The sequence below is a fragment of the Macaca fascicularis genome, chromosome 1 (genome assembly GCF_037993035.2).
Source record: "Macaca fascicularis isolate 582-1 chromosome 1, T2T-MFA8v1.1".
Classification (NCBI taxonomy): Eukaryota; Metazoa; Chordata; class Mammalia; order Primates; family Cercopithecidae; genus Macaca; species Macaca fascicularis.
This window is the reverse complement of record NC_088375.1, coordinates 203,094,078-203,165,791: the sequence shown is the minus strand read 5'-3', so window position 1 is coordinate 203,165,791 and position 71,714 is coordinate 203,094,078. Positions and strand designations below refer to the sequence as shown.

At 43.0% G+C, this 71,714-nt stretch overlaps 2 protein-coding genes across 8 annotated transcripts; both read right to left on the bottom strand.

Annotated features, from left to right (window-relative positions):
- Positions 1-40,076: 40,076 nt before the first annotated feature.
- Positions 40,077-69,482, bottom strand: PTP4A2 (protein tyrosine phosphatase 4A2). 4 transcript variants are annotated; one of them, XM_065525824.1, is made up of 8 exons: positions 66,783-68,930; positions 65,170-65,275; positions 64,245-64,324; positions 53,012-53,698; positions 49,954-50,046; positions 45,783-45,913; positions 43,811-43,885; positions 40,077-42,544 (listed from the first exon to the last, which is right to left on the bottom strand). In XM_065525824.1, exons 4-8 carry the CDS (start codon positions 53,105-53,107, stop codon positions 42,436-42,438), a joined length of 504 nt encoding a protein of 167 aa, XP_065381896.1. In that variant the 5' UTR covers positions 53,108-53,698; positions 64,245-64,324; positions 65,170-65,275; positions 66,783-68,930; the 3' UTR covers positions 40,077-42,435. The 4 variants fall into 4 exon arrangements, with proteins under 4 accessions (XP_065381896.1, XP_065381884.1, XP_065381874.1 ...); XM_065525812.1 differs by lacking the exon at positions 64,245-64,324; XM_065525802.1 differs by lacking the exons at positions 64,245-64,324; positions 65,170-65,275; positions 66,783-68,930 and adding an exon at positions 69,113-69,482.
- Positions 53,158-69,482, bottom strand: LOC135966590 (uncharacterized). Of its 4 annotated transcripts, none has more exons than XM_065525830.1 (4): positions 69,113-69,482; positions 65,170-65,275; positions 55,776-55,858; positions 53,158-53,698 (listed from the first exon to the last, which is right to left on the bottom strand). In XM_065525830.1, exons 1-4 carry the CDS (start codon positions 69,134-69,136, stop codon positions 53,603-53,605), a joined length of 309 nt encoding a protein of 102 aa, XP_065381902.1. In that variant the 5' UTR covers positions 69,137-69,482; the 3' UTR covers positions 53,158-53,602. The 4 variants fall into 4 exon arrangements, with proteins under 4 accessions (XP_065381902.1, XP_065381914.1, XP_065381907.1 ...); XM_065525842.1 differs by lacking the exons at positions 55,776-55,858; positions 69,113-69,482 and adding exons at positions 64,245-64,324; positions 66,783-68,930; XM_065525835.1 differs by lacking the exon at positions 65,170-65,275.
- Positions 69,483-71,714: the final 2,232 nt, after the last annotated feature.

The window sequence follows — 71,714 nt, the reverse complement described above, 5'->3', positions numbered from 1 at the left end:
CCAAATGACCAAAAAACATGAAAGAATGATCAACTCTGTTAGGAATTAAAGAGACACCCGACTTTAAAGTGAACGAGAAAAAAATGAAATCCTGCCTTTGCCTAAACAATTAGCAAAGATAAAGAAAATGACCATCCAAGGTAGTAATGAAGTTCTGGAGCAATGGGATATTCTCACACTGGAATTAACCCATTTGAAGGGATTTTTTAATTCAAAATTTAATTTCAAAATTCTGAATGAGCAGAAACTGCAACCCAGAAATTCCTCTTCAAGGAATTTATCCTAAAATGACTGGGCACAGCACTGAGCACTTACTCTGGGTATTTTCTCGTTTAATCCTCACAGCAATCAGCCCTGTGAGACTGGGAATATTGAGTCCACCATACAGAAGAGCAAACTGAGAATTAAACAACTCCCAGGATGCTTCTAAGTATCACGGCTCAAACCACAAGCTTAAAAGTCCTCACTCTGCTGTCTCCTTGGCATAAATGTCTTGTCCTGTGGAGGAAGCAGACTCAGGAGAAATATCTTCCGGGTGCTTCCTGCCTGGCTGGGTCCTAGGGAGGCAGTAACCCAGCAAGTAAGACAAGGGACAATTACGGAACCACAAGGGCAGCCCTAGAGTCTATGGACTCCAAGCCCTAGAGGCTTGGAGGCAGTCATCTGGCCATGGGGTGGGTTCCTAGGGAACTTGTTTTGTATTGCACTTACATAGAAAATAAGTGTTTTTACTTAACTGACTTAGGGGAGTGGATGGACATTATAGAGAAATTGGCCCCAGTGGGAATATTTACACCATGGAAATGAGTGAACGCTACAGATCAGAGTGTATCAGTTAGGAATGGAGTCAAGCACACATAAGCCAGCCAACAGTGTCTCAAGTGAGTAGAAAGATTTTATTTTATCTCCAGCACCCATATGGCTGGTAGCTGCTTCTGTCTTCTTGCTCTGCTGTTCTGTGGCTCTGGCATCACAGCCAAGTAAAAAAGAGGAAACCACGGATATGGAAAATATGATGAGCAGAGTCTGCCACAAGGGGATAGAGTCCCCAGGCCACCCTTGCCACTGCCACTGTGGTGCCTTGGTTCAAAAATAAAATAATGCCCAAGTGTGGTGGTTCACACCTGTAATCCCAATGCTTTGGGAGGCCAAGGCAGAAGGACCGCTTGAGGCCAGGAATTCAAGACTAGCATGGACAACGTAGCCAGACTCCTTGTCTACAAAACTTTTTTTAAAAAAAATAGGTGGGGCTAGGAGTGGTGACTCATGCCTGTAGTCCCGACACTTTGGGAGGCTGAGATGGGCAAATCACTTGGTCCCAGGAGTTCAAGGCTGGCCTGGGCAACATGGTGAAACCCCATCTCTACCAAAATTACAAAAATTAGCCTGGCATGGTGGCGCACACCTGTAATTCCAGCTACTCAGGAAGCTGAGGTAGGAGGATCGCTTGAACCTAGGAGGTGGAGGTTGCAGTTAGCTGAGATGGCGCCACTGCACTCCAGCCTGGATAAGACTGCATCTCAAAGAAAAAAAAAAAAAAGAAAAAAATAGGCAGACATGGTGGTTTATGCCTGTAATCCTAGCTGCTCAGGAAGCCGAGTCGAGAGGATCACTTGAGCCCAGGAGTTCCAGGTCACAGTGAGCTATGATTGTGCCACTGAACTCCAGCCTGAACAACAGAGTGAGACCCTGTCTCTAAAACAATAAAATAGAAAATAAAATGACATAACATAGATTCTAAGAGCTCTGAAAGCCAGATGATGAGACAAGCAGCTGAGGGAAGTTTTGGAGGACCCTGTAGCTTCGAAGCTCCGTTCTGTTTCTGTATGTACCAGACGGGCAGCCCCTGCCTTCACCTCTGTCTCCCTGAGCGTATATGATAGAGTGCGCTTGGCAGGGACATCGGCTTTCTCAGGCTGGGCAGTGGTGACTGGGGCTTCAAGAGCCTTCCCCATGGGGCCTCAGCTAGAGAGTTGATGCCGCCTGGTGACTGTAGTTTACTAACTAGTTTGGGGACCTTCGTATTGGTAAACTGGCTCAAAATTTTTCTTTAATTTAAGAAAACCACCCTGATTTGTAGCATTCATTAATTTCCATGGTATAAATATTCCCACTGGGGCCAATTTCAAGCTACCACCGAATAAGAAGCAGCTCACAGGATTCCTGAAGATTTAACAACTGGCTCTGGGGTGCCTGTGCATGCTGACTCTAGTACACCACTCCTGTGAGCCCTACTTTGGGGACTCCCAGAAATAACTGGGGATCCCCCTGAGGAGCCACTGAGGATTTGTCATCACATGAATGGGGTGTTGAGGCACTCAGGGAATGAAACCCAACTTTACAATAAGAAGCTGGTAAAGTTAGGTACCCAAGCTATATGTGCACTAAAATATTTTAATATGCATTCTTACTGTAAATAGACACAATGCAGATTTATCCATTCGATAGGCATTTACTGAGAACCTCTTCTGTGCCAGGAACTGTTCTAGACACTAAGGATGATTAAAGTGAATAAGGTAAAATTTTTGTCCTTTTGGAGTTTACAGTCTAGAACATATGAAATAACGTCAGATAGTTACAACTATTATGAAGAAAATTAAAGCAGAGAAGGGGATAGAGAGTGCTAGGACTGCCGAGTGTGGTGGCTCACACCTATAATCCCAGCACTTTGGGAGGCCGAGGCGGATGGAGCACTTGAGGTCCAGAGTTTGAGACCAGCCTGGCCTACATGGTGAAACTCCGTCTCTACTAAAAATACAAAAATTAGCCAGGCATGGTGGCGTGCGTCTGTAATACCAGCTACTCAGGAGGTTAAGGCAGGAGAATCACTTGAACCTGGGAGGCAGAGGAGGTTGCAGTGAGCCAAGATCGTGCCACTACACTCCAGCCTGGGCAACAGAGCAAGACTCTATCTCAAAAAAAAAAAAAAAAATTAACCAGATGTGGTGGTGCACGCCTGTAATCCTAGCTACTCGGGAGGCTAAGGCAGAAGAATCGCTTGAACGCAGGAGGTGGAGGAGGTTGCAGTGAGCCAAGATCGTGCCACTGCATTCCAACCTGGGCAATAGAGCGAGACTCCATCCCAAGAAAAAAAGAGAATGCTAGGACTACCAGTTTAGAAAGGATGGTCTGGGAAGCTCTTCCTGATGAACCGACATCTAAGCAGAGACGAAAATGAAGTGAGGGAGGGAGCCAGACCACAATGCAGGGGCACATTCCAGGCAGAAGGGAGAGCAGGAGGAAAGGCCCTGAGATGGATGTAAAGTGGGCATGAGTGAGAACAACAAGGTTCCAGTGTGACTGAAGCTCGGTGAACCAGGGAGAGCAACAGCATGAAATCAAGTCAGAGGGGTAGCTAGGAGTCAACTGTGTACACTAAGGATGGAGTTTGTATCTTATTCTATTTTTGTTTTGTTTTGTTTTGTTTCGTTTTGTTTTGAGACCGAGTGTTGCTCTGTCCTCCATTCTGGAGTACAGTGATGGGATCTCGGCTCACTGCAACCTCTGTCTCCCAGGTTCAAGCTATTCTTGTGCCTCAGTCTCCCAAGTAGCTGGGATTATAGGCACCTGCCACCGCGCCCCGTTAGTTTGTGTATTTTTAGTAGAGATGGAGTTTCACCATGTTGGCCAGGCTGGTCTCGAGCTCCTGACCTCAAGTGATCCACCTGCCTCGGCCTCCCAAAGCGCCGGGATTACAGGTGTGAGCCACCACGCCCAGCCAAGTTTGTATCTTATTCTAAATATGATGCGAAGACACCAGAGAGTTTGAGCAGAGAAATAACAATATCTCCTGTGCGAGGTGGGTGAATCACGAAGTCAGGAGTTTGAGCCCAGCCTGGCCAACATTGTGAAACCCCATCTCTATAAAAAAAAAAAAATTCAAAAAATTAGCTGGGCATCGTGGCAGGCACCTGTAATCCCAGCTACTCGGGAGGCTGAGGCAGAAGAATCGCTTGAACCCAGGAGGTGGAGGTTGCAGTGACCCGAGATCGTGCCATAGCACTCCAGCCCAGGCGACAGAGTGAGACTCCATCTCAAAATAAATAAATAATAAATAAATAAATAAATAAATAAATAGATGTTATCAAAAATAGAATGTGGGCGGGGAGCAGTGGCTCACACCTATAATCCCAGCACTTTGGAAGGGTGAGGCAGGCAGATCACTTGAGTGCAGGAGTTCGAGACCAGCCTGGGCAACATAGTGAGATATCTTCTCTACAAAAAATAATCAAAAATTAGCCAGGTGTGGTGGTGCGTGCCTATAGTCCCAGCTACTCAGGAGGCTGAGGGATGGGAGGATAGCTTAAGCCCGGGGGGTCGAAGCTGCAGTGGCCCATGATCACAGCCATTGTACTCCTGTCTGGGTGACTAAGTGAGATCTTATCTCAAAAAAAAAAAAAAAAGAATGTGGGAGAGGAAGCAGAGAAAACAATAACCAATAGGACATATTGCTACAGTTTGGGTGAGAAATGGTGGTGATGGTGGTTTGAGCTAAGGTTGTAGAAGTGGGGGAAGTAAGAAGTGGCTGAACTGAACTAGAGTAGACAAGATTTAACAAAGAACCGGATATGAGATGAAAGGAAAAGAAAATGAATCTTGGATAACTCTAATACTTTTGCACTCCCCACTCAAAATTTTAGGATTGCTAGGGAAGAGCAAGTTTGGGTGGGAAGAACTAAGAGGTCAGTGGAATGATCATATGTCTTTATTTTGCCTTCATTCCTGAAGGATATTTTTGCTGGATGTAGAATTCTGGGTTGACATTTGTTTTCTTTCTGTGTATTAGACATTTGAAAGAAAAACAACCATAAAGGAGACATTTTCAGACAAATAAAAACTGAAACAGTTTGCCACCAGCAGATCTAAATATACCAAAGACATTCTAAATATTTTATTTCTAGCAGATAGAAAATGATCTTGGCTGGGGGTGGTGGCTCACACCTGTAATCCCAGTACTTTGGGAGGCCGAGGCAGGCAGATCTCTTGAGCCCAGGAGTTCGAGACCAGCCTGGGCAACATGGGGAAACCCCATCCCTACAAAAAATACAAAAATTGACCGGGCACGGTGGCTCACACCTGTAATCCCAGCACTTTGGGAGGCTAAGATGGGTGGATCATGAGGTCAGGAGCTTGAGATCATCCTGGCCAATGTGGTGAAACCCCTTCTCTACTAAAAATACAAAAAAATTAGCCAGGCGTGGAAGCATGTGCCTGTAGTCCCAGCTACTCAGGAGGCTGAGGCAGGAGAATCACTTGAACCCAGGAGGCGGAGATTGCAGTAAGCGAGATCATGCCACTGCCCTCCAGCCTGAGCAACAGAGCTAGACTCTGTCTCAAAAAAAAAAAAAAAAAAAAAAGCCAGCAGTGATGGCATGTGCCTATAGTCCCAGCTACTTGGGAGGTCAAGGTGAGAGGATCACTTGAGCCTGAGAGGTCGAGGCTGCAGTGAGCCATGACTGTGCCACTACATTCCAGCCTGGGTGACAGAGCAAGATCCTGTCTAAAAAAAAAAAAAAGAAAAAAGAAAAAAAAGATGTCAAGTAGGAGGTTTATTTTATTTTTGAAATGGAGTTTTGTTCTTGTTGCCCAGGCTGGAGTGCAATTGTGTGATCTCAGCTCACTGCAACTTCCACTCTCAGGTTCAAGCGATTCTCTTGCCTCAACCTCCCAAGTAGCTGGGATTAATGGAAGGCACCACCATGCCTGGCTAATTTTGTATTTTTAGTAGAGACAGGAATTCACTATGTTGGTCAGGCTGGTCTCGAACTCCTGACCTCAGGTGATCCAACCACCTCGGCCACCCAAGTGCTAGGATTACAGGTGTAAACCACTGCTCCCAGCCCTCAAGTAGGAGTTTTAAATGAACACTGCATGTATATAAAATAATAATAGACTAAAAGGTTTAAAACAAATATTTCAATCAAAAGGCAAAGATTACCAGACTGAATAATAAAAATCTAATTATATATTGTCTGTAAGAAACACACCTACAGCACAGATATACAAAAAAGTTGAAAATTGGGCTGCATGTGGTGGCACACACGCCTGTATTCCCAGTACTTTGGGAGGCTGAGGCAGGCCAATCACTTGAGCCTAGGAGTCAAAGACCAACCTAGGCAAGCTCATCTCTAGTGAGACCTCATCTCTACAAAAAATAGAAAAAATTAGCCAGGCATGGTGGCACACGCATGTAGTCCCAGCTACTCCGGAGGCTGAGGGGAGGATTCCTTGACCCCAGGAGGTTGAGGCCATAGTGAGCCAAGATTGTGCAACTGCACTCCAGCCAGAGTGACAGAGCTAGACTTTTCTCAATTTTTGAAAAGAAAAGAAAAAAAAAAAAGTAAAGTTGAAAATGGAAAGATAGAAAAAGTATATTATGCAAAACTGTCTTGGGCTGCTATAACAGAATATCTAAGACTGGATAATTTATAATGTATAGAAATTTGTTTTCACAGCTCTGAAGACTGGGAAGTCCAAAATCAAAGTGCTGGCATCTGGCAAGGGCCTTCTTGCTGCATAATAACATGGTGGAAGGCAGAGAGCAAAGGAGTGAAAGAGAGCAAGAGAGAGAGAGCAAGAAACAGAGAGAGAGAGAGCAAGAAACAGAGAGAGAGAGAGCAAGAGAGAAAAAGAGAGAGAGAGAGAGCAAAAGACAGAGAGAGAGAGAGAGCAAGCACATCAGACAGGGCTAACCCACTCCCAGCATTAATCCGTTCATGAGGGTTAAGTGCCTATGACCTAAACACTTCTTAAAGGTTCCACCTCTCAACACTGTCAAAATGGCAATTAAATTTCAACATGAATTTTGAAGGGGACAAACATCCCAGTCATAGCAAATACTAAACAACAGAAATCTGTTGAAATTAAATAAATTTGAAATAAGGTTACAGAAGAAAATAGACTTTAAAGCCAAAATCATTTCATAATGGGAGAGGTCATTTCATAATGATAGAAATGTAATTAGCCAGGAAAATATAACAATTCTAAATTGGCATGTACCTAATAACATGCTTTTTCTTTTATTATTACTACTATTATTTGAGACAGAGTTTCACTCTTGTTGCCCAGGCTGGAGTGCAATGGCATGACGTCGGCTCACTGCAACCTCTGCCTCCTGGGTTCAAGCAATTCTCCCGCCTCAGCCTCCAGAGTAGCTGAGATTACAGCTGCCTGCCACCACACTCGGCTAATTGTTTTTGTATTTTTGGTAGAGACGGGGGTTTCACCATGTTACCCAGGCTAGTCTCGAACTCCTGACCTCAGGTGATCCACCCCCCTCAGCCTCCCAAAGTGTTGGGATTACAGGCATGAGCTACTGCACCCAGCTACGACATGCTTTTTAAAAGATATAAAGTAAAAAATAAAAAATGGCAGAATGACAAAGAGAAACAGATAAATCCATAATCATAGCAGGAAATGTTAACATATCTCTCTCCATTAGTTGCTAGAACAAGCAGACAAAAACAATCAGTAAGAACACAGAGGATTTGGCCCGGCGCGGTGGCTCAAGCCTGTAATCCCAGCACTTTGGGAGGCCGAGACAGGCGGATCATGAGGTCAGGAGATCGAGACCATCCTGGCTAACACAATGAAACCCCGTCTCCACTAAAAATACAAAAAAAAAAAATTAGCCGGGCGTGGTGGCGGCGCCTGTAGTCCCAGCTACTCGGGAGGCTGAGGCAGGAGAATGGCGGGAACCCGGGAGGCGGAGCTTGCAGTGAGCCAAGATCGCGCCACTGCACTCCAGCCTGGGCGACAGAGCGAGACTCCGCCTCAAAAAAAAAAAAAAAAGAACACAGAGGATTTAATGATTAACTAACCTGGCCTAGTAGACTTCTATAGAACACAGTATGCAACCACTGCAGAATCCATGTTGTTTCAGCACTCATGAAGTATTTCTAGAAATCAACTATATCCTGTTTCCTTGGCCATTAAACAAATCTGAACAAATGTCAAAGTATTAAAATGATACAGAATATGTTTTCAGATCACAATGTATATATGCTATAAATTAATAAAGAAAAGGTAATCATAAAATCCCCATGTATTTGGAAGTTAAGATGTTTCTAAATAATCCATGTTATTCCTTGACTACATAAAATCAAAATAATATCCTTTGGGGGTTAATAAAATAAGAAAAAACACACAGCAACAAAAGCATATAAGCTGGAGCTGGTTAAAGAAGTTAAAGTGCTTTGAGGTTGTTTCATAGTTCAGGGAAAAAAAGGCATTGATTAATTTTAGACTTTGATAAGTCAGGAAGCAAGCTGAAATTACTAGGGTAACTACTACAAGAATAGAAACAGAAAAGAGATCTTTCAAACTAGAGGAAAAAGAGAACAAGACAAAATAACAGACCTCTCTCATAATTGATGGAAGCAGCAGACAAAAATCTAAGTAGGGATTTATAAGATTTGAATATATGTGAACTTCCACATAGATGTTAAAAAGGCCACTTCCAGCTATAGCTGGGACTGGCTGAGACTGGTTTAGTGTGTTAAGGTTTAGTTCACTAGTGGAATCTGGGCCCTGGGAGCATTGGTCCCAGGGTGGAGCCCCCACCATATCCCTCAGACTTCATCACTTCAGTCTGTTTCACTCAACTTTCATCTTCCAGTTTCTGCATCTCATTACTTGTAGGCAATTTTTTTTGGCTTTTTTTTTTTTTTTTTTTTTTTTTTTTTGAGACAGAGTCTCATTCTGTTGCCCAGGCTGGAGTGCAGTGGCACAATCTCAGCTTACTGCAACCTCTGCCTCCCGGGTTCAAGCGATTCTGGTGCCTCAGCCTTCCCAGTAGCTGGGATTACAGGTGCCCGCCACCATGCCTAGCTAATTTTTTGTATTTTTAGCAGAGGCGGGCTTTCTCCATGTTGCCCAGGCTGGTCTCAAACTCCTGAGCTCAAGCAATCCGCCTACGTCAGCCTCCCAAAGTGCTAGGATTACAGGCATGAGCCACTGCACCCGGCCAAAGCTTTTTTCATTTTACTTTATATTTTATTATTATTATTTTTGAGACAGAGACTCTTCGCTCTGTTGCACAGGCTAAAGTGCAGTGGCATGATCTCTGCTCACTACAGCCTTGACCTCTTGGGCCCCAGTGATCCTCCCACCTCAGTCCCCCACATAGCTGGGACTATAGGCATAATGAGCCACCATGCCCAGCTAATTTGTGTGTGTGTGTGTATGTGTGTGTGAGTATGTGTGTGTGCACACACGTGTGTGTGTTTTTTTTAGTAGAGATGCACTTTTGCCATGTTGCCCAGGCTAGCCTTGAACTCTTGGACTCAAGCAATCCATCCAACTTAGCCTCCCAAAGTGTTGAGATTACAGGTGTGAGCCACGACTCCCAGCAGGCTTTTCTCAGAGCTACAAAAGACCTCTCTACCTGGAGAGTGACTGGCAGGATAGGTGTGTAAATACCCCAGCTCCCTCGCCCATCTGGGAAGAGGACCCTGAGGCTTTCTTCTGCTTCCCCATGGACTTTAGCTCTCCTTGCCCAAAGTGATCTCTGGCGTGATAATACACCCTTTACTGGGAGCCTTCCCTTTCTTGTACACTTCTCAGTCCTCTACTGGTGTTTCCTGTACTTCCTGAATTACTGTGCACTGAAGTCTATGTCTCAGGGTCTGCTTCTGGGGGAAGCAGACTTTTGTTGACATGTCTCCTGTGCCACTTCCCAGGACCCGTGTTAAACAGAGGCAGTTCCCCAAGTGTCTATTAGACACAAGAGCCACCCCTGAGTGGCTGCTGCTCCAAGGGCTGTGTGCTCATGAAGGCCACAGATCTGGGCCATGGGAGAATCTTCTCAGTTTGGCAGAGAAGCACAAGACTCAGCGTTGGGCTGGCCAGCATCTAGGCCTCAGCTGGCAAGAAAGTCTGCAGGACCTGGTGTGTGTCTCTTGGGGCTGAGAAGACAGCAGGCAAACGAGCAGCTCAAGACCATGTGGCCTCAGGCCGGGGTAACCCAGATCAAAGCTCTTCTGATCAGTCCCCAGGGAAGACTTTGTATCTTTGTTGCCAAGAAAACAAACTTTCTTAAGAGGAAATGAGTCCAGGACTTTTTGGCTCCATCCAGGTTTCAAAAGAGCTAGATAGGGGACCTTCCAGGCCCCTTGGCCACCCACCAATCCTTCCCATTCTGTGGCTGCAGCAGCACAAAGGGAATTTAGCAAACCTTATTTCAATAGTTGGAACCCAGCACAATTTGGAGGAAAGAGGATAGGTTTTAGAATCAGGAAGAGCTCCATTCAAATTCCAGCGTTGCCACTGGCTAGCTGGATAATGTTGACAAGTGACTCAGCCTCTCCAAATTGCACTTTCCTCACCTGTAAACCAGGTATAATAAGTGTATTACCTTATAGCATCACTGTGGGGATTAAATTAAATAATGCTTGTAAAAAACTTAGTACAGTATCTGGTACATAGGAAATAATAAATGGTACATTTTTTATTACCAAAAATGGTAACATTGTTACCATGTTTGCCACAGCTTGATTATAATAACAAAAAATTGAAACAACCTAAATTCTATCAATGGGCAATTGGTTAAACAAAAGTGTTGGCCAAGCATTGTGGCTCACACCTACATCTCAGCACTTTGAGAGGCCAAGGCAGGTGGATCATTTGAGGTCAGGAGTTTGAGACCAGCCTGGCCAACGTGGTGAAGCCCCGTATTTCTCTACTAAAAATACAAAAATTAACCAGGCACAGTGTCACGTGCCTGTAGTCCCAGCTTCAGGAGGCTGAGGCAGGAGAATCACTTAAGTCAGGGAGGCAGAGGTTGTAATGAGCAATGATTACACCTCTTCACTCCAGCGTGGACGACAGAGCCAGATTCTGTCTCAAAAAAAAAAAAAGTTACATCCCTATATGCAGTAGGATGCTGTGCATCCATTAAAAATTATAATGCAGGTTTATACCTGTTGATGTGGACAACTGTTCATGTATTTATTATTTAATAGGAAAAAGCAGATTACATATCAGTATATACAGTGTGAACTGATTTTATGTTTAAATGCAAGTTTGGGCCAGGCACGGTGGCTCACAGCCGTAATCCCAGCACTTTGGGTGGCCAAGGCGGGTGGACCACCTGAGGTCAGGCATTCGAGACCAGCCTGGCCAACATGGAGAAACCCTGTCTCCACTAAAAATACAAAAATTAGTCAGGTGTGGTGGCACACACCTGTAGTCCCAGCTACTCATGAGGCTGAGATGGGAGGATCGCTTGAATCCGGGAGGTGGAAGTTGCAGTGAACCGAGATCTCGCCACTGCAGCCCAGCCTGGGCAACAGAGTGAGACTCCCTCTCAAAAAAAGCAACAATAATAAATGCAAGTTTGTATATGTGTATATTGATGTATGTATAATTATAGGTATAAATGCATAGAAAAATATTTGGAATAAGATATACCAAACCATTAATGGTGCTTATCACTGCAGGGTGGTACATGGGTAGATTTTTTTATTTCTGCTTATCTATATTTTAACTTTTTAAAATAATGACCATGTGTGACATGTGTAATAAAAAATAATAATAAAACATGCACTGAGTGCAGTGGATCTCTCCTGTAGTCCCAGCACTTTGCGAGGCCGAGGCGGACGGATCATGAGGTCAGGAGTTTGAGACCAGCCTGACCAACATGGTGAAATCTTGTCTCTACTAAAAATACAAAAATTAGCTGGGCACCTGTAATCTCAGCTACTCAAGAGGCTGAGGCAGAAGAATCGCTTGAACCCAGGAGGCAGAGGTTGTGGTGAGCTGACATGGCATCACCATACTCCAGCCTGGGTGACAGAGTGAGACTCCATCTCAAAAAAAAAAAAAAAGAAAAGAAAGAAAGAAAAGAAAAGAAAAGAAAATGTGTGGTCAAGAGCAAGAAAGAGCTCCAGATGAGATATGCCCAACACACCAGCTGTGTGGCACACCCCTAACCCCAGGCAAATTACTAAAAACCTCTCAGCCTCAGTTTTCCTCTCTGTAAATTGGGTTATTGTCGATTAACTGAGATAATGCACATCAAATCCTCAGCTTGGTGCCCAGCACACAGTGAGCCACTGATCTTCAACAAGGCATTTAACCCAGGACTCCCAAGTCCAAGTTCATTACTATTCCCAGCCCATGGAACTGCCTCCAGCTAGGGGCAAGGTCTGTTTCCTCAGTCACGGTGCTCCCTGCCATGTAGTGGGGACCTTATGTCTCTTCAAAGATAATGACTGGCAAGACTGTTGTCGAGAGAGAGGGGAGAAAGAGAGAGACAGTGGCGGGGAGAGAAAAGAGAGAGGGAGAGAGAACTGTTAGGCAGAGGTGGAGAGAGTCCATATTCTTCTGAACTATTTGAAAAAAAAAAAAAAAGACTTGTTCATGAATTTCTTTTCAGGTTTAAAGATGTGGGAATAAAATTCTTTTTAACAATTTGAATTAACAAACTAGTGAGTTACTCCTTCAGCAGGAAGCTCTTTTCCTTCTGCAGTGCAAGGTTATTTCGCAAAGTTTAGTCTGAGGACCATCTATATTAGGATCCTGGGCCCCACTCCGCCACCGCCTGCTCCAATGAACTAGACTTTCTGGGGCAGCAGAAGAGAGGGGGAGCCTGCTTAGCCTCACTTTAATTAGCTCCCCAGGTAATTCTTAAGGACATCAAAGTTTAAGAACTACGACTTTATGAATCCATGGGCATATCAAGCACTTAGAAATGCTACCTTCCCTGCAGTCTATGAGATTATATCACAGTTCAGTAAGTCAAGTGAATCCACCTGTGACTTTGTCATTATTTACTGTGCAAACTAAAATTATTCACCCTGTAATCTCATGGTCCTACTAATATCACTGGTCAAATGCTGCCTCAACTGGTTAAGAAATTATAATGCAATACTGTGTAAATATAGAACAAGAATGAGGAGGCTTTTTCCATTGTACTGTGGACTAAGCTCTGAGCTATGTAAAGTGAAAAATCAGTGTTCAACAACGTGTTTGGTCTGCAAGCACTTGTGTAAAAAGAACGCCCCCCCACACACACATATAAGATATACACATATATATTTGTATATGCAAATCTTTGTATATGCAAATATCTGGAAGACTATTTAAAGAACTGGGGGTGGGGAGGAGTTGTGGTTACCTCTGAGGACAAGGGGTGGCTGAGGACATGAGGAAGATTTTTCACAGTACTGTACACCCACCCTTGCTTTTGAATTTTGAACCATCTGAATGCATTCCTTTTTCAAAAATAAATTAAACTCAAATGTAAAAATATGCTGCCTGGGTGTGCTATCTTTGAGCTGCTCTGAATGCAGGAGCCTCCTTCTTAGCTCATCCCTGTGGCTCTCTGATACTCAGACTGTCTTTTCATCTAAGTCTCCCCTTCTACGAGTCAATCACTGACCTTGTCCATCCACAGACATATTTTGATCGGACTATTAAGCCAGACAACTCCTCTTGCACTTAACATTCCAGTCCAGAGGCAGCGAGAGCACACTTGCAAAAGATTCCATGATTTTAGACTTTGGCAAGAAGCAAGAGGTCAGTGTGCTTATGTAAGTCAACATTGCTTCCCAAAGGCGACGTGCTCAGGAAGGTAACGTTCATTCTCAGCCTAACTCAGTCCACAGCAGCAACAGCAAGACTTGCACAGGACGAGAGGCAGCTTGGAGGGAGTCAAGAGGGAGAGAGCTGAATCCCCATCCTGCTGAGGGACCTCGACCAGTCCCAAACTGATTGGCTCAAGTAAAAAAGAAATCTGTGATTAAGAGTAGCATAAGGGTAGCCCGGGTGCGGTGGCTCACACCTGTAATCCCAGCACTTTTGGAGGCCAAGGCAGGCAGATCATGAAATCAGGAGTTCGAGACCAGCCTGACCAACACGGTGAAACCCCATCTCTACTAAAAATACAAAAATTAGCCGGGCGTGGTGGCGCATGCCTGTAATCCCAGCTACTCAGAAGGCTGAGGCAGGAGAATCCCTTGAACCCGGGAGGCAGAGGTTGCAGTGAGCCAAGATCGCACCACTGCACTCCAGCCTGGGCGACAGAGCAAGACTCTGTCTCAAAAAAAAACAAAAAACAAAAAAGAATAACCTAAGGGTAACATATGGTCCAGTCATTCCACTCCTAGACTTTTTACCCGAGAGAAAAAGAAATACCTATGTCCATACAAAGACTTGCACACACGTGTTCATAGCAGCTTTATTTGTAAAAACCCCAATCTGGGAACAGCCCAAATGCCCACCGATAACCATTATGGCATACCATACAGTGGAGGAATCCTCAACAATAAAGACGAATGAACAATTGTCACATGTAACAACATGGATGATTCTAAAAATAATGATGCTGAGTGAAAAAAGCCAGACAAAGAAGAGTGCATACTGTACGACTCCGTTTATAGAAAACGCTAGAAAATGTATGGCCGGGCATGGTGGCTCACACCTGTAATCCCAACACTTTGGGAGGCCGAGGTGGGAGGATCACGAGGTCAGGAGATCGAGACCATCCTGGCTAACACGGTGAAACCCCGTCTCTACTAAAAATAAAAATAAAAAAATTAGCCAGACGTGGTGGCAGGCGCCTGTAGTCCCAGTTACTTGGGAGGCTGAGGCAGGAGAATGGCATGAACCTGGGAGGTGGAGCTTGCAGTGAGCTGAGATCGCGCCACTGCACTCCAGCCTGGGCGACAGAGGGAGATGGGAGACTCCATCTCGAAAGAAAGAAAGAGAGAGAGAGAGAAAAGAAAGCCTTAGAAAATGTAAGCTAACCTACAGTAACGGAAAACACATTCGCGGGTGCTCGAGATGGGGAGCAAATAGGGCTGGGAGGGAAAGATTACAGAGGGGCAGGAGGAACCTCTTGGAGATGATGGGTATGTTCATAATCTTGGTTGTGGTGGTGGTTTCACAGTGTAGTCACGTGCCAAAACTCATCAAGTTACACACTTTGAATACATGCAGTCTGTTGCATGTCAGTTATACTACAATAAAGCTGTTTTTTGTTTGTTTGTTTGTTTTTAATCTTGGGTTATCCCATAGAACTCAAGAAATAGGTTATGCTCCCTGGATTGAAGGAAATGTCCTGTCTCTTGGCTGTGGTGGTAGTTATACAACTACACGTTTGTTAAAGCTCTTCCAACTGTGTCCTTACAATCAGTTTTTTGGGGTTTTGTTTTGTTTTGTTTTTTTGAGACAAGGTCTTCCTCTGTCACCCATTCTGGAGTGCATGCAGGTGGTGCAGTCACGGCTCATTGCAGTCTCAACCTCTCGGGCTCAAGTGATCCTCCCACCTCAGCCTCCCCAGTAGGTGGGACTACAGGCACACGCCACCACGCCCAAATAATGTTTGTATTTTTTGCAGAGATGGGATCTCTCATGTTGCCCAGGCTGGTCTCAAACTCCTGGGCTCAAGTGATCCTCCCGCCTCAGCTTCCCAAAGTGCTGCGATTACAGGCCTGATCCAGCACAACCAGCCCATAGGGAAGGATTCTGTTAGGTGTCAGGCCTCCATTCATGTGTTCCAAAGATACTGAGTGGCACTGGCCAGCATCCTGTTAGGCCCTGGGACACTGTGGAGAGCGTCGAATGAAGTCTCTGCCCCAGAGCGGCTTTGTCTGCTCCCACTTCAAATCGAGATAAGCACTTTCAACAACAAAACAACAGAGTTAGGGGAAAGAAAGCAACTTTGGGAAGGGAGTGATCCAGATGAGGTGGTCAGGAATGGAACAGACCATAGGGGCCCACTCTGCGAAGACCAGGCTGCAGGGAAGTGGGCTCCAGGCAGAAGGAGGAACAGGTGTAAAGCCCCTGAGGCAGGAACGGTGGCGTGAGAGGCCGGGGTGGCTGAGCTCAGCGGGAAGGAGATTGGGAGGAGATGAGGCCGGATCCTACAGGGCTTTGCAGGGCAGAGAGAGAAATTTGCATTTTATTCCCAGTCTCTTGGGAAAACTCTGGAGAGCTGAGGCAGAAGAATGGCTTGATGTAATTTTTTTTTTTTTAAGACAGAGTTTAGCTCTTGTTGTCTAGGCTGGAGTGCAATGGCGTGATCTTGGCTCACCGCAGCCTCCACCTCCCAGGTTCAAGCAATTCTCCTGCCTCAGCCTCCTGAGTAGCTGGGATTACAGGCACCTGCCACCACGCCCAGCTAATTTTGTATTTTTAGTAGAGACGAGTTTCTCCATGTTGGTCAGGCTGGTCTCGAGCTTCCAACCTCTGCCTGCCTCGGCCTCCCAAAGTGCTGGGATTGCAGGCATGAGCCCCCACGCCCGACCATAAAATGTTTTTTAAAGCTCCTCTGGCTGCCATAAGAATAGACTGTAGTGGGACAAGAGTGGAGCAGAGAACCAGGAGAAGCCTACTGTGGTCGGTCACATATTTGGAGGGACAGCCAACAGGACTTGCTAATGGATCAGGTGTTGGGACGAAGAAGGCGAGAGACGGGAAGAAGAAGGCCCCCAAAAGAGAAATAAAATGGATACATGCAGCAGGGCAGGCAGAGTCTGGGTTACCAACAAAGCATCTTCCAGCTGATCGCGAGGCTGAAGGTGGGCCCGGGGTGAACAAGCGTCACTGTCATAGCTGCCGATTTTAAATTACCTCTCTAGGCCAGGCGTGGTGGCTCAGGCCTGTAATTCCAGAGCTTTGGGAGGCTGAGACAGGAGGACAGCTTGAGGTCAGGAGTTCAAGACCATTCTGGGCAACATAACAAGATCCCCCCACCACCAGTCTCTACAAAAAATGTTTAAAATTAGCCGGGCATGTTGGCGCACACCTGTAGTCCCAGCTGCTCTGGAGGCTGTGACAGGAGAATCGCTTAAGCCCAGGAATTCAAGGTTGCAGTGAGCTCTTGTCACGCCACTGCACTCCAGCCTGGGTGACAGAGTCAGCAGAGGTGGAAAGAGTACATATTCTCCAGAACCTAGCTCTGAACACACACAAAAAAATCCTCTCGGAATCTCTCAGGAACCTGGTCGGGAAAAGAAGAGGGTTGGAATAGTCTCAGTGGTTCTCAGTGAGGGTGGAACCACTCACTACAGCATACTGACATTTAGAGGAGGGGACCAAGGATGCTAGACATCTGGAAACACGTGGGAAATCCCACGCAGTAAAGAATGGCCCCATGTCCCACTTCCAAATATCCCACTAAGCATTTATGAAGATGAAAAGCCTGTCTATGCGAGTATAGTTGTTTAAAAACACTTCCCACGGCTGGGTGCAGTGGCTCACGCCTGTAATCCCAGCACTTTGGGAGGCCTAGGTGGGTGGATCACCTGAAGTCAGGAGTTCAAGACCAGCCTGGCCAACATGGTGAAAACCCGTCTCTACTAAAAATACAAAAATTAGCCAGGTGTGGTGGTGCCCATCTGTAATCCCAGCTACTCGGGTGGCTGAGGCAGGAGAATTGCTTGAACCCGGGAGGCAGAGGCTGCAGTGGGCCATGATCACAACACTGTACTCCACCCTAGGCAACAGAGCATGTCACCAATAACAACACTCATGGCTTTTGAGGTGCAATACACTCAAATCAATCTGAATTTATAGCTGTGACATCTGGAGTGATTCTATGCATAGGTGCAAACATCTATTTCAGTCTCTTCCTAGGGTAATCGTGCCTAGATATTTACAAATTTAAAGTGCATTTATAATATTATATGCATCTATTTCTCTTTTGTACAGTTCAATTATAAGCCTAAGCATATTTTATATTTATATACATACACATACATTTAATCCTCAAACAATTCTATGAGGAATCACTGTCATTAGTTCTATTTTATAGATGAAGAAACTGAGGCGCAGAGTGGTGCCAGAGCCCACGAGGCTGGTGAGCAGCTGAACAGGCATTTGAACCCAGGAAGTTTACTCCAAAACTCATATTGGCTAAAGCACCATATCATATAGGCTTCAGGTAGATTATTTTATCTATGAATTTTTTTTCAGAATAGTAAGGTACTTACTAAATACTGGTCCGATAACAATGAGATGCAGGCCGGGCACGGTGGCTCAAGCCTGTAATCCCAGCACTTTGGGAAGCCAAGACGGGCGGATCATGAGGTCAGGAGATCGAGACCATCCTGGCTAACACGGTGAAACCCCGTCTCTACTAAAAAAAAACAAAAAACTAGCCGGGCGTGGTGGCGGGCGCCTGTAGTCCCAGCTACCTGGGAGGCTGAGGCAGGAGAATGGCGTAAATCCGGGAGGCGGAGCTTGCAGCGAGCTGAGATCCGGCCACTGCACTCCAGCCTGGGCGACAGAGCAAGACTCCATCTCAAAAAAAAAAAAAAAAAAAAAAAGAGATGCAATGGTCTCAAATCTCTCTAGGTCTCTCCTAGCTCTAAAATCCTTTTCTTCTAGCTATGTTCCTAAACACTCTTCTCATTCAAGTTCACTTGGAAGCAAGAGAACTTTCCTGAAGAGGCACCGTGTTATATCAAATTAGTGAGGCCATTTTGCTTTGTTTGTTTATTTACTTATTTTGAGACAGCGTCTCACTCTGTCACCCAGGCTGGAGTACACTGGTGCGATCTCAGCTCACTACAAACTCCACCTCCCAGGTTCAAGTTATTCTCTGCCTCAGCCTCCTGAATAGCTGGGATTACAGGTATGCGCCACCACGCCCAGCTAATTTTGTATTTTTAGTAGAGACGGGGTTTTTCCATGTTGGTCAGGCTGGTCTCGAACTCCTGACCTCAGCTGATCTGCCTGCCTCAGCTTCCCAAAGTGCTGGGATTACAGGCGTGAGCCACCGTGCCTGGCTACTTTGTTTTTTAACCACAGTACTCAAGTCTAGCAAAGATGCAATACAGGTTCTTAAGCATTCCTGGAGGGAAGGCAATGAATGATCCCTTCTCAACATAAATTCAGCAACATGCCCCAAGAATGTAAAAAATGCTCACATTCTTTGACTCTGGCTTCACTTCAGAAAATCTTTCTTAAGGAAATATTTTTTGTTGTGGTAGAATATACGTAACATAAAATTTACCATTTTAACCATTTTAAAGCCTGTGATTCGGTGGCATTTAGTACATTCACAATCGTGTACAACCATTACCACTATCTAGTTCCAAAACATTTCATCACCCAAAAAGGAAACCCCGTGTCCATTACACAGCCACTCCCCATCCCACCTCCCTCGGACTCTGGCAACCACTCATCTGCTTTCTGTCTCTATAAATTTGACTATTCTAGATATTTCATATAAATGGAATCACACAATATGTGACCTTCTCTGTCTGCTTCTTTCACTTCAGCAAAATGTTTTCAAGGTTCACCAACATGGTAGCATGCATCAGTACTTCATTCTTTTGTTTTTCTTTCTTTTATTGACATAAAATTCACATAACATAAAATTAAATATTTTAAAGTGTACAATTCCATGACATTTAGTACATTCACAGTGCCCTGAACTACCACCCTATTTCCAAAACATTTTCATCAGCCCAAAATAAAACCGCATATACATTTTTCCCCCTCCCCTTATCCCCTAGCAACCACCAATCTGCTTTCGTTCCCCTATAAAGTTAACTATTCTGGATATTACTCATATAAACAGAATCACACGTTATGTGACTCTTTCTGTCTGGCTTCTTTCATTTAACATTAGGTTTTCGAGGCTTCATCCACATTCTGGCATATATCAGGACTTCAAGACTGCACATCTTTTTATGGCTGAGTAATATTTCTTTTTTTTTATTTTAATGGAGCCTTGCTCTGTCACCCCGGTTGGAGTGCGGTGGCATGATCTTGGCTCACTGCAACCTCTGTCTCCCAGGTTCAAGTGATTAATTCTCCTGCCTCAGCCTCCCGAGTAGCTGGGATTACAGGCATCTGCCACCATGCCTGGCTAATTTTTGTATTTTTCGTACAGACGGGGTTTCACCATGTTAGCCAGGCTGGTCTCAAACTCCTGACCTCAAGTGATCCACCCACCTCGGCCTCCCAAAGTGTTGGGATTGCAGGCGTGAGCCACCACGCCCAGTCTGGCTGAGTAATATTTCATTGTATAGAGATACCACATTTTCTTTGTCCATCCATGGGTGGTCATTTCCACTTTTGGATTATTGTGAATAATGCTGCTATGAACATTTGTGTACAGTTTTTATTTGAACACTTATTTTCTTTTTCTTTCTTTTTTTTTTTTTTTGAGACGGAGTTTTGCTCTTGTTGCCCAGGCTGGAGTGCAATGGCGTGATCTTGGCTCACCGCAACCTCCGCCTCCCAGGTTCAAGCGATTCTCCTGCCTCAGCCTCCTAAGTAGCTGGGATTCCAGGCATGCACCATCACACCGGGCTAATTTTGTATTATTAGTAGAGACGGAGTTTCTCAATGTTGGTCAGGCTGGTCTCGAACTCCTGACCTCAGGTGATCTGCCCGCATCAGACTCCCAAAGTGCTGGGATCACAGGCATGAGCCACCATGCCCAGCCTCAACACTTATTTTCAATTCTTTTGCGTATATACCTAGAAGTGGAATTGCTGGGTCAGACAGTATTCTATGAATTCTATGTTTAGCTTATTGAGGTCCTGCCAAATTGTTTTCACAGCAGCTGCACCATTTTACATTCCCACCAGCAATGTTCCAATTTCTCCTTCTCCACATCCTCGCCAACACTTGTTACTTTTCTTATTATAACCATCCTAGTGGGTATGAAGTGGTATCTCATTGTAGTTTTATTTGCATTAATCTAATGACTAATGACATTGAGCATCTTTTCGTGTGCTTTTGGCCATTTATATATATTATTTGGAGAAATGTCTACTCAAGTCTTTGCCCATTATTAAATTGGGTTGTTTGTCTTTTTGTTGTTGAGTTGTGCCTAAGGAAGTAATTTTAAATTTTAAAAAATATAGCCGGGCGTGGTGGCTCATGCCTGTAATCCCAGCACTTTGGGAGGCCGAGGCGGGCAGATCACTTGAGGTCAGGAGTTCAAGACCAGCCTGACCAACATGGAGAAACCCCGTCTCTACTAAAAAATATAAAAGTAGCCGGGCATGGTGGTGCATGCCTCTAATCCCAGCTACTTGGGAAGCTGAGGCAGAAGAATCACTGGAACCTGGGAGGCAGAGGTTGTGGTGAGCTGAGATTGTGCCATTGCACTCCAGCCTGGGCAACAAGAGTGAAACTCCATCTCAAAAAAAAAAAAAAAGGCCGGGCGCGGTGGCTCAAGCCTGTAATCCCAGCACTTTGGGAGGCCGAGACGGGCGGATCACGAGGTCAGGAGATCGAGACCATCCTGGCTAACACGGTGAAACCCCGCCTCTACTAAAAAATACAAAAAACTAGCCGGGCAAGGTGGCGGGCGCCTGTAGTCCCAGCTACTCGGGAGGCTGAGCCAGGAGAATGGCGTGAACCCGGGAGGCGGAGCTTGCAGTGAGCTGAGATCCGGCCACTGCACTCTAGCCTGGGCGACAGAGCGAGACTCCGTCTCAAAAAAAAAAAAAAAAAAATTTGTTTTTGAAAAACTATTTAAACATAAAGATATTTATCACAGTATAATTAACAATAGTGAAAAGACTAGAAATCACACTAATGTCTAACAATAGGGCACACAACGACAGTTCCAGCCCTTAAGGGGCACTTTGTCTTGTTGGAAAGGCACCAGAAAAAAGCCCCAAAATTCAGTAAGTCCCAAATTCTGGGTATACAGAGAATGCCAGAGCAGTTCAGAAGATCGGCGGGGAGAGTGTCAGGGGAGACTTCTCCAGACAGGTGAAGAAATGTGAGGGTAAGGGTATGCGAGGCAGAAAGAATGGCATTCATCAAGAGTTGTGACAAAGAATAATATGGCCAGGCACAGTGGCTCACGCCTGTATTCCTAGCACTTTGGGAGGCCAAGGTGGGGGGATTACCTGAGGTCAGGAGTTCAAGACCAGCCTGGCCAACATGGTGAAATCCCGTCTCTACTAAAAATACAAAAATTTACCAGGTGTGGTGGCGGGCGCCTATAATCCCAGCTACAGAGGAGGCTGAGGCTAAAGAATCGCTTGAACCTGGGAGGCAGAGGTTGCAATGAGCTGAGATTGTACCATTACACTCCAGCCTGGGCAACAGAGCAAAACTCCATCTCAAAAAAAAAAAAAGAAGAAGAATATGACCAGGGAACTGCCAACAGTTTTATGGGCTGTGGTATAAGGTTCAGTGCAGAGAAGCAGGAAGGAACTGAAACTAGAAGGATTTTTTATGCTAAACCTTTACCCGAAAGCCCAGGGAGCTTCAGAAGGAGGTCATGTGATCAACCTATGTGTTGAAAGGATAACTCTGACATCCCATGGAGGATGGACTATGGTGGGGCCAGACTAGGGTCTACTCAGGAGGCTGTTGTGAGACAAAAGGAACTAAGACAGTCGCTGTCAGGGGGACGGGAAGTAAGACATTAAGAACTGCAGCACCACTAGACTGTGAGCCACACAAGGTCAGAGAGCAGATATGATTCCTGTATCAGAGTTCCTCTCTGTTATGGGTTGAATGCTGTCTAAGTCCATTTGGGCTGCTATAACAGGGTGGCTTATAAACAACAGAATTTATTACTAATAGTTTTGAAGGCTGGGACGTCCAAGATCAAGGCCCTGACAGCCTCGGTGTCTGGCGAGGGCCCACTTCCTGGTTCACAGATAGTGCCTTCTTACCATGTCCTCACATAGTAGAAGAACCAGGCTAGCTCTCTGGGGTCTCTTTATAAGGGCACTAATCCCCACCATGAGTGTTCTGCCTTCCCAAAGACCCCATCTCCTAATGCCATCACCTTGGGAGTTAGGATTTCAACATTTGAATTTGAGGGGAACACAAACATTCCGACTATAGCAGAGTATGTCCCTCCAAAACAGATATGTTGAAGTCCTAACCCCCAGTACTTCAGAATGTGACCTTATTTGGAAATAGAGTCATTGTAGATGTAATTAGTTAAGAGATCATACTAGAGTAGGGTGGACACTTAATCCACTATTACTGTTTTCCTTACAAGAAGACAGTCATCAAGAGTTCGAGACCAGCCTGGCCAACGTGGCGAAATCCCGTCTCAACTGAAAATACAAAAATTACACGGGCGTGGTGGCACACGCCTGTAATCCCAGCTATGTTGGAGGCTAAGGCAGGAGAATCGCTTGAACCCGGGAGACAGAGGTTGCAGTGAGCCAAGATCGCACCCCTGCACTCCAGCCTGGGCGACAGCGTGAAACTCTGTTAAAAAAAAAAAAAAAAAAGAAAGAAAAGAAAAGAAAAAACCTGAAACAGAGTGGGCAAGCAAATTCCCCAAGGTTACAAAGCTAGTTAAATGGCAGAGCCAGGATCTGATGCCAGGCAGGCTGACCTCAGGCTGCAGTGCTCTTACCCAATATACTAAGCAGCTGTTCTAATCAATATTTGCTGGAAAGTTCAATGGATGGATAAATGAATGAATGGATCAATCTGGATTTGGTACCAGAGTAAAAAGTGAAGATGGGTGGGGTGTGATGGCTCATGCCTGCAATTCCAGCACTTTGGGAGGCTAAGGTGGGAGGATTGCTTGAGGCCAGGAGTTCAAGACCAGCCTGGGCAACATGACAAGGCCTCATCGCTATAAAAAAATAAAACAATTAGCTGGGCATGATGCCCTGCACCTGTAGTCCCAGCTACTCGGGAGGCTGAGGTGGGAGGATCACTTGAGCCTGGGGAGATGGAGGCTGCAGTGAACCAGGATCAGGACCCTGCACGGGTTCGATGGCTCATGCCTATAATCCCAGCACTTTGGGAGGCCGAAATGGGTGGATTGCTTGAGTCCAGGAGTTCAAGACCAGCCTGGGCAACATGGAGAAATCCCATCTCTACAAAAATGCAAAAATTAGCCGGGTGCCGGTGATGTGTGCCTGTAGTCCCAGCTACTCAGGGAGCTAAGGTGGGAGGATCACTTGAGCCCAGAGGCAGAGGCTGCAGTAAGCCGAGACCTGTACCACTGCACTCCAGCCTGGGCAACAGAGTGAGACCCCACCTCAAAAAAAAAAAAAAAAAGTGAGGATGACTCCCAAGTGTCTGGCTCAAATGACTTAGTAGATAAGGTATCTCCATTTAGTGAGACAGGAAAAAGACAGGTGACATCAGATTTGCGAGGTGGAGGTTGGAGTCTGGGGAAACAACAAATATGTTCTTGAAATGCTGAGTTTGAATTGCCAAGAAGACAAACAAGTGATGTCCAATAGACTGCTGGACATGTGGGTCTGGAACTCCAGAGAGATGCATGGGTTAGACTTGGGAGCCATCGGTATACTTAATGTCAGGGTTTGAATGAGATCACCAAAGCACAGTGTATAGAAAGAGAAAGCAGTCCACCCAAGACAGAGCCCTGAGGACACTGGAATTCACGAGGCAAGTGAAAGAAAAGGATCCTTTACTTCCTAGCAGAGGGTCTGTCGTGGAAACGACAAGTCAGGTTGTGGTGGCTTGAGGAATGAAAAGAAAATGAATCACAGAGTAAATGTATGTGTTACGGGTGAGAAAGTGACAGAGACGGATTGATGGGCTGTGGCAGAGAATCAGTGTGGAAATGACTGACTAGACATGGTGGTTTGTTGGTTGGAGCCAGCTTGCATCAAATGAGAGCTGATTATTAAATTTCAGAAATGTTGCAAGCTGGTTGTTAGATGTAGCCTTTTTTTTTTTTTTTTTCTGAGACAGAGTTTCTCTCTTGTTGCCCAGGCTGGAGTGCAATGGCGCGATCTCTGCTCACCGCAGTCTCCCGGGTTCAAGTGATTCTCCTGCCTCAGCCTCCTGAGTAGCTGGGATTACAGGCATGTGCCACCAAGCCCAGCTAATTTTGTATTTTTAGTAATGATGGGTTTCTCAGGTCAGGCTTGTCTCAAACTCCCGACCTCAGGTGATCGGCCTGCCTTGGCCTCCCAAAGTGTTGAGGTTATAGGCGTGAGCCACTGTGCCCAGCCAATACAGTCATTATTAAAAATTTAGTTAAAGAGACTTACAATCAAATATAAATTAAATTAATACCAAAGGTCATAATTTCTGAAAACTCTTCACTTCCTAATTATCTTACTAGGCTTTATTGTCTATGCTCTTATACTTAGTGTATCTGTATGGTGGATATACCATAATGACATGCCACTGCACCTCATTTCCCAGCTCTGTGTTCAGTGATGTCAACTGGTAGCCTGAAACTAACCATGGAAATTACCAAATGCTACAAGTCAGAACTTGATTTATTTATTGTTTTATTGATTGTTTAGACTTACGAAAGTAAAGGAGAAAATGTTAGTAATGCGGATTTCACTTAAAAGTGTATCATGTCTGTAGCCATCACATTGTGAACAGAATTTTTAAAAACTGAAGAAATAGTCTTCCAGTATTCAAAACCAGTTACCTGGCCAGGCATGGTGGCTCATTCCTATAATCCCAGCACTTTGGGAGACCAAGGCTGAAGGGTCATTTGAGACTGGAAGTTCAAGATCAGCTTATGCAACAGAGAGAGGCTCTGTCTCTACAAGTAAATTGGCCAGGCATTTGACACACGACTGTAGTCCTAGCTACTTGGAAGGCTGAGATAGGAGGATCCCTTAAGCTCAGGAGTTCGAGGGTACATTGAGCTATAATGGTGCCACTGTGCTCCAGCCTGTGTAACAGAACAAGACCCTGTTTGCAGATGAATGAATTAATTAATAAAATAAAACTATTATCTAGTTCCTCAAAGAAGTCACTCATATCACTAATGAATGAGTGAAGTTCTGACATATATCTTCATTGTTTAACTTCCAAGTCCTTAACATAAAGGCAAATATAAACCAACATTTATGTTGGGTTTGTTAATTGCAACCACAGGTTGCCCAGGACATAAAAATTTGGCCAAAATCAACAAAAGCATTATGTGACAATCAATTGTCTATATTGAATTTATAATACAATGTAATTATGTGTTACATATCCATTATGTCAGTAAAATGTATAGTAAACTAATGTGTATGTATGTATATATGTATACATATACACATATATCTATGTATATACACATATACACATATATCTATGTATATACACATATACACACACACAATTGCTTTTCCCCCCAGACATTATTCAACCTCCTGACAACATAAGAGGCAGAGCAGTCCCACTGCCATGGGAATAGGTCATTAGAGTTAAAGTAGTAAAGGCCTTCAGCACTGAGAGGGCTGGAAGAGGCACAGAATTCATGCAGGATAAAAGAATGACTAAGGGATGTGGGTCTGTAAGGCCCAAGAAACTCCATGCATTGAGTGATGAGAGGACTCCATGCCTTGAGAGAAAGGTAGCAATGAGGATGAGTAGTTGTAACAGCCTGACGATAACTATCTCAAGCTGGTACTACCCAAGAACAATGGTCTGGATGTGACTGCAGGGGGCTGACTCCTTGGTTCTCACTGGCCCATAGTATATGGAGAATGAGTAGTCCCCATTTGTTAGGTCACAGAGAAAGAAGTGTCCTCAGGAGACAACCTGGTCTCAGTTCATAATAATAGCTTCCATTTATTGAATGCAAGGGGACTGTGGTACAGCAGTGTGATCAGAGCTTCTGAGTTAGACATTTCAGGTTAGAATTCAGGCTCGGCCACTTACTATACATGTGAGACTGGGCAGGCTACTTACCTTCTCTGAGCTTTCATGCCCTAGTGTGTAAAACGGAGAAAACATCATGTACCATGCAAAAGACAGTACACTTAAAAAGTAAGCATACAAGATAAAATAAAGGGCATCCAAATAGGAAAATTTCTAATTCCAAATAGGAAATTTCGTTTCTTTGCTGACAATATGATTCTATACCTAGGAAACCCTAAAGACTCTACCAAAAGGCTCCTGGAACTGATAACTTTAGTAAAGTTTCAGGATACAAAATCAACGTACAAAAATCAGTAGCGTTTCTATATACCAATAATGTTCAAGCTGAGAGTCAAATCAAGAACCCAATCCCATTTACAACAGCCACGAAAAAATTGAAATGCCTAGGAAAACCAAAAAGGTGAAAGATCTCTAGAAAAAGAACTACAAACCATTGCTGAAAGAACTCAGGGACAACACAAATAAATGTAAAAATATTACATGCTCATGTATGGGAAGAATCAATATCTTTAAAATGGCCATACTGCCCAAAGCAATTTACAGATTTAACACTATTCCTATCAAACTACCAATGTAATTTTTCACAGAATTAGAAAAAACTATTCTAAAATTCACATAGAACCAAAAAAGAGCCCAAATAGCCAAAACAATCCCAAGCAAAAAAAAAAAAAAAAAAAAAAAAAAAGCCAGAGACATCACACTATCTGACTTCAAACTATACTATAAGGCTAGAGTAAATAAAACAGCATGGTAGTGGTACAAAAACAGATGCATAGACCAATAGAACAGAACAGAGAACCCAGAAATAAAGCCATATACCTACAACCATCTGATCTTTGACAGAGTGGACAAAAGCAAGCAATGGAGAATGGGCTCCCTATTCAATAAACGGTGCTTGGATCACTGGCTAACCATATACAAAAGAATGAAATTAGAACCCCATCTTTCACCATATACAAAAATCAACTCAAGATGGATTAAAGATTTAAATGTAAGATCTCAAACTATAAAATCCTGGAAGAAAACCCAGGAAATATCCTTCTCAACATCAGCCTTGGCAAAGAATTTTTAGCTAATTCCTCACGAGCAATTGCAACAAAAACAAAAATGGACAAGTGGGACCTAATTAAACTAAGGAGCTTCTGCACAGCAAAAGAAACTCTCAACAGAGCAAACAGGCAACCTACAAAATGGGAGAAAATATTTGCAAACTATGCATCCGACAAAAATCTAATATCCAGAATCTATAAGGAACTTAACAAGCAAAAACAAAATAATCCCACTAAAAAATGGGCAAAGGGGCCGGGCACAATGGCTCACACCTGTAATTTCATTACTTTGGGAGGCCAAAGTGGGAGGATTGCTTGAGACCAGGAGTTCGAGACTAGCCTGGGCAACAGGGCAAGGCTCTGTCTCTACAAAACATTTAAAAATTAGCGGGGCATGGTGGTGTGCACCTGTGGTCCCAACTCTACTTGAGAGGCTGAGGCAGGAGGATCACTTGAGCCCAGGAGGTCGAGGCTGCAATGAGCCATGTTCGTGCTACCGCACTCAAGCCTGGTTGAAAGAGTGAGACCCTGTCCCAAAAAAAAAAAAAAGAAGAAGAAGAGGGCAAAGGACATGAACAGATACTTCTCAAAAGAAGACATACAAGTGGCCAACAAACATGAAAAATTGCTCATCACCACTAATCATCAGAGAAATGCAAATCAAAATCACAATGAGATGCCATCTCACACCAGTCGGAATGGTTATTATCAAAAAGTCAAATAATAACAGATGCTGGTGAGGCTGCAGAGAAAAGGGAATGCTTGTACACTATTGGTGAGAATCTAAATTAGTTCAGCCACTGTGAAAAGCAGTTTGGAGATTTCTCACATAACTTAAAACAGAGCTATCATTCAACCCAGCAATTCCATTTCTGGGTATATACTCAAAAGAAAATAAATTATTCTACCAAAAAGACACATGCATTCATATGTTCATCATAGCACTGTTCACAATAGCAAAGACATGGAATCAACCTAGGTGCCCATCAACAGTGGATTGGATAAGGAAAAGTAGTACATATACACCATGGAATACTATGCAGCCATAAAAAAAGAACAAAATCATGTCCTTTGCAGCAACATAGATACAGCCAGAGGCCAATATCCTAAGCAAATGAATGCAGGAAAAGGAAACCAAATACCACGTGTTCTTGCTTATAAGTGGGAGCTAAATACTGGGTACTCATGAACATAAAGATGAAAACAGCCTGGGCACAGTGGTTCATGCCTGTAATCCCAGCACTTTGGGAGATCGAGGCGGGCGGATCACCTAAGGTCAGGAGTTTGAGACCAGCCTGGCCAATATGGTGAAAATCCGTCTCTACTCAAAATACTAAAAATTAGCTGGGCATGATGGTGCACGCCTATAGTCCCAGCTACCTGGGAGACTGAGACATGAGAATCACTTGAACCCAGGAGGGCGGAGTTTGCAGTGAGCCGAGATCGTGCCACCACACTCCAGCCTGGGTGACAAAGTGAGATTCCATCTAAAAAAAAAAATTTTTTTTAATAATAATAAAGATGAGAACAATAGGGCAGGTGCAGTGACTGACACTTGTAATTCCAGCACTTTGGGAGGCCTAGGCGGGCAGATCACAAGGTCAGGAGTTTGAGACCAGCCTGGCCAACATGGTGAAACCCCGTATCTACTAAAAATACAAAAATTAGTGGTGGGCGCCTGTAATCCCAGCTACTTGGAAGGCTGAGGCATGAGAATCACTTAACCCAGGAGGCGGAGCTTGCAGTGAGCCGAGATCTCGCCACTGCACTCCAGCCTGGGCGACAGAGCGAGACTCTGTCTCAAAAAAAAAAAAAAGTGCTATCTCAGAACATGAAATAATTAAAAAGTCTTCTGTAGTACAAACACACATAACACCTGGGCAAATTATTGCAAAAAGTAGAAAAAATACAAGTTTAGCTCATCCTTCATCACCGATAAAAAAAATTGATAAGTTCAAAGGCCATCTCCTCTTCCCTATTTTCTGTCTCATCCCATAATTTTTAAATTTCAAGAGGACTTGTAGTAATGAATATAGGTGCTATAAATTAATCTAAACATGATTCAACTCTTTAATTTATGTATTCATGAAAATTTTACCTGTTATCAATCTTAGGGTTCCAGGTGTTAATGGCAATTCTAAACGAAAGTCAAATATAATCATTTGCATAAAAGCATTAAAGATGATTAATTAGTATTTTCATGCAGCTGTGATCTATTCTGTGCTTTTAGAGCTGAAAATTTTTTACCAAAAACATTTACCTATGCTAATCTACAGGAAATTGCAGAACATTCTCTAGTTTTCTGTGTACAGCCACATTTACAGCATTTTCATAACTGGGGTCATATTTCATATTTCCTGACTTTAAAAGGCATCACAATTCTACACCCTTGAAAATTAGGTTGGTTTCCACACCATTCCTTGAATATTTATGTGTTCAGTTCCAAAAGGATGATAGTGATTAAATGTACTGGTGTTAACAAATTCCCATTTTTGTGTTTTGCATGATTTGGAGAATATGTATATTCCAGTTTCAAGGAGCCTAAACTTGAGGTGTCCTTAAAACTCAGTCACAAGACTTAGGTAGAAAAGTGTTTTCAGAGAAATGATTTATCTGTGCTGAATAAAAGCTGTAGCACTGGCAGCTCAGATCTAGCTGTGATTGCTAAAGCATGTCCAGGCTGGTTATCTAATGCCTCTGCAGGAATTTAGGCCACACATTAATGCACTGAAGATAAAATCAATTTGAAAATTTCTTAAATCAAATGCCAATCCTGGTATAATACTCGATGTGCAGGAGAACCAGCCAACAGTAATAGGAAGCCAATTACAGACTATAAACCACTCTGCTCAAATGTCCTGGTTTGTTACTGACAGGGCCCATTACACACAGTTTGCATAAGTTAAATCCACTGATGAGATAGAACTGCTATATGCACACATGCATGTGTGCGTGTCCCAGCTGCACCTAACATAAAGATGCAACTCAATTAACAGGAACGCTTATCGAGTGCAAAAATTCACAGCAACATCCTGAACATGAGATCCCCAAGAAACATCTTCCCGTTCCTCCACAGCAGTGCAACTGAGCAGTGAAGCATTGGTTTTAAAATCAGCCCCAGATTCTTTTTTCTTTTCTTTTCTTTTTTTTTTTTTTTTTTTTTTTTGAGATAGAGTTTTACTCTGTGGTCCAGGCTGGAGTGCAGTGGCACAATCTCAGCTCACTGCAACCTCCACCTCCCAGGTTCGAGTGATTCTCCCACTTCAGCCTCCAGAGTAGCTGGGATTACAGGTGCCTGCCACCATGCCCAGATAATAATTTTTTGTATTTTTAGTAGAGACAGAGTTTCATCATTTTGGCCAGGCTGGTCTCGAACTCCTGACCTCAGGTGATCCACCTGTCTTGGCCTCCCAAAGTGCTGAGATTACAGGTGTGAGCCACCGCACCCGGTCCAGGCCCAGATTCTAATACTGCCCCTGCCACCCACTTGCTATTACTTCACCTCCTGATTTTCTCATTTATAAAATGTGATTAGCAATGAGGTCTATGTAGTAGCCTATGAAGATTAAATTAGGTCATTCTTATGAAATTCTAAGAACAGTAGTACTCAACAGATGATGGCCAGTATTATCATTTTGTTTCTCTATCTCTTTGACTGCCAGACCCCAAAATAGCAAAGGAAAAAGAAGTAATATGGCTAATATCACACTTCTGTCAACCTGTTTGGGGTGGTTAGCAGGGTTGCAAGTAGTGAAGAAGACTCTATTTACTTTCATTTGCAAGTGTGATCTGTGAAGAAAATAAGAGCTAAGGGTGGTTTTACAAATATTTCCCATGGCCAGATATCCCTGTAAGTTAATCCTTTGAAATTAGCATGTAGGCCAGGCACGGTGGCTCACACCTATAATCCCAGCACTTTGGGAGGTCAAGGTGGGCGGATCACGAGGTCAGGAGATCAAGACCACCCTGGTTAACACGGTGAAACCCCGTCTCTACTAAAAATACAAAAAATTAGCCAGGTGTGGTGGTGGGCGCCTGTAGTCCCAGCTACTCGGGAGGCTGAGGCAGGAGAATGGCGGGAACCCGGGAGGCAGAGCTTGCAGTGAGCCAAGAACGTGCCTCTGCACTCCAGCCTGGGCAACAGAATGAGAGTCCATCTCAAAAAAGAAAGAGAGAGAGAGAGAAAGTGAGAGAGAGAGAGAGAAAAGGGAAGGGAAGGGAAGGGGAAGGGGAAGGGAAAGGGGAAGGGGAAGGGGAAGGAGAAGAGGAGGGAAGAAATTAGCATGTAGATATGCTGGCTACCTTTTCATGTAGATCTGGGAGCCGGTGGCTAAAAGGAAAGAGTCTCCTACCCCATCTGCTGCTCCCTTAGTTAAGGCCCCAACACTTCTGTCCTGAACTGCTGCAACTACCATCCACCCACCATCCATAAATGGTCTCTCAGCTTCTAGTCTCTCCAATTCATTCTCATTCATTCAGCTGATTATTGTTGCATGCATAGTACAAATCAGGAACTGGTTTGTACTATAACAGGTATGGTCTCTAATTTAAGGAGCTCCTTGAATAACTTTCTGAGCATAGATCTGAGCATGTAACTGCTGTGCTTACCAACCTTCATGGCTCCCCACCGCCCAAAGCAGATTCACAACTAGAGACTGATTCAGAATGATCTGGGTGGTACCTGGACATGGACATTTTAAATAAACCACATAGTTGAATCTGATGTCTTCTCCAGATTGAGAAATGATCAATAAAGTTTCAAATTTCTTTCTTTCTGCAACATTTGCCTCCTGGGCTCAAGCAATCCTCCCATCTCAGCCTCCCGAGTAGTTGGGACTACAGGTATGCACCACCATGCCTGGCTAATTTTTGTATTTTCTGTAGAGATGGGGTTTCACCATGTCGGCCAGGTTGGTCTCAAACTCCTGAGCTCAAGCGACTCGCCTGCCTCAGCCTCCCAAAGTGCTGTGATTACAGGTGTGAGCCACCGCGCCTGGCCTCAACCTTCTTAACATGATACATAACTCTCTGCAATATGACCCCAACGACCTTCCCAGCCTCATCAAATCAACACAATTTGGTCTCTATCTAAGTTTATTCTTCACTCCTTGCTATGTTCCAACCATAAAACCCACACTGATGTTCCTTGAACGCACTAAGCCTATTCTTTCAACTTTGCACGTACTGCTACACATACTGTGTGGGAAGTGCTTCCAGTATCTTCTCATAGCATTTGCACACAGCAGGCTCCTTTTACCTTCCACAGACTTTCCCCAACCACTCCTATCACATATAACCCCAGTCACTTTACCTGTTTTATTTTCTTCCTGTCTTTGTCGCACTGATCACCATCTGAAAATAGATTATTAATTGGTGTACCTGTTTATTCTCTATCTTCTCCAGTAGAATGTAAGCCCTACCAGGGCAGAGCGTGTTTCTTGCTTCCCACTATACCCTCAGTGCCTAGAATAGTGTATAGGATGTAGCATAAATCACCACTCTACCTATAGGAGCTTTAGTCACAGCATTTAACATGCTATTTGTATAATCCCTTCTAGTCAAGGCTCTCTTGGTTATTTATTTATTTATTTATTTTTTTTTGAGACGGAGTCTCGCTGTGTCTCCCAGGCTGGAGTGCAGTGGCGTGATCTCGGCTCACTGCAAGCTCCGCCTCCCGGGTTCACGCCATTCTCCCGCCTCAGCCTCCCAAGTAGCTGAGACTACAGGCGCCCGCCACCACGCCCGGCTATTTCTTGGTTATTAAGAAACTGACTCGACCGGGTGCTGTGGCTCATGCCTGTAATCCCAGCACTTTGGAAGGCAGAGGCGGGCGGATCACCCAAGGTCAGGAGTTCGAGACCAGCCTCAACATGGAGAAGCCCCGTCTCTACTAAAAATACAAAATTAGCCGGGCGTGGTGGTGTATGCCTGTAATCCCAGCTACTAGGGAGACTGAAGCAGGAGAATTGCTTGAACCTGGGAGGCGGAGGTTGCAGTGAGCCAAGATTGTGCCATTGCACTCTAGTCTGGGCAACGAGAGTGAAACTCTGTCTCAAAAAAAAAAAAAAAAAAAAAGACTCAAGCTATTTTAAACAAGGGGCAAGGGAAGGGACAGAAACCATCAAAAGGACTTCAGGGGAGGACATGCAGCTGGGCTTTATGAAAAATAACTCTGAATTCAGGGGCATTGCTTCCCTAATCCCAGGCCACAGTCTCTTCTCTCTTCTCCCCTGGGCTGCTTCTCCATCCTCCTTCTTCTGTCCTTTGTCTACTCATCTCACATATGACCCAATATACACAATGGCCCTACTGGCCCCTCACATCCAAGAGTCTACCTCAGTTGAAATTGAGAATCTGGGCTGGGCGCAGTGGCTCACACCTGTAATCTCAGCACTCTAGGAGGCTGAGGCAGGTGGATCACTTGAGGTCAGGAGTTCGAGACCAGCCTGGCCAACATGGTGAAACCTCATCTCTACTAAAAATACAAAAAAAAAAAAAAAAAAAGCCAGGTGTGGTGGCATACGCCTGTAGTCCCAGCTACTTGGGAGGCTGAGGCAGGAGAATCGCTTGAACCCGGGAGGCGGAGGTTGCAGTGAGCAGAGATCATGCAACCGCACTCCTGCCTGGGCAACAGAGCAAGACTCCATCTCAAAAAAGAAAAAAAAAAAAAAAAAAGAAAAAGAAAAAAAGAAATTGAGAATCTTCTGGCCAATGTCAGCAGTTGGGTCAACTGTCTATCCCTGATCCAATCATCTGTGGCCTTGCGGGTAGACGGGGAGGCACAAGGAAGGAGTGTCTAGCATCTCTTCTAGTCTGATGACAACCAAACCTGCCTAGCACAAATCCAAACCCTCCAAAGAGACCAAATCTTGCCCCTTCTCCCCAACATACTATGCTCTTTCATACTTCCACTTGTATTATTTCCTCGACCTGAAATGTACTGTCCCCACATCAACCTTTCTTTGTAAGTGTACAACTTAGCAGCATTTAATACCGTCACACTGTTATGCAACCATCACCACTGTCTAATTCCAGAACACTTTGATCACCACAGAAAGAAACCCTGTCCCCGCCCTAGCCCATGCAACCATAATGTCTTCATTTCCCTTGTATATACCTAGAATTGAATACTGGACATATTGGAATTGCTGGGTCATATGGCAAGTGTTTAACTTTTTGAGAAACTGCTCAACTGTTTTTCAAAAGTGACTGCACCATCGCTTTATATCATTACCCGCAATGTATGAAGGTTCCAATTTCTTCGTACCCTTCCCAAGACTTGTTATTGCCCATCTTTTTTACGATAGCCATTCTGATGGATGGAACGTGCTATCTCATTGTATATCAACCTTTTCTATCTCATCCTTCAAAATCCAGCTCAAACATGCCCACTGCAGCATCTCCTGATGTGCTCCCGGGCAGTTTTAGTTACTCCCTAGTGTCATAGTACCATCATCAGTCTGTCTCTATCTGTACCCATTCATTCAGTATCCACTGAGTACCTGCTGCATGCCAAGCACTATTTGAGGTGCTGAAGATATGGTGAATGAAACACAAAACAAAATACAGCTATGCCTTTGTTAAGCTATATTTTGGTGGGGGAAACATATAATCAAAAAGTTGAGGCCGGGCACGGTGGCTCACGCCTGTAATCCCAGCACTTTGGGAGGCTGAGGCAGGCAGATCACATGAGGTCAGGAGTTTGAGACCAGCCTGATCAACATGGAGAAACCCTGTCTCTACTAAGAATACAAAATTAGCCGGATGTGATGGCACATGCCTGTAATCCCAGCTACTCAGGAGAATTGCTTGAACCCAGGAGGTGGAGGTTGCAGTGAGCTGAGATTGCACCATTGCACTCCAGCCTGGCAACAAGAGTGAAATTTAAAAAAAAAAAAAAAAAAAAGGTTATGAGATGGTATTATAGAGGACAGTAAAGCATAGCAGGACAAATAGGGTGGTCATGGAAAGCTTCATTCAAGCTAACATTTCAGCAGGGACTGAAGTTAAGTTTCAACTATACACATCAGTGAGAGATGACAGGGAGGTACTGGATATGGGTCTAGAGTCCAGAGAGTAGAGTCCAGGGAGATAGAACAGAAGTGTAGAAGCTAATGAGGAACCAGAAACCCAAACTGAGGTGTGGTCACTCAACTAGGTGAAAACTCAGGAGTGTGGTGTTCTAGAGGCAAAAACCTGCATTCGTTTTCTATTGGTGCTATAATAAATTATCACAAACATTGTGGCTTAAAACAACACAAATTTATTCTACAGTTCTGTAGAAATCCTACATGCAACCAAAATCAAGGTGTTAGCAGGCTAAGTTCCTTCTTGGAGGCTGTAGGGAGAATCTATTGTCTTGCCTTCTCCAGGTTCGAGGCTGCCATCACTCCTTGGCTCCTGGCCCCTTCCCTCTACCTTCAAATAATCTCTGATCCTTCTATCCTAGACACATCTCCCTCTGACCTCAGCTAGGAAAGGTTCTCTGTTTTTGCCGACCCATGCTATTAGATCAGGCCTACCAAGATAATCCAGGATATTCTTCCCATCTCAAAATTGTGAACTTAATCACACCCACAAAGTCCCTTTGACATGCAGGATAACATTCACATGTTCCAGGGATTTAGAACCTGGACATTTTGGGGGGTTTAGGGGAGAAAGGCATTATTTTCCTACATGCAAATGAAGCATTTCAAAGAGGAAGTGGTCAACTGTACCATATGCTGACATATCAAAGAAGTTATGAAGGTGGGCACAGTGGCTCATACTCATAATCTCAGCACCCTGGGAGGCTGAGGCAGGGGGATCATTTGAGACCAGGAGTTCAAGACCAGCCTGGGCAACATAAAAAGACTATGTTTTGGCCAGGCACGGCAGCTCACGCCTGTAATCCCAGCACTTTGGGAGGCCGAGGCGGAGGGATCACTTGAGGTCAGGAGTTCGAGACCAGCCTGGCCAACATGGTGAAACCCCATCTCTACTAAAAATACAAAACTTAGCTGGGCATGGTGGCATGTGCCTGTAGTCCCAGCTACTCAAGAGGCTGAGGCAGGAGAATAACTTAAACCCGGGAGGTAGAGATTGCAGTAAGCCGAGATCGCGCCACTGCACTCCAGCCTGGGCCACAGAGCAAGACTATCTCAAAAAAAAAAAAAAAAAAAAAAAAAAAAAAAAAAAAAAAAAAAAGCTGTGAAGACTAAGTCTCTCCAAAAAAAAAAAAAAAAAAAAAAAATTATTTTATTTTTGGAGACAGAGTTTCGCTCTTGTTGCCCAGGCTGGAGTGCAATGGCATGATTCTCCTGCCTCAGCCTCCGGAGTAGCTGGGACTACAGGCATGCATCACCATGCCCAGCTAATTTTGTATTTTTAGAAGAGACGGGGTTTCACCATGTTGGCCAGGCTGATCTCGAACTCCTGGCCTCAGGTGATCTGCCCGCCTCGGCCTCCAAAAGTGCTGGGATTACAGGCGTGAGCCACCATGCCCAACCAAAAAATTTTAATTAGCTGGGCACTGTGACATGCACCTGTAGTCCTAGCTACTCAGGAGGCTGAGGTAGGATCGCTTGAGCCCAAGAGTTCAAGGTTACAGTGAGCTATGATCATGCCATTAGACTTCAGCCTGGGTGACAAAACAAGACCCTCAAAAAAAAGTTGTGAGAATTGACCATTGGGGTGATCCTTTTGTTTTGTTTTGTTTTTTGAGACTGTCTCACTCTGTTGCCCAGGTTGGAGTGCAGAGGCACAATTTTGGCTCACCGCAACCTCTGCCTCCCAGGTTCAAGCGATTCTCGTGCCTCAGTCACCCAGAGTAGCTGGGATTACAGGCATGTGCCACCACATCCAGCTAATTTTGTATTTTTAGTAGAGACAGGGTTTCACGATGTTGGGCAGGCTGGTCTTGAACTCCTGGCCTCACGTGATCTGCCTGCCTTGGCCTCCCAAAGTGCAGGCATGAGCCACTGCACCCAGCCTCTGGTGATCTTTACACGGGCTGTTCCTGTGGAGTCAAAATGCTCCTTGGTGCGAGCTCAAAAGAAAGAAGTACAGAGTATAGTTAGATAGCTCTCAAGTTGTACTAGAGAAGAGCAAAGAAAGGGGATGGTAGCTGAAGAGGCAGATGTGGGGTCAAACAAGGATTTCTTTTAATATGGAAGAAATACTAGCATGTTCATAGGCTCATGGGAATGATCTAGTAGGGGGAAAAGTTAATGAGCAGGACAGAGAAGGAAAATGGCTACACATCAGGGCTCTTTGAACAGGTAAGGGATGGAATTTAGCACACAAGTGAAAGAGCTTGCCTTAAATAGGGCAAGGACGGGCCAGGCAGTGGCTCATGCCTGTAATCCCAGCACTTTGGGAGGCCGAGGTGGGCGGATCACGAGGTCAGGAGTTTGAGACCAGCCTGGCCAATATGGTGAAACCCCGTCTCTACTAAAAATACAAAAATTAGCTGGGCTTGGTGGCACATGCCTATAATCCCTGCTTCTCAGGAGGCTGAGGCAGGAGAATCACTTGCTCCCAGGAGGAAGTTGCGGTAAGCTGAGATTGTGCAGTAAGCTGAGATTGCGCCACTGCACTCCAGCCTGGGTGACAGAGCAAGACTGTCTCAAAAAAAAAAAAAAAAAAAATAGGGCAAGGACAGTCTGTCTATAGCAACTAGAAGAAAGACAGTAGCACAGATGCAGGTGGGTGAGTAGATGTGATGGTAGGAGCCTGTGAAAATTTTATTTCTAAGTTTAAAAAAACTCATAAGCTGAGAGAATGGCAAAGCTGTTAAAAATTTAAGAGGAAGTGTAAATGGGATAATGTACTAGGATTGAGAGGTTTTGAGGCCCATGTGAGGTCATAGCTTTATTTTTCAAGGCAGGGTCTCACTATGTTGCCCAGGATGCCGTGCAGTGGCTGTTCACAGGCACAATCATTTCACAACGTAGCTCAAACTCCTGGGCTCAAGTGATTCTCCTGCCTCAGCCTCCTGAGTAACTTGAGACTTACTAGGTGCACACCACCTGGCCCCAGGAGGTCATGACCTTAGAGAGACTGAAACAGCATGTTCAGTTGTGTAAGTACTTAAGTGAACAGAAAGTGAAGTACCGAACTTAACCAAAAATGGAGTTTAGCCAGGGAAGTACAATGAAACAAGAGATGGGGCAAGGCTGAAAAGCTGAGTGATTGCCACAATGAATCAGAGTCTAAGCTAGGTAATGAGGGACATGAAAAGGTAAAGAAGTAAAGACAAGTGACAGGATCAATGAATTCTGAGACTGGTCTCACTGTCACCCAGGATGAAGTGCAGTGGCCCAGTATCAGGTCACTGCAACCTCCCATGTTCAAGCAATCCTCTCACTTCAGCCTCCCAAGTAGCTGGGACTGTGGTCCAGATGGTAGTGCGCCACCACACCCGGTTAGTTTCTGTATTTTTTGTCAAGTCGGGGTTTGGCCATGTTGCCCAGGCTGTGGATCAATGAACTATAAATATCATTACTATAACCACCCACTGTAACTGTTTTATGTCTACATATCTGACGCCCCCTCCAGACTGAGGTCCTCCAAAGTGAAATGAGTGTCGCATCTTTTCCTAGTATCTGAGCATGTTGTTAGTTGGGTGGATGGATGCTTACCCATAGTGAAAGGGAAATTCCACACTCCCAAGTTCTGATATATTAATATAGAGTTGTTACTTCCTCATTGTTCTTTAATACCAATTCAAGTACAAAGTTGCAATGCTCCACCAAAATCTATGGTATAAATAAGCTGGGTGCAGTGACAGGCTACTCAGGATGACCACAGTACGCGATGATTGAGTCTGTGAATAGCCACTGCACTCCAGTCTGGGAAGCACTGCATGACTCTGTCTCTAAAAAATAATCATCTATGGTATAAACCAAGCCTTTGACAAGATGCTGAATTCCTACAGGGTTATATACAAGAACTGAACCAGAAAATGTACTAGATGTATCCCAGCTATGGTTAAGTTGGCTCTTACTAACACCTCAGTGACATAAAATCTTTGAATTTCCAAGCCTCTAACTATTTTACCTCCTTGCAGTAAACTAGCAGGACCCAAAACAGTCCTTGAGAATAGCAGGCAAAGAACGGGGAACACATATAAGTGACATTTTGTTTTTGTTTTTTTGAGACAGGGTCTCTGTCACCAAGGCTGGAGTACAGTGGCATGATCATAGCTCACTACAGCCTCAACCTCCTGGGGTCAAGTGTTCTTCCCACCTCCGCCTCCCAAGTAGCTGAGACTGCAGGTACACACCACCATGCCCAGCTAATTATTAAAAACTTTTTGTAGAGATGGACTCACCACGTTACCCAGGCTGGTCTTGAACCCCTGGGCTCAAGTGATCCGCCTGCCTTGGCCTCCCCAAGTACTGGGATTATAGGCATGAGCCACTGCGCCCAGCCTAAACTCTGCTTTATAAGCACAGACATAAACTCATGAGGATGGAGGGAAAAAATGCACAAAGAGCGTGTAAAATACGTTTTATTGTTCTTTAAAAGGGTTCAGGGTTTGGTTTTAAATCAGGCTGCACACCTTTCAAATCAATCTGACATCTCTATGTCAAACTGGCTTCAGCTAGCAATACTTCATTAAATCCAAAAGAAAAAAATTGCTTTAATTTTAATGAAAAAAAAAATCCAGTTTTAAGAACAATTAACATTAGTCTTTAAAACAAAATGAGGGCTAATGTTTCATGTTGCTTTATACATCCTTCTCCTCAATACAGAACCAGGAATGTAATTTTCCTAACTCAGGCAGGCACTGATACTGATGGACACTGCGCGCGCACGCACGCGCGCACACACACACACACACACACACACACACACGCCCTCCCGGCAAACAACAAAATTCAGAGTGTGTCAAAGGGAAAAGGTTTGTTATTGTATTGATCAAAACCCAGTGGAGTCAACACCATCTATCTTAGCAGGTATGCTGTTTTGATCTTGAGTCTATATTAATGGAATCTATTGTTGTGTTCTGAAATAAAGAATTTTGGATATACTATTATGTTTTAAAGTCCTATAAACAATTTCAAAAAGCATTATTTTGTTTTGTTTTCTGGGATGGGAGAGGAGAGAATCTACAGATTTGCATTTAGTTAAAAATCAAAACTCCAGCAATAGGAAATAGGCAGTTCACATAGCCGGCCAACATTTGAGGTATCATCAGTGTGAGACAAGGTCCCGGTCTGTTCCTACTGGCCTAGCTGACACTAACAAAATGGGAGGCTTATGGCTCTGCACAGCAAATTCCAGCAGGACAAGATGACTTTAAGCCTGTATTCAGAGCCTTAGAAGCAGGGCACTACTGAGTATGTAATATTTAGAGGAGAAAATAGTGCAAGAGCCCCTGATGGTGCCCCTCTACCTGCTTTGTCCATGCAGCCTGATCGTAACTGCCTTCCACAAAGGAGCAGAAAAACAGCTTTTCTAGATCAGTACGCTAAACCCAGCAAACAATCTGCAAAAATGGTACTACACCGCTTCACAAGCAACACAGTCCCTTCGCTACTCACTGGGTTGTGCGATGTCTCTCTTCTACCCTGTTATGGCCTGTGGACACATGCTCACTAGGCATCATTGTTGGTTTTAAACCAGGGATTTTTTTTTTTTTTTTTTTTAAATCTCAAAAGAACCTAGTAATAACAAGGCAATCAGTGGTTAAACTGAACTTTACACATAGGGGGCAGTTTGGAAAACACACACCACAAGCATTTCTCAAGTCGAAAATATGTGAATTTGCTGCTACTCCTTTGATGGTTCCTGAAAATTCAGAGTACAAGTCCTAAAATAAAAATTTTAAGCTACCAGCATTCTCTGATACTAGACAGAAAATCAGAGTAACGCTACAGCCCACAATTCTACAGGGTGTAGAAAGTACGCTCACTCCCTGGACATCTTTATTGATGGCCTGGAGTCCTCCCTTTTAGAAGACAAGTTTCTGGGATATCCACTTAGTTTCACTGGTTAGGGAAGAGAAGAATTTGACTCAGCTAAGTTGAGAAGAGACTCCTCTTAAAATGCCGACTTAATTTCCCCACTAATTTATCAAAATAAAAACAAAACAAAAGGCTCTTGGCTACTTTGCCTAGTATTAGATAGGGTTTTGAGAAAAAGAAACTAACATGAACACCCTTTCATCAGTAAAGACTAAAAACCACCTGGATCATATAATATATATATGTGTCACTGTTTTTTTTTTTTTTTTTTGGTGTTTTTTTTTTTTTATCTAAAAGTGCCCAGGTGGGCTTAAGGCTGCCAGACTGCACGCACATCTACAGCAACAAGGGCTTCTATTCCATCTACAACTTGGATCAGGGGGAAAAGGGAGGTGTAGGAGAGAAAGGAAAAAAGAGGGGAAAAATATACCACCACCCCTCCCCCACAAAAAAAGGGAAAAAAATCCCACCACAGGGAGATCTAGTGCCAAGCATAATGGAAGAGTGTGCTCCCCAAAAAGATGGTTCTGCACAGGCTAATGTTCTGCTGGTTTTCCTTAGAGACCTATTTTGAAAAAGTTTAAAAAGACAGGAGACTTCAAAATAATTCAATCCTGGCAGAAATTCAAACTCCAAAACTAGGAGCAAAATCATCCTTCACTGAATTAATTCCTTTTCTCTTTCTCTTTTCTTAAACATTTTATTCATTTTATAGAGAGATTTCTTTTTTGTTTGCTTTTGTTCCAATCATTAGGAGAGTGGTTGAGGAGTACTGAATCCATCACTACTTTGATGACACAGGTAAGATTCCAGATTCACATTTCCAGGTACCAAGAGTTCCCTCTAAATGCCACAATCAAGTAAGCCTTCGTTTACATGTCTTTCTACTGAACACAGCAATGCCCATTGGTATCTCTGAAGCGTAATCGCATCTTAGGTCGGTATTTCTCCAAGTAAAGCAGCTGTTTGGAATTGAACGCTCCCCTTCTTTTTCTGAAAATACAAGAATGGCAAACTTTATCATGTAAAAAAAGGCTGTCTGATTCACTGAAATGCATTATTTACATCCGAAGGCCTTTCTAATTCCACACAGCTGAAAACCAGCGTATTTCCCATACTACAACACTTCTTAAAGAGATAAGTTGCAACGTGAACTTTCTAAGTCCTCCTAGAAGGAATAGAAGAATTTTTCTTGCTGACTATCATTATAGTCTATTAACCATTTAATAAAGATCAGAATAGTTTATCCAGCAACATCTGACTACATTCTTCCAATTAGATTGATGTATTCTTCAGATTAGAGTTGGTAGCAAGTTTTTAATTTAGGATGCTAAAAAATAATATTCAGATGAAGAAACAGGTTCAAGACATACACAGATAGCATTCCTTGAAATATGTTACCTTCCTAGCCGCTACCATATATTTCATGCTCTGTCGCAAATAGTCTTTTCTTTCGTTTTCTTTTTTTAAAGGAAGGGTCGAAAGGGAAAAGGCAAGACAAAAATTGTCAAAGAATTCTGCATAACAAAATAGCATGACTCGTTATTTCAGATCAATGTCAAGATCCTGCATCCTGATTCTGTCCCTGAATAGATCACTTAAGAGTCCCAGATGAGGCCAGGCGTGATGGCTCATGCCTATAATCCCAGCACTTTGGGAGGCCGAGGTGGGCAGATCATGAAGTCAGGAGATTGAGACCATCCTGGCCAACATGGTGAAACCCCCGTCTCTACTAAAAATATAAAAATTAGCTGGGCATGGTGGTGCGCACCTGTAGTCCCAGCTACCTGGGAGGCTGAGGCAGGAGAATCGCTTGAACCCAGGAGGCAGAGGCTACAGTGAGCCGAGATCGAGCCACGGCACTCCAGCCTGAGCAACAGAGCGAGACTCCATCTCAAAAACAAAAAAGAGTCCCAGGTGATTAACTGTTCCTCTACACGTTCTTCTTGCCTCCTCCTAATAGAGAATTGTATTTGGAAGGTATTTGGAATATATTAAAAGGGCCATTTTCGAGATTCCTAGATACTCAAACAATATACTGGACACAGTCTATAATGTCCAAATTAGAAAACTTTTTAAATCTGGAAACCAGCTGTACTGAGTCTCTATCACCTGCTCTAAATTTTTTACTTCTTCAAATAATACTTTAAGCCAAAAAAAGCAAATTATCTCATACTATAAATGAATATCGCTTCCATAATTCCTTCCTCATGCATGATCTTGCTTTCTGTGTTTCTGAACACAAAACTTCATACTCACTGTCTTATAAACTGAACCGCATCTTCGTACTTCATTCCACATTCAATCAAAGCAAGTGCAACCAGCACAGGTGCCCTGCAGAAAGAAACCCATATGTAAGTATTTGTAAGTCTTGGAATGAAGGATTTTAAAAAACCTGTAACTGCATATTACCAATGCAATACATGAGCTTTCTTTTTCCTGTATACTAAAGTAGCTGGTATCTGCCTAATATAGTAAATATATCTCATCATCATAAATTCTATGATTTTTTTTTTTTTGGTGGTGGGGGGGGGGGACAGACGGACAGGGTCTCGCTCTATCACCCAGGCCAGAATGCAGTGGCACAATCATGGCTCACTGCAACCTCGACCTCCCAAGACTCAGGTGGATCCTCTGGCCTCAGTCCCTCAAGTAGCTGGGACTATAGGTGCCCGCCACCATGCCCAGCTAATTTTTGTATTTTTAGTAGTTAGTAGAGATGGGGTTTCTCCATGTTACCCAGTCTGCTCTTGAACTCCTAGGCTCAAGCAATCTGCCTGCCTCCACCTCCCAAAGTGCTGGGATTACAGGTGTGAACCACAGTGCCTAGCCTGATTATCTACTTTTAGTAAAGCACAAAATTCTAAACCTTAAGAGATCTTCACTCTTTAAAACATCACATTATGTATCAAATTTTCTCATCACTAGATATTATCAAAAATCCTTCATTGGTCTTTAGCCATTATCACAGTAAAATAAATGGCCAAACATATTACGTATCTCCAGTGTGTCAGAATTTTCATTACCAATTGATTTTAATATTTCCTTATCAAATGCTAAAAAGGTGCTAGACTTTTTCAAGTAAATCCTTTTGATGAGCTAGGAAAATGCCCAAGAATTGATGACTAGGAAAAGTTCTATCTTTTTAAAAAATTTTAACAAAGGAAATGATGTTTTTATAAAGCCCAATACAGTGCACCAATTTTGGAATACCTAAAACTAGGATAGCTACTAGTTATAAAACTGTCAAGTCAAGTTACAACATTATCTTCAATGGTCAGTATAAGGACTAAAACTTCTAACCTTATGAACGAACAGTACCACACTACAAAAAAGGAAAATAGCAAACAAAAGGGCAGAGCAGAACTAACAGCCTGAGTCACCACCACCTTGAGGCAATGGCAGCCTACACTAATGTTCTGAGTCAAAGTGTGCATCCTAAATTGGCATTTAATCTGCCGTTGATGACAGCATTGCAACACCATTCCAAGCAATGCTCAGGGGAAAAGGTTTTAAGATCAAAGTCAATTCTTGCCCATACATCTCCTTTCAAGAGTTCAGATATCTGTTCTCTACCTATTAACTTCCCATTCATCTCAGTACAAAATTACCCATGTATAGATTCATCAAACTCTAAAATTATTTTAATTTTGTTGCCTATTTCAGTGACCTGAACTTTTTTTTTTTTTTTTTTGAGACGGAGTCTCGCTCTGTCGCCCAGGCTGGAGTGCAGTGGCGCGATCTCGGCTCACTGCAAGCTCCGCCTCCTGGGTTTACGCCATTCTCCTGCCTCAGCCTCCTGAGTAGCTGGGACTACAGGCGCCCGCCACTGCGCCCGGCTAATTTTTTGTATTTTTAGTAGAGACGGGGTTTCACCGTGGTCTCGATCTCCTGACCTTGTGATCCGCCCGCCTCGGCCTCCCAAAGTGCTGGGATTACAGGCGTGAGCCACCGCGCCCGGCCAGTGACCTGAACTTTTGATTACTTGAAATAGGGAGAAAAATAAAACACCCACTAAATCCAGGCTGGCATCAGAATCAGACAACCAGATGAAACGAACAGCCTATTCTGAGAAATCATTACACTAGTTTTTCTTCTCATTTCCTTTCCTTTCAGGTAATTTAATGTTACTTCGTATAATATATGCAAATACCTACCAAAGTGAAACTTTCAACTAACTTAGGCATGGTAATGAATTCAGACAAAAAGGGTACTAAGGGTAAGAGTTTACCTTCCCAATCCCGCAACACAATGCACTGCAACACAGCAACCTGGCTCTTCACGAAATTTGGTTTTTAACAGGTTTAACCAATCATCTACTATCTGATTAGGGGGTGGAGCTCCATCATCAAATGGCCAATCCTGAAAAGAAATCACTTTTTACATTAATTTGGTATCTTCTCCAAGATTAACATTCTAATATAAAATAGCTATGCAGAGTACACACGGCAGGCCTAACTGAACTAACCGCACTATATATACCTATTGTTAACACAATTCTGATCATTGCTGCAAAATGATCCAGGATTAAAATTAAAGTTTGCCAAATAAATTAGCCTTCTCAATGCAGTGTCACACACATCTAAATTTACAAAAACTTACAGAAATCTCTATCAGAGTCATAAGAGCTAGTGTTCTCCCAAATATGGTATCTGAATATAGTAATTAGACATAATAGACAAAACTGTAATTAAAGACAAGACAAAGTAAGAGAGAACACAGCACATTTGTCAACATGATTTAAAAGACCACTCTGGCAAAGCATATCAACTGGTGTTTCATTGATCTCTACAGATAACTGAAGATTATAATTGAAGATAACTAAGTTATGACATCTTTAGAGAAAGGTTATCTGATAAGAAATCTCCAATAGTTAGTAAATCATAACAGAAACATACTACCATCTTTGTGCTTATTAAAAGGCAAGCAGCAATTATATATGTCCCCATTGAACAAGGACAGTGCTGCATGACAGGGTCCTGGGCAAATGGAGACCATTTTGTCAAGTATCCCTTTCTCTTTCTGTATTCACCTATTTGGGGGCTATCTTTCAATTAAGACTAAGCCCACGAGCATTTACAGTACAGGCAGGGGTTTATCTTCCTCACTACTTAGCAAGAGGTCCTAAGAAACCAACACAAAAGGGGAGTGGAGGAGGGGGTCTGGGGGCTGACATTTTATAAGCCTTCCCTCCTCCCATCTAAGCTTCAAGGACAGAAATGCAAAAACAGTTAGGAATTTTTTTTAAAACATAAGGCTATTCTAATGAGATTGCATAAGGACACTTTAAGATACTAGAGGGGGAAAAAGAAAAAAGTGACAGAGCATTAAATTGATTCTGCATTCATTATTGGCACCACTAGAACACTTCATGTAGCCCATTAGCCATAACAGTACATGTTTGAGTTGACAACTACGACCCGTAATTAGACTGTCAGTGTTATTATAAATGGCACTAGAGTTTAACTGTAAATAGCAATAAAACCAGTACCTTAGTCAAGAGCTTACTTCCTCTAATACTCCCTAAAATGCACCTAGTTAAGAAACAACATAAAACATGCTTCACTTACTCATATAAGTAGTGTCTATTTTTAAAAAATCATTAATCATTTAGAAACATTTGACCCTCAAACTGATACAGCTAAAAACCCCATTAGTCTATTCCAATGTGTGTCTGGTTTGCAAGAGCATTCAAAGGATTGACAGGCCTTATTTGGGGATATCCTCTTACCATGAAATGTTCCAAAACCCTCTTCACCTAGCAAAAGTAGATTAACTCTTAAAATCTCTGTCTGGGAAAAGGAAATTCCAAGCCTAAGCTAAATGCCCTTGTTTTTTCAAGTGTAAGTTAAACCTTTCATTTTATCTGATCATAGCTATTTATTTATTTATTTGTTTGGGTTTTTTTATTTATTTTTTTAATGACTTCTTTTTCTCTGGGTAGATACCCAGTAGTGGGATTGCTGGATCAAATGATAGTTCTACTTTTAGTTCTTTAAGGAATCTCCACGCTGTTTTCTACAGTGGTTGTACTAGTTTACATTCCCACCAGCAGTGTAAAAGTGTTCCCTTTTCATGGCATCCCTGCCAACATCTATTTTTTTTTTTTTTTTTTATGGCCATTCTTACAGGAGTAAGGCGGTATCATATTGTGCTTTTGATTTGCATTTCCCAGATCACAGCTATTTAAAACAAAACAAAAACCTAAATTTAAAGGCCTGGAATAAATCTTAGGCCTACCATTATCTTCTACAAACTAGTTCAAGTTCTTTAGTTCATTTCTATTTCACAAAGATATTTACCAACATTACTAACTCAAACAGACTATGGTCAATCCAGTCATTTTCTCACTACGCCATCTGTCAAAACAAGTTGATTTTTGTTCACTGGAGAACATATTCATAATGCAGCAAAATAAACTTGTATGCAGCTTATTTTCAGAAGTTTAAATTTTATTACTATTTTTTAAACACAGGGCTGCATTTGACACATTTATACTCATTCCCAGTGATTTCCAGCAGTGGACAGTAAAGTCATTTAGAAATCTGACTGCAAGCAAATTATCACCATGCCAAACTATTAAAACACACTATTGATTGACTGATTGATTGACAAGGTCTCTGTCACCCAAGCTGGAGCACAGCAGCACAATCATAGCTCACTGCAGCCTTGACCTCCCGGGTTCAGGTGATCCTCCCACCTCAGCCTCCCAAGTGCTGGGACTATAGGCGCATGCCCCCACGTCCAGCTAATTTTTGTATTTTTCAGAGAGAGAGGGTTTCACCATGTTGCCCCACTAGTGTTGGAACTCCTGGGCTCAAGTGATCCACTCACCTTGGAATCCCAGAGTGCTGGGAACAAGCATGAGCCACCACACAGGGCCCTAAAACATTTTTTTTTTAAACACGTTTGGCTATTTAGTTTTTGTTTTCACCAAAATGGATATGAGGAAACTTTATGGATCAGATATGAGAGAAGTCCCTTACCAATAGGTCATTATTCTTTCTGCATCAACTGCCTTCCCAACCACTGACCAATAAAATAAAGACTACAGAACTACCTCTCAGTAAGAAGCAGGAACATAACCTTAAACCAGTATCTTCCTTATTACCTTCTTCTTACCTAACTACCTATATAAAATCTCCAGTTCTCTTCCTACTACATAACCTTCCCACAATCAAACCAACAGCCTAAAGACACCTAAAACTACAAGATCATTTCATTACATGCTCCTAAAAGCTGCTCCTACAACTTAGGGAAGAAAGAATAAAATGTTAACTAATCTGACGCTCCCATTTGCTATAAGGAAACAGCCTATTTTGGTGCTAAAAAGGAACTTAATTTAAAATAACTCCAATCACTTTGTGCTCAAATTGAGCTAGGTAAGAAATCTAATCACCTAAAGCTCCTCAGAAACCTAACAAAAAGTATCAGAAACTATGTTGATTACTCTGGAACAAGATGCCTCCTACCTCTCCTCATCCTCTTATCCCACCTTTTTGCCCCCTACAAGTTATCCACAAAATATTAAGTAACTAATCTTGTACTTGCAAAGTGGCAGAGTTCCATATGGACTTAAGAATGTCTGATGGAAATTACTTTTGTTATATTCAAATTAGTAGCCAAGAAACAAAGCTAAATATTGCATTAATTTCCTAAAAAATAAAAATTGCAAATTTACATTTTGTTAAAATAGGAGCACTAAATTTTGTTTTTTATTAGTTGAAAATACTACGATTTTAGGCTTTAAGAGCACAAATGAACAAAACTGCCAATCTGTTAATCCAAAGGAATTTGAAAGATTGCTATCAATAACGTATTTTCCACTACAACCTTAAAAAATCCAAAAGTACTACTGCCAGGGTTTTTTTGTTTTTATTTTTGAGACAAGGTCTTACTCTGTCATCCAGGCTGGAGTGCAGTGGCATAATCAAGGCTCACAACAACCTTGACCTCCTGGGCTCAGGCGATACTCTCACCTCAGCCTCCCAAGTAGCTGGAACTACAGATGTGTGCCACCATGCCCACCTAATACCAAGTTTTAAATTTTTTTTTTTTTTGAGATGGAGTTTCCTTCTGTCACCCAGGCTGAAGTGTGGTGGCGTGGCCACAGCTCACTGCAGTCTCAACCACCTGGGCTCAAGTGATTCCCTCACCTCAAAAACCCAAGTAGCTGGGACCACAGGTGTGCACCAACATGCCCCACCAGTTTTTTAATTATCTGTACAGATGAGACCTCACCACATTGCCCAGGCTGGTCTTGAACTCCTAGGTTCAAGTGATCTTCCCACAATATTGGGATTATAGGTGTAAGCCAGTGCACCTGGCTTAGTTTTATAAGTATTTATGTTTGAAAGATACAACTTGTTTGTCGTGAAAAAGTTAAAATACTACACACTCACTAGAACGTGGATTCCTTCTTTTTCAACTGGAGCTTTATCATATGTAGCATCACAAACTCGAACCAAAGTCGTCACTCCATACTTCTTAAGTTCCTTTAAAAAAAAAAAAAAAATTATAATGGAACTTGTTTTTGAAACCTACAGCCAAAAACGTAGAAATGTACTATTATAGGCTGGGCACGGTGGTTCACACCTGTAATCTCAGCACTTTGGGAGGCCTGAGGCAGGCAGATCACAAGGTAAGGAGTTCGAGACAAGCCTGACCAAAATAGCGAAACCTGGCCTCTATTAAAAATACAAAAATCAGCTGGGCGTGGTGGCACCGGCCTGTAATCCCAGCTACTCAGGAGGCTGAGGCAGGACAATCGCTTCAACCCAGGAGGCAGATGTTGCAGTGAGCCGACATCGTGCCACTGCACTCCAGCCTGGGCGACAGAGAAAGACTCCGTCTCAAAAAAAAAAAAAAAAAAAAAAGAAATGTACTATTATAAATTGAAACAATGAGATATCATTTTTAGACAAAGATCAGAATTGTTCTCACTGTTGTTACACACTTAATGGACACTGATGAAATCTCAGTGGGAGTGTAAGACTCACCTTTCTAAAGGGCAATTTGGTAGCATAACACAAAAACTTACACAAAAGTTCACATACACTGCGACCTAAAAATTCTACTTCTGGGAGTTTATACAAAAGAAATAAAGACATATACAAAGATTTAGGTAACAGCATGTTCACCACAAACTGGAATGGTGAAAAATTAGAAACCACTAATTGTCCAAAAATAAGGGAATGATTAAAGAAGTATGGCACATCCATATAGTGAACACTATGACAGCTATAAAAACAATACCAAGGAAGATGGGGAAAGATTTTTAAAAATATATAGTGTGATCCTATCTGTATGTGCATTTATGAATATACACAGATATATGCAGAGAAAAACATCTAGAAGCCAGTTATTAACAATTAAATATTGTTAAATTTTTTGCTCACCTGTATCTTTTTATTTTTATGAAATAAACACTGCTTTTTTTAAAGAAATAAAATTCTGAAACCAGGAGAAAAAGTGGTATATTAAAAAGACAGCTAATGCAATTATAGCCAGAAGCCTTGCTCCTTTAAAACTCTCCCTATGGTGAATGCCTAACCCAATGACTACCTATCTTCAAGGGGCTACCAACATCTTTTTTATAGTTGCAGGACAGTGGCCTGTGCCACTTTTGAAGTCTATGGCCAAGGAATCCACAAGTTGAAAATAGTACCACACAATTCAGCCAGGCTTAAAGCTAACTGAACAATGTGAGGGCATACCAGGCCTAGAATCAACTTGTACACTGTGTATACAAAGTTAAGAAGCTCAGGGAATTATAAGTATAAATAAGCAGGCACAGTGATATTCTTTAAGAAGGGTCCATCATTTAGTTATTTAAAGTGTAAAATTATTTTAATTGCTAAAGGACTTCATTTTTCACAAAAAGGCCTTCTTATAATACACACTCAGGAAAGGTAGAAGTATTAAGTCAGGAATTTTTTAAATGTTTCAAAATACAAATAAAATCCCATTAAAATAAACTCTGTAATAGCCATTCATTGAAAAGCTGTGATAGAATTTTTTATGGTATTTGTGACCTTAAACAAGTCAAAACCTCTTGTGGTCTCAGTTTGCCATCTATAAAATGAGAATCACTAGGAGTTCACCCACCTTTCTAAGTCTACTCCATAAATACAGCAAGAGAAATCATTTAAACTCAACAACCCAAGAATGATGAAAAAGCTTATGTTCTGGCCAGATGCAGTGTAATCCCAGCATTTTGGAAGGCCGAGGCGTGCGGATCACGACGTCAACGATCAAGACCATCCTGGCCAACATGGTGAAACTCCGTTTCTATTAAAAATACAAAAATTAGCTGGGTGTGGTGGCGCGTGCCTGTAGTCCCAGCTACTTGGGAGGCTGAGGCAGGAGAATAGCTTAAACCTGGGAGGCGCAGGTTGCAGTGAGCCAAGATCATGCCACTGCACTCCATCTCAAAAAAAAAAAGACCGGGCACAGTGGTTCACGCCTGTAATCCCAGTACTTTGGGAGGCTGAGGCGGCAGATCACAAGGTCAGGAGATCAAGACCATCCTGGCTAACATGGTGAAACCCTGTCTCTACTAGAAATACAAAAAATTAGCTGGGCGTGGTGGTGGGCACCTGCAGTCTCAGCTACTAGGGAGAGGCTGAGGCAGGCGAATGGCATGAACCCAGGAGGCGGAACTTGCAGTGAGCCGAGACTGCGCCACTGTACTCCAGCCTGGCAACAGAGCAAGACTCTGCCTCAAAAAAAAAAAAAAGTTTACGTTCAAATGTTTGCTCAAAGAAGTACAAAGAGATTTTTCTCCTACCAATAGAAAAAATATTAAGGATCTGACATAAAAATACTATCTCTACCACCTTTCCTTCCCCCAAGTTTCTGGACCCTTGTATATGATTATCACAACTAAGTAGTCTGATGGTTGGTGTCTTTTCATCAAAGGTGGTTAGAATATCTGAAGTATGTACAGAATGGTTTTTAGTGTCAGACACCTAGGCAAGTACAGCAGTTCCACCACACTATGTGCCATTATGCAAATTACTAAATGGCTCTGAACCTGTTTCCTCATTGGTAAGAGGGAAATAATAATGGTATCTACACCTGATAGGGTTTTTGTATTTGTGACCTTAAGCACAAACATTGCTTGTTGCATAATGTGTAACACTGTTTATTATAATGCTGGGTGCATACTGTGTTCAAAAAATGTTATTTTTATGACTGAATGTTTGACCAAAAAAAACCTGTCAATAAATGTAGAAAGGACACAGAAAAAAACACTACTAGATACCTCTACAGTCCCCAAATTCCATAAATGTTCTTGAAAAAATCTGCTGTAACTAACCCAACCCAATTCAAACCAGGATTGGCAGGATGATCATCCATACTCCGAATACAGAAATAAATGGCTTTGTGCTAAGAGAATTTTTTAATGGGATTTTACCTAGAAATCAATCCAAAAAGTAGACCACGCTACAATCTTACCTCTGTGAACTTGTTGAGAGTAGCATTGGTAGGGTTGTGAGTTATCAGAAAACGCATGTTCTCATAGGAGATCTCCACAGGGGCTGGACGGTTCATTATGGCAAATAAAAAGTGTGAGCGTGCGTGTGAGTGTGATGGGGAGAGTGAAAAAAAAAATCAATAAATCTTGAAATGTTTCACAGCAGAAAACATTAAAAAGACCACTAAAATGCCTATTATCAATCAGTGTTTTCTCTATTCAACTTGTTTATTCCTTATGAAGCTTCTCTCTTCAAGATAAGCAAAGTATTTAGAATCCACTTGAATCCAAATTCAATTTGGGCCTCAATTTCTGCAGATGGATACCTTCGGACTCCAAAAAATCCAACTACATACAAAACTTAAGCAGCCTTTACTACATTTAGGCACTAGTGAGACAAGTTAAAAGTGTAGGTCACTTTCCACTTGTTTACTTGATGCTTAATTTTACTGGAGTCATTAAAAGAAATATGTTTGCAATTAAAAAAAAGAAAGCCAACTATTTCTGAGGCCAGTCTCGGTGTCCAGGAGTCTTCAAGGCAATGTTAATTATGGCACATAGAACCTCCAAGCTCACTTGTCAGCGAAAACGCTGTGCTGAGCCTGGCAGAAGTCTGCCCTCACACTCAGAATCGCCATAAATGTGCAACGTATATTCCAACGAAAAACCTGGAGAAGAAAAGAATAAGTAAAATGAACTAGAGGCTGATGGCACAGTAAACACAAATGCCTGAAGTCAAAATACATTCTTTATAAGACCAAAGCAATGTGAAATGTCACCAATTATAAGTTATTACCATCTATGAAGAATTGGATAAAGGGGTATTATCAAGAGTTTTAAAAATCAAAGACTCAAGCCAGGTGTGGTGGCTCATGCCTGTAATCCCAGCACTTTGGGAGGCTGAGGCGGGCAGATCACCTGAGGTCGGGAGTTCAAGACCAGCCTGGCCAACATGGAGAAACCCCGTCTCTACTAAAAATACAAAATCAGCCAGGCGTGGTGGCGCGTGACTGTAATCCCAGCTACTCGGGAGGCTGAGGCAGGAGAATTGCTTGAACCTGGGAGGTTGAGGTTGTGGTTGAGATGGGGGCCTTGCTATGTTGCCCAGGCTGGTCTCAAACTCCTGGGCTCAAGCGATCCTCCAGCTTTGGCCTCCTAAAGCACTGGGATTACAGGCCTCCGGAGCCACTGAGTCTAGCCCCACATATTTTTCAAGTTGCAATCTTCCATACAAGCATAATTTTTTTTCCAAATACCTGCTTGGATGTTTATCTCCAACTCTGTGACCTTAAAATAAGGTAGGAGAGTGGGTGGAGTTTATTAAAGTAACTACTCAAAGAACAATAGTTTGCATGCAATGCAGAGCAAAACACAAGGAAATTCTAACCTATTCGATTCCCTTTGGTTCAATGATGTTATCACTGCAAATGTGTGTCAGCTGAGTAAAGGCACTGAAAGACCTGCATTGTAGTGACAGCCAGGCTTAAGGGCTACAACTCCAGCATTAGGTTTTCCACCTAGTCTCCAGTGTGTGCCTGCTCAGCAAATAGAACAAGCTTTATCCCATCTTACTCCCCCAACTTCATTTTGGAAAGACCATTTCCAGGAATAAAGATAATTCATTATTAGATTTTCAATTCTTAATACTGAGAACCCAGCAAAGGAATTTCTGCCAAAAGAAACAGTATGTTCCAGCACTGTTAACAGACACATGATAAAAACAAGCTTCCGTTCCCTCCCCCTCCATCAAGAGTTCAACTACACATCAACAGTTACATTTTTGCACCTGTCAATTCAGATAAACTGTTAATTCCTGTGACACACTTAAGAATGCAAAGCAGTGTGTAAAAAATCATAACCTATCACAGCTAGAAAGTACTCAAAAGTTGCAGAACCCTATATTTTAACATAAATTCTGCGCATGTACACCATACAGGAAAATTCTCCTAAAGTTGTCTCTCTGGCATTAATTCTGCTCTGTCTACTTAAATAAGCTATTGTTTAAACTTACCAAGTGATGAAAGAGACTAGTTTACTTGACATATAACAGTGGTAAATTCAAATATACACCCAAATATTCTCTCTGCCATTTAATTTTATCATAAAACCTAAATTTTTTTTTTTTTTTTTTTTTTTTTTTTGAGACGGAGTCTGGCTCTGTCGCCCAGGCTGGAGTGCAGTGGCCGGATCTCGGCTCACTGCAAGCTCTGCCTCCCGGGTTTACGCCATTCTCCTGCCTCAGCCTCTCAAGTAGCTGGGACTACAGGTGCCCACCACCTCGCGCGGCTAGTTTTTTGTATTTTTAGTAGAGACAGGGTTTCACCATGTTAGCCAGGATGGTCTCGATCTCCTGACCTCGTGATCCGCCCGTCTCGGCCTCCCAAAGTGCTGGGATTACAGGCTTGAGCCACCGCGCCCGGCCAAAACCTAACTTTTAAAATGTTGAATTTGGGACATTTCCATTTCCTAGGCAACATTTCCACTTTTAACAAAAGAATATAACTTCAATAAAGGATGAGAAAGGATAGTCTGTGACAGCGAAGTCCTTTTAAATTAAAAAAGGAGGGAGGTAAGGGATAAAAAAGAAAGAAGAAACTATCCAGAGGTTAGAAAGAATAAAACATCTGTATGAACTGATATGAAATGACAGCTAAAAGACACTAGTAAGTAAAAAGAGCACGGTACATGACAGTACGAACAGTGTGTTTAGAAATATTTGTGAGTACTGTATGCATTCATACGCACGGGATATCTGGAAGATTTACAAAGACAAGAGGTAACAGTGGTTTCCTGGGGTTGGGGCAGGGCCAGGAACACAGGACTGGAGGCTGGAAGTCAAGAGCATGATTTACTACATCCTAACGTATACCTTTTGAATTTTTTTAACTTTTCCCATGTACATATGGTATTACCTTTAAAAAAAAAAATTCTAGGGTGATAAGAACCCTATAATGATTTACAATCAAAGTACGTTCTTAAATAGTTCTATATCAAGGATTTAGAACTAGAAATACCATTTGACCCACCATCCCAAAGGATTATAATCATGCTGCTATAAAGACACATGCACACGGATGTTTACTGCGGCACTATTCACAATAGCAAAGACTTGTAACCAAACCAAATGTCCATCAATGATAGACTGGATTAAGAAAATGTGGCACATGTACACCATGGAACACTATGCAGCCATAAAAAAGGATGAGTTTCATGTCCTTTGTAGGGACATGGATGAAGCTGGAAACCATCATTCTCAGCAAACATATCGCAAGGACAAAAAACCAAACACCGCACGTTCTCATTCATAGGTGGGAACTGAACAATGAGAACACTTGGACACAGGAAGGGGAACATCACACACTGGGGCCTGCTGTGGGGTGGGGGGAGGGGGGAAGGATAATATTAGGAGCTATACCTAATGTAACGTTAATGGGTGCAGCACACCAACATGGCACATGTACACATATGTAACAAACCTGCACGTTGTGCACATGTACCCTAGAACTTCGGGAGGCTGAGGCAGGAGAATGGCGTAAACCCGGGAGGCGGAGCTTGAGATCAAGCCACTGCACTCCAGCCTGGGCGACAGAGTGAGACTCCGTCTCAAAAAAAAAAAAAGTTCTATAATCATAGGATTAGAAAGAGGTTCCAGAGGGCTAGTCCTCTGTCCCAGGCAGGTCTGTACCTACACAATTCCATAAAGTGTTTTCTTCCCTGTTAAAGAGGCTAAATGAGTAAAATTCATGTCCTGCCTTGGCCAACTGTAATTCTAATTACAAATAAAGTTAATTTAGAGGCCAGGTGCAGTGGTTCACGACTATAATCTCAGCACTTTGGGAGGTCGAGGCGGGCGGATCACGAACACGGTCAGATTGAGACCATCCTGGCTAAATCGGTGAAACCCCGTCTCTACTAAAAATAAAAATAAAAAAAAATTAGCCGGGTGTGGTGGCAGGTGCCTGTGATCCCAGCTACTTGAGAGGCTGCGGCAGGAGAACCGAGGGAACCCGGTAGGTGGAGCTTGCAGTAAGCCGAGATCGCGCCACTGCACTCTAGCCTGGGGGACAGAGTGAGACTCCATCTCAAAAAAAAAAAAAAAAAAAAAAAAAAAAAAAAAAAAAAAAGGTGAATTTAGAGGTATAAGGGAATTTTATAAAAGCAGTCTCATTTAATTTAATCCAATCTTACTGGGCATCCTTTTAAAATTCCTATCAATCAGCCGAGCACAGTGGCTCATGCCTATAATCCCAGCACTTCAGGCAGGCCGAGGTGGGCGGATCACGAGGTCAGGAGATCGAGGCCATCCTGGCCCATCTCTACTAAAAATACAAAAATTAGCTAGGCGTGGCGGCGTGTGCCTGTAATCCCAGCTACTCAGGAGGCTGAGGCAGGAGAATCGCTTGAACCCGGGAGGCAGAGGTTGCAGTGAGCTGAGATTGCGCCACTGCACTTCCAGCCTGGCAACAGAGCTAGACTCCATTTCAAAAAATTTTAAAATATATATATATATATATATATATATATATATATATATATATCCTATCAATCCACTCACATCAAAATTTCTACTAAGAAATCATCTCTTTACATTTCCAAATTAAATGATACAATAAACCCTCTAATTTGGTGGGCTATGCCAGTATTCACCAAATTAAAACAGCACATTAAAATATAAAGGTACAATAAAAGAATTGTAGATTTAAGGGAATACAGTCTACAAGCAAAAGTCTAAAAAAAAAACCAGTATGCATATATTTACTATGTTACTTTTCTTACCAGAAATTTTACAGGAAGTAATGCAAATTTGAGTCAGCTTGGTTTCCACAATCAGTCAACATGAAAGCCTAATAATGTAATATACAACTAGAACCTTGCAACAATTTTTTCCTAAAGCAAATTCCCTTCATGTCAATAGCTACTTTTATTTCCCCTTAAAATAAGTATAAAAAATCTAATCTGCCAACAGTAAATAATTTATCCTCCTGAAGAGCTAGGCATTTTCCTCAAATTCTTTCATTAATTCCAATATTTACAGAACATGTACTATGGGTCACATACTCTTACAGGTGCAAGAGCTGTAAGCAAAACAAAAATTTCTGTCGGGATGGATCTTAACTGGGCAGAAAAAAAGAAATAAAAATGTCACTGCTCTGGAGAAAAATTTGAAGTAGGGGAATTAGCAGTGCCAGAGGGAGGGGGGTTCCAATTTTAAATAAGGCTAACAGGAAAGGCCTCACTGAAAAAAGTGACTTTTTATCCAAGAGCTGAGTGTGTGAGCCAAACAGGTATTTGGGGAGCATTTTAGGCAGAGGATTAACTGCTGCAAAGGTTATGAGGTGGGGACAAGCTTAGAGTATGCTAGGAACAAGGGAACCAATACTACTGGAACAGAGAGGACAATGGAATGAATAGAGTCAGAGAAATAAAAGAGAGCCTTATAGGCCACTAAAAGCATTTGACTTTTATTCAGAGAATGATGCCTCTCCAAATGAAGCCAATGAAGGGTTTCACTCAAGAGTGACAACTCAAAGCCATAAAAAATAATGAAATCATGTCCTTTGCAGCAACATGGATGCAGCTGAAGGCCATTATCCTAAGCAAATTAACGCAGGAACAGAAAACCAAATACCGCATGTTCTCACTTAAAAGTGGGAGCTAAACACTGAGTACACATAGACTCAAAGAGGGGAACAACAGACATTGGGGGCCACTTGAGGGTGGAGGATGGAGGGTGAGAGGAGGGTGGGGGTTGGAAAACTACTTATCAGGTACTGTGCTCGCTAGCTGGTGACGAGGTGACAAAATCGTTTGTACACCAACCTGAGCGACATTCAATTTACCCATGTGACAAACCTGCACATGTACACGCTGACCCTAACATAAAAGATGAAAAAGGAGGGAAAAAAAGAGTGACAACTTAGGTTTTACAAAGGATCACTCTATCTGCTATGTGGAGACATTACAAAAATTGTAAGGGTGGAAGCAAGGAGACTAGTAGAGATAATGGTAGCCTAGACCAGGGTAACAGCAGGAAGGAAGATATGAAGGGGTCAGTTTCAAGATATACTTTGATGTGGGATTTGTCCACAGACTGGATATAGAGTTTATGAAAAACAGTCAAGGCTCTGAGTAACTACAGAACTTGTGGAGTCTAACTTAACATTCAGAGACTACTCAGACAATAGAATGTAAAATCTTCTCAACCATCATAGTAGTAGGGAAATTCCTCTGTAAAATGCTACTGTACCTATTGTATTTTGACCACTTGGGGAAAAAAAGTGTCTGAAAACTTGTAAACTAAAAAAAAATCTCATCTTTACTAATTAAACACTCATCTTCTGATTAACTGGTCTCAAATTGAAAATTTATTAATCTCTTACGACCTACTGCCAAATCAAGTAGATAGAACAACAGTTCTATCTTTTTGTTTTTTTGGAGACGGAGTTTCGCTCTGTCGCCCAGGCTGGAGTGCAGTGGTGCGATCTCGGTTCACTGCAACCTCTGCCTCCGGAGTTCAAGCAATTATCCTGCCTCAGCCTCCCGAGCCTCCCGAGTAGCTGGGATTACAGGCGTGCACCACCACACCTGGCTAATTTTTGTATTTTTAGTAGAGACAGGGTTTCACCATGTTGGTCAGGCTGGTCTCGACCTCCTGACCTTGTGATCCGCTGGCCTCGGGCATCCCAAAGTGCTGGGATTACAGGTGTGAGCCACCGCGCTCTGCCAGAACAACAGTTCTATCTATCCTCTGCGCTACCTACCTTTGTTTGTCCCTCTACTGTTCCATTTACCAAACTAATATTGAATAATCTAGCTCCTTGAAACTTAGATTTAAATTAATATTAGTTTCCCTCCCTACTCACAACTACTACAGTCCTAGGAAGTTGATAAAGAGGTATCAATTCAATTCTACACAAATTAGAATCCAAAATGTCAGTGAATAAGCCAAAAACAAGATGCTTTTTTACTGTTAAAAAATATTTTTTGGCCGGGTGCGGTGGCTCATGCCGGTAATCCCAGCACTCTGGAAGGCCAAGATGGGTGGATCACCTGAGGTCAGGAGTTCGAGACGAGCCTAGCCAACATGGCAAAACCCTGTCTCTACTAAAAATACAAAAATTAGCCAGGCGTGGCAGGTGCCTGTAGTCCCAGCTCAGGAGGCTGAGAAAGAAGAATTGCTTGAATCCGGGAGACAGAGGTTGCAGTGAGCCAAGACCACGCCACTGTACTCCAGCCTGGGTGACACAGCAAAACTTCGTCTCAAAAAGAAAAAAAAAAATTTCATAGTTACTCCCTTGGTTATTCCCACTTTTCCACTTCCTCATTTAAGGAGGGAACTCGAGACTCAAGTTCCAGTACAGAAATCAATAATCAGTTCTATAAAAAGAAATCATGACCTTGATGGTGGGAAAATGTCTTAACATTTCAAAACCAGTAGAAGATACATGGCCAGCCACTCAGAAAGATAAGGGAAGCAATTAGTCAACAATCGCACCTGCTTCTGAGAACAGTGACAGTTATTCACTGAAGTCCTGTGGGCCCTGTTCCCACCAAAATGAAAAGGGAGTGGTTTTTAGATGTGCATGTACCCTAGTGATTAACAGTTGTACTTTTCTAGTAATTTTTACCTCTACAAATAACTAAAAGACAAAAATTGCATTAAATATTTTCAGGCCACACTTAAAAATATTTATTGTACTCCATTTTTCCTCTAAAGATTTGCAATTCTCAAAACGAATCTCTTGTCCCAAAATGGTATTTTTCCTTTCATAAATAAAATTTAAATGCAGGTTACCACCACTATGGCCAACGCTGACTTTCTCTTTAAAAAGTATTTGAATAGCACTGGTAATAACATTTAAAAATCCTAACGGCACAATCCTAATATTGAGTATTAATCTAATTGTTTTCAGTTAATCTTTTAAAAATTACATTAAATAGTTCTACTAAATGGATTCTATTCATCAATACTTTTGTGATAAAAGTATCATGGCTATCTTTTCTACGGGGTTTATGTTTAAAGACTTTATGTGCATTTTAAGGCTCCCAAGCCCCTTTAATATAAAGTTTAAACACATTCTTTTCCTAAATAACTTTGGTAGCCTTCTTAAGGATAGGAACTATCTCCAATTCAGTTGCTTCCCCAAAAAGTTAAATCCTAACATTTCTTTTCTTTCCTCCTCCCATCCTTCTTTCTTTAATCTCAAAAGGCTAATTTTCCCAGAGAACAACTTAAGTCTTAATTATTTTAATTTAGTTTCCAACATCACTATACATACATTAACCCAAGAACCACTGAATCAATAATTTCATTAATAATTTAAGATTCTGAACTTCAATTGTAATAAAGCAAATTCAGTAGTAAAAATCCAAAAAAACACCTGGATTCAGCCTGTCAACACCACATTGAAATGTTTTCTGAGTTATATCAGGACAGTTAGAATGACTGTAACAGCTGCAAGTTCCCTGAGGTTGCAAAATAGATACTTGGGAAAGGTTATTTGAATCACCTTTCAAAATAACCTACAGCACAGGAGTAGCATGCAAAGTAAAAACTTTCAGGCTACTGCTCACATTATTTCAAATATACTATATCTCAGAACTTAGTAGTCTATGGGTCAACTTAACTCTTTTCATTTCCCCATTTTGTCAAATGTACTGGGCATATTTAAAGGTCCTGTTCCAGCATTAACCCCCAAAGAGAGGGAGGGAAACTCTCTATGGACAAGACACAGAATAAAAACATCCCAAAATACATCTTGTCAGCATCAATTATTTTGTTTGAGCCCCAGAAATGTTTCTGCTGCTCAGGCACTCTGGTCCAAGTTTCCCCTATAACTGGGTAAGTTACACTTCACTTCCTCTCCTAAATTTGCTTTTTATAAATTACATTATAGTTCACAGACATATGTTTGTGTACTGGGTATAATACAAGATAAACAGTCAAGAATCCAAATCATTCTATTTGAAGCTGCTGGTGGCCTTTTAAAATGTACTGTCTATCCACTAATTGTCCAATAATGGCATACTTTCACAAAACACAGTAACATTACGATCTTTAAAAACCACACAGTGAAAGTAAATATTTCATACTACATATTAACGTGAAATAAAAATGGTGAAATAACTCTATAATGCCATGTCAAGGAGTTATTCTTTACTCACTAGCTTAGTTCAACATGGATTCACCTTCCTTTTCTTTCTAATTAAAGAAAGTAAAATTCAATCTTTCTCGTCCTCTTCCTCCAAATGTTTACTGAGACGAGGGACAATATGTCACCTCTGAATTATACCAAAATGCAGCACAGCCAATCTTCGAACAAGCATTTGCAGAGACGTGTGTACATCATACAAACACTATCCAGGATCAAGCTCCTAGAAGAATCAACGTGGGTGTAAAACGCTTGATTGGTATTAAGTTTTCATATTAACACCATATATTTTAAAGATACAAAGTAAGCATGAGAAGAATGGAATAGGATTAAGGGTTCTGAAGAAAGGTAAAACTTTTATAATAGAAAACTGGTAAAAACAGTGAAGAACCATGGTAGTGTGACATGAGAAAGGCTTAGTCTTTGGTTAGATAACTCTGGAGAAGCCTTGACCAGGCTGAGAATTTCAGACCAATTTAAATGCAATAAAAGCTCTTAGGAATTTAAAAGCAGAATAGTGGTAAAAAAAGCAACTCTTTGCTCACTGAGACAGAGAGCAAATATTGCCGTATTTATGGGCCTCCTCTGATCTACTGAGCAAGCAGCTCCATAATCACCAAAAAGCTTAACAAAAATATTCTTTCAACTTACTAAATCGTAGTCAACAGATAATGAGTTTAACTAAATTCTACCCGTTGATGACCTCCAAATGAAGACCCCCATCTAAAAAAAAAAAATGAGAATACAGTCTGTGACTTATATTTAAAGTACTTTTCACCCAGAAAGACCAAATTTGCATAACTTAAACTAATCCACCAAAAGGAAACTTGTTTGTAACCACACATGTGGAATGAAAATAATGTCAGTAGAATCTATTGTTTCTCCATCATATCCTTCTCTAGTTGCTGACAAATCCTGCTGGTGACTCATATCCTTCTGCACTAACCAGTCTCTCCGTTCCCTAATGAAAGGCTTTTCACCAATAATGGAAAATACAATACATAACTATTTGTTCTGCTACTAAAAACAAATACAAATATGTGTACATAAATCCAATTTACAAATACTGTGGTGATACAACCTAGTGAATGTTTCCTGTAAAACAGTGGGGAAAATAAAAAGATGGTCAAATTTAAACAAAAACTAAAGGACAACTGGAAGAAAACAGACCTGATCGTGAATCTGAATTCCTGTCAAACAATACATTTAGTTAACAGCCAACATATCTGACCACTGCAGAAATAAAAATATAAAGTAATTTATCTGATCTGCTAAAACAAAAATATCCTGTGTATATTTTATGCCAAAAGAATTAAAGTTTTGAGAAGAATAAAATTTCAAATAAAAAATACTATGAGAGAAATTAAATACACCACTTCTCTAAAGGTAAAGACTGTTCTAATGTTCAAAATATTTTTTCAAACCAGGCTCAACTAGCAAAAAAAGGGTCACGAAAAAGCCTAATCTTAAAATTCTCAACAATTTAAAAAGCCAACATTGTGTAATGTAAATTTATATTCAAATGATGAAATTTAGTGTCTAGGCCACTTAAAATGAAGTGGATGCTGTGTTAATGTAACCTGTGGGCAAGAAAATCAGTACAGGCAAACAAAAACCATCTATATTCAAGTCACATAAAAATATCCGTATAGTGGCTCACGCCTGTAATCCCAGTACTTTGGGAGGCCGAGACAGGCAGATCACAAGGTCAGGAGATCGAGACCTTCCTGGCTAACATGGTGAAACCCTGTCTCTACTAAAAATACAAAAAAACTAGCCGGGCATAGTGGCGGGCGCCTATAGTCCCAGCTACTCGGGAGGCTGAGGCAGGAGAATGGCGTGAACCTGGGAGGCGGAGCTTGCAGTGAGCCGAAATCGCGCCACCTCACTCCAGCCTGGGCAACTGAGCAAGACTCCGTTTCAAAAAAAAAGTAAAAAATATATATATATATATCCGTATAATCTGTCGACTCCTCACAGTCATTTTTCTGGGATAGATTTCGGAGTCCTGTAAATCTACACTGACTGAACAAACAGTGCAGGAAAGGAGTCATTCTCTCACCTGAGTCCTGGTAACTCCACAATGGGGAATTGTGGAAAGCAGACAGACAGCATTGCTGTGCAGCTTCTTTCATGGAGGTGCTAGGGTAGTGACAGTTTCTGGTTGAGCCTAGACCTCTACCACTCCAAAGAGCAAAAAGATTTTCACACAATAGGTACCTCATCTCTACACTAAACAACCTAAAAGGCTTCAAGTGCTGAGACAGTGGCCAGGGAGTCAAGGGAGCCCATAGAATAGAATTCAGCCAATAAAGGATAATGAGATAAAGCTAACTGACACCTCTATACGTAGTAATAGTCCAAAAGATGAAAATGGCGAAAAGATTTTTTCTTTTTTTTTGAGACAGGGTCTCCCTCTGTCTCCCAGGCTAGACTACAGTGGTGCAATCTCGGCTCACTTCAGCCTTGACCTCCCAGGCTCCAGTGATCCTTTCAACTTTAGCCTCCCAAGTAGCTGGAACTACAGGCTCATGCCACTATGCCTGGCTAGTTTTTGTATTTTTTGTAGAGATGGTGTCTCTATGTCGCCCAGGCTGGTCTCGAACTCCTGGCCTCAAGTGATCCTCCTGTGTCTGCCTCCCAAAATGAGCCACTGTGCCTAGCCAAGACTTTTCTAATATTTCACAGATTAAGAGACTCAAATCACCATCTCCCAAAGTAATTATAACTGGTGGCATCCATTGTTCAACAGAGATTTAAGAACTTTAAGCCCCTAAAAGGAAAAAAAAAAAATTATTCGCTGCTCTCTATTGATAATCTTTAACCTAGATTCTAAAACCTGGGATTTAATAATCAAATCCCGGTACTTTGGGAGGCCAAGGCAAGCAGCTCGCGCCTGAGCTCAGGGGTTCAAGACCAGCCTGGGTAACATAGCAAAACTGTCTCTACTAAAAATACAAAAATTAGCGAGGCATGGTGGCACACACCTATAATCCCAGCTGAAGCAGGACAATCGCTTGAACCTAGGAGGTGAAGGCTGCAGTGAGCTGAGGTCGCACCACTGCACTCCAGCCGGGGCAACAGAGTAAGACTCTGAAAAAAAAAAACAACAACAATCAATCTATAAATAAATGTCCTTATCTGTAAAGCTAACAGAATACTACTTACAGGATTATTGAATTTTAAATGAGACAATACATGATTTGGCATAAGAAGGGAATGTGGAAACCTAAACCCTAAAAGTGTAATACTGAACTCTACCAGTACCCCAAGATCTCTACCATCACCCTATTCAATAAACATAACTAAGTCCACCATGTTAAAACTAGATTCCATCTTCTATTCAACAAATACAGCTGATGGACTAGCACCCAAATAAATTAACCAAACTTAGTTTCAGAAAAACTTAAGCTTCATTCTTCCAAGACCAAGAGCAACAGCTAAAAACGTATGCATCTGCTCCCTCTGCATCTTGTTTGTAAATACATTAGTTTTCTAGGCTTCACTGGTTACCAACCCCCACATTACAACAAAAAGGAAAAAGTATATTCAAATCCTGTAAAATAAATCCCTACTAAATTTCAACTTTGTGTCTGAAAATTGTAAAGTGTTCCTTAATTACTGCATAAGGAAATACTACCTTTATTGGACAAAATGAATAAAGTTAATTCTTAAGAAAGATAAATCCAATTTACCTTGTTTGAAATTTTTTTTCAAGTCAACTATATATGGGGCTCTCATACTATGTTTTTTCAAAGCTACACACAAAAGTATTCAAACATTTACTCTTCCTAGTGCTACAAAGTTCAATGATGTTGTAAATGGTTTCTGCCTATAAATTTGGTTTGTTCAAATTAAATATTACTTGACTGACTCACAGAGGGAGTGGCCTGACTTTTGCTGTTCTGAGTCAGAAAATACCCCGTTCAGCAGTTCGAAACTATTTCTCATCTATAAAGGTGTTCGAAAACGCCAGCCTTTTCCAGCTACAAAATCTGTTGCCTTAGTAGAAAGATCTTAGTGGCAATAATACTTCAAATCTGTAGTTCAATTTATAATTAACAAAATGCTTTCACATGTATATTCTCACTTCTTCTGATTTAAGTGTCCCACACAGCTCAACAGAGAAACTTTCATACAGTGGTTAAGCTCTAGTTCACTCTTGGCCCCAATAAATATATTCTCTTTTTTCCAAAAAATAAAACATAAAAGGCTGTTGCATTTCTTTAATCAGACTTCCCTCACGCAGACATATCCCAGATGCCTCATAAAAACTGTCTCAAAGCACACACCCAGAGCCCGAAGAGAGTTTCAAGGCAGCATCTCCTCCCACATAAAAGCCTAGCTTAGGCCCCAAAGAGCCTCCAGTCAGCATCTCCTAAATGATCCCCTTGCCTCCAGCCTTCTCTATTAGTTTCAACAGCTCTCCTAAGTACAAGCTGCTAGGTCATCATGTGGATGAGAAACCTCAATGTAAGATGAGCTATTGAAACAGCAGTATGATGTATTGGAAAAATCAACAGCTTTGGAGTCAAAGACCTGGATTTTTAATCCAGCACTAATTCTTATTATCTGTGTGACCTGGGACAAGTTACTTAACCTTTTAAGTTTCTGTATCTCTTCTTCTCACCACTGTAAATCCATGGGAGCTCATCGCTGTATCCCTAGTGCCGGGCAAACAGAAGTGGTTCAAAATAAGCCAAATGGATGCAAATGAAGAGACCACCTTTCTTGTAGTTGTGAGAATTAAATGAATATAAAAAGCACCTGTAGCACAGTAGGCAATTAACACTAATTAATTCCTTCCCTCACTGAATAGTAACAATACTATTTACTATTTCTTTCTTATTTTTTTGAGAGAGGGTCTCACTGGCTCACTACAGCCTTGACTTCCTGAAATCACAAGTTCCTCTCGCCTCAGCCTCCAGGATAGCTGGAACTACAGGCACATACTACCATGCCTAACTTTTGTATTTTCTGTAGAAATGGAGTCACCACGTTGCCCAGGCTGGTCTTGAACTCCTGGGCTCAATCGATCCTCCTGCCTCAGCCTCCCAAAGTGCTAGGATTACAGGCGTGAGCCACCGCGCCCAGCCGAAAAATATAAATTCTAACTTTTAATTACACATCAATGATTTTGCCTGTAATTCTATTATGTTCACGATCAAAAGGACCACCCTCGCGCCTGTTAATCCCAGCACTTTGGGAGGCCAAGGCAGGTGAATCAGTGGCGGTCAGGAGTTCGAGACCAGCCTGGCCAACAAGGTGAAACCCCGTCTCTACTAAAACTATGAAAATTAGCTGGGTGTGGTGGCGCACACTTGTATTCTCAGCTACTTGGGAGGCTGAGGCGGGAGATTACTTGAACCTGGGAAGCCTGGGCAACAGAGCAAAACTCCATCTCAAAAAAAAAACAACAACAACAAAAGGACCATACTACTTTTTGCTTATACTGAAAGACTACCAACTTCTAAGAGACAATTATTTTTAAGATAACATCATTTTTAATATTATATCAAAGTGTAAAATCCCTATCGAGGTACTACTCTTCATCAAGAATCCCTACTTTTACAACTCAAGAATGGGAAAAGTCCATGACAATAATTAGTCCATTCATTATGAAACTTAAAAATGCCAAGATCAGAATACCAGCAAACAACTTCTCACCATCTTCACCAATACAATGGTGTGCTGGCAAGTGATTCTGAAGCCCTGATAATGTGTCATTCTGCATCCTTAATTTCCTTTTGCACATTCGGCAAGGCATAACTTCACTCACTTCCCTCTGAAACTACTCTGTTACAGAGCATGACAGCAAGTACCATATTCCAACTCAGCAGTGGTTGTAGTTTGGTGACTCCAGACAAACATTTGCTGAATGCCTACAGTGACACTAGAACTGCGGGTCACTGCTAATTTCTTGACAAATTCCAGGAAATAATAAACTAGCCTATAGTTTAATTTACCTAACAATAAAATACTCTTCACCTGAAAAACTAGCAGTACTTTACAAAAGTTTATGCTCCTGAACACTCTACAGGCCAGAGTGTAGGCTCTTGGGCAACAGACAAACTTCTTTTCGTTAGCTCTCAGGGACCCAGACTAGGATAGGATGGCATCCTTGACAAATTTGAAAATTTACTTTGAAGTTATGAAACGTGGGAGAAAAAAAACGTATAGAACAACAACAAAAAAAACACATCACATCTTTTCTGGGGGGGAAAAAAATTAAAATCCCAGAGCCAGAAGATCATAGTGCCACTAGAAGAGACTTATACCCCCTTTCCTCATACTTGAACCTGAGCACCCAGGGACAAGATGCTCCCGGAAAGAACTCCCTAACCCAACACAGCACGGTTCACTATCGCCACACACAAAGACGAAGAGGAAGGGCCTCCAGGATGCCTGCTCACACACTGGACACACGCCGGCACACCCTGCCACACTCCCGCCTCTGCCACGCACCTTCTCACCGACACACACCATGTTCTCCCCCTACACTCGCTCTCTACCACACTCTCAACTCTCTCCTCCCCCACTTCTCATTCATGTACCCCCACCCCTCATGCCCACACGCTCCCCGCACACTCATACCCTCCCCCGCCTGCACCCACACTCCCCCAACATCGACACTGTCCCCCGACCCGCTCCCACTCCCCCCACCTCCTCGCACACTCAGCCCTGTCCCCCACTCACACGCCCTCCCTTCACCAACTCACACTCTCCCCCACGCTCGCACAGCTCTCCCCCTTCCACACACACGAGCCCGCCCCTCGCTCACCCACCCTCGCTCCCCCGCCCCGGCCCAGCCCGGCCCTCCTTCCGGGGACGTGTCTCCGGCCTGTACTAATGGCTGCAGCGCCTCCCGCCCTCCCCTTCCCCGAGGCCCCCGGCGCCGGCGCGGGGGCCGCCCGGGAGGGGCGCACTCACGCTGGCGAGCTGGGGACTGGGCATTGAAGTCCGGCGGCGGCGGGAGCGAGGAGGCGCCTCTCTCCTCAGTCACCTCGGCGGCGGCGGCGGCGGCGGTAGCGGTGGCGGCGGCGGCGACGACTCCCCCCCAGCCTCGGCGCGCGACACCCGGCCCGGCCCGGCGGCGGCGGCGGCGGCGCGTCTCCACGAGTCCGTCTTGCTGCTGCTGCTGCGGTCGCCGCTGCGTCTCCTGCTGCCGCCGCTGCCCCCGCTGCCGCCGCTGCCCTGTGGCGTCGCCTCGCGCCGTGCCCGGCCGCCGCTGCCGCTCCAGCCGCTCCCGGACGGACGACGGTTACAGCCCGGCCGATCGCGCCGCCGCCACCACCGCTGCGCGCGCAGCCGGAACCAGCTCCCGCCGCCGCCGCCGCCCCTCAGGGGTCGCTGCGGGGCGCGGCTCAATGGGCAGCTGACCCGCCCTCCGCGTTCGCTGACTGGCTGGCCGGCCGGCTCGCGGGCGGTTGGGCCCGCCCACCTGCCCCGCGGGGCTCTGACCCACTGCCCTGGGCACCTCCCCCGCTCCTCCTCCTGGTGGTTCGTTCTGCTCCGCACTCCCGGCTACGGAAGGCGAGTCCATGTGACCGGGGAGGGAAAAGCAGAACGTGGCCTGGGGAGTCGTTCGCCCACGCTGCGCCCCGCCCATCCGCACCTGGGCTGGGTCGAGGGCCTGCAGCCGAGGTGTGACCCGCAAGGTCGAAGGGTTCTTTCTCGCTCCTAGGCCGTCAGGCCTGGGGTCAGATCCTGATGGGACAGGGTGGCCACCAAGTCCTGTGCTTGGGGATTTCCAACTCAGAAGTGGGAACCCGGGCAGCTCAGTTCTTGGCTGCCCTTCCTGAGGCCCCAAATAAATGGCGTGTGCATCTTCGTGGAGGATATTAATACGCCACCCCCGGCTCTGCCCACAAGACACACACACATCCTAAGAACTGTCCCTGACAAGCCAAAATTCAGACTTTCAGGATGTAGGATCTTGGGCAAGTGATTCCCTCTCTCCAAGTATTATCAACTATAAAGTGAAAATAATAATCAGCAACCTCATGGGCGCTTTCACGATCGATAATAACGTATGAAAACGCTTGAGAAAGGCCGGGCGCGGTGGCTCATGCCTGTAATCCCAGCACTTTGGGAGGCCGAGGCGGGCGGATCACTAGGTCAGGAGTTCGAGACAAGCCTGGCCAACATAGTGGAACCCTATCTCTACCAAAAATACAAAATTAGCCGGGCATAGTGGTGCGCGCCTGTAATCCCAGCTACTCGGGAGGTTGAGGCAGGAGAATCGCTTGAACCCAGGAGGTGGAGGTTGCAGTGAGCAAAGGTCACGCCACTGCACTCCAACCTGGGCGACAGAGCCGGACTCCGTCTCAAAAAAAAAAAAAGGAAAACAAAACGCTTGAGAAAGAGGAGACCCTGAATTTCAAGGTTTCCGACTTAATGTCACCTTTAACGACGCAGATTATCATAGAGATTCTCAAGTGGAAAGGTTTTTGCCTCTTGCATTTGGAAGCTAGCCAGAAATTCTTTGCCAGATCATGCGTCCTGAGTTTTGGTTTGGAAAATGTGGTCACTAGCGAGCTGGGAGGCTGGTTTGGGCCACGGCCAGATGACAGGCAAAGTGCGGCATTGGGGGCTGGCTTGGGAGGAAGGGAGATGTCTCCCCCTGAGAATTGCGGGTTGGGGAGGGTCTGTTCTTTCTGTCCACTCCTGGGAAGTCTTGCCTGCCCAGAACTGGCTCCTATCTAGGAAGAAATGAAGATGCCCCCGTGGGTGTTTCTCCCCTACCTCACCACCACATCCATGCTCATCCAGCCCTGCGGGGAGAAGCAGTAATCTGTCATCATTAGACCTTCCCCACAAGGTAGACTTGGGGCATTGCTACTGACCAGAAGGCTTCCATTAGAGCTTAGCAGTAAAATGAAAGGTCTTATGACTCAGCCGCATCAAGCCACAGAGCAGAGTCCAGGATGTTCACCACCAGCAGGTGGCCCAGGAGGGGGTATTCTAGGGCAAAGCTGGTTAGCAGGGCTGTGTGGGAGTTGAGAGAGGCCTTGAGGAGCAAGAGGGGCTGCAGATCAGTAGCAAGGCCCCTGGGTGAGGAGCACAGACTGGGCTCACTTGCATTCTGTCTGCCTCCAGCAAGCAGTATTTTCTACTTCCTGGAAACACAGACTGATTTGAAACAAAGAGCTACCTCCTCTGCAAAACTTTTGCTGCGTCTATGAGTTATTGATTCTTCCGATAAAGTTGCAAAACACCTTGTGCAATCCTCTACCATAGCACTTAACATAATACTGTAATTGCCTGTTTTCAGACTCTCCCCCGCTTAGATGGATCTATTTGGGGCAGTCTAGCAGATTGTTTGCTTGTTTGTTTTCATCTAGTAGATTGTTTGACCAAGTAAATGACACTCCCCTCCACCTAGCTCTCCTTCTGGCCCTGAAATAAAATAGTGTAATAACAACATTAACAACATAAGGATAAGAATAATGGCCCCAATAATAGTTACGTTTACCCCCTTTTTTTTTTTTTTTGAGACAGAATCTCACTCTGTCACCCAGGCTGGAGTGCA

Excerpts from the sequence above, each read along its gene's own strand:
- PTP4A2 (XM_065525802.1), bottom strand. The coding sequence starts at position 53,107 with ATGAACCGTCCAGCCCCTGTGGAGATCTCCTATGAGAACATGCGTTTT. Across the intron at positions 43,886-45,782 it reads TGTGTTGCGGGATTGGGAAG|GGCACCTGTGCTGGTTGCAC; the intron begins GTAAACTCTTAC and ends TTCTTTCTGCAG. Across the intron at positions 42,545-43,810 it reads GCGGTTCAGTTTATAAGACA|AAAAAGAAGGGGAGCGTTCA; the intron begins GTGAGTATGAAG and ends TTGTATTTTCAG.
- LOC135966590 (XM_065525830.1), bottom strand. The coding sequence starts at position 69,136 with ATGCCCAGTCCCCAGCTCGCCAGC. Across the intron at positions 65,276-69,112 it reads CCAGTCCCCAGCTCGCCAGC|AGTCTTACTCTGTTGCCCCG; the intron begins GTGAGTGCGCCC and ends TTTTTTTTTCAG. Across the intron at positions 55,859-65,169 it reads TGCTTCAGCTGGGATTATAG|CCTCCAGTCCTGTGTTCCTG; the intron begins GTGTGTGCCACC and ends CTTGACTTCCAG.